At 45.4% G+C, this 71,481-nt stretch overlaps 1 protein-coding gene and 1 long non-coding RNA gene across 10 annotated transcripts in view; one reads left to right on the top strand and one right to left on the bottom strand.

Moving 5' to 3' along the window:
* Positions 1-2,633: 2,633 nt before the first annotated feature.
* SLC41A3 (solute carrier family 41 member 3) lies at positions 2,634-42,798 on the bottom strand. Of its 8 annotated transcripts, none has more exons than XM_083490979.1 (11): positions 42,287-42,798; positions 36,388-36,702; positions 25,474-25,581; positions 22,964-23,035; positions 20,708-20,852; positions 16,483-16,629; positions 12,074-12,218; positions 10,203-10,282; positions 6,529-6,663; positions 6,122-6,270; positions 2,634-4,383 (listed from the first exon to the last, which is right to left on the bottom strand). In XM_083490979.1, the coding sequence occupies exons 2-11, from the start codon at positions 36,676-36,678 to the stop codon at positions 4,198-4,200; spliced, it is 1,458 nt and encodes a 485-aa protein (XP_083347105.1). In that variant the 5' UTR covers positions 36,679-36,702; positions 42,287-42,798; the 3' UTR covers positions 2,634-4,197. The 8 variants fall into 8 exon arrangements, with proteins under 8 accessions (XP_083347105.1, XP_083347106.1, XP_083347110.1 ...); XM_083490980.1 differs by lacking the exon at positions 42,287-42,798 and adding an exon at positions 38,695-38,922; XM_083490984.1 differs by lacking the exons at positions 36,388-36,702; positions 42,287-42,798 and adding exons at positions 29,749-31,391; positions 32,433-32,671.
* A 25,047-nt stretch (positions 42,799-67,845) lies between these two features.
* The window catches only part of LOC310701022, an 8,635-nt gene continuing 4,999 nt past the window's right edge, over positions 67,846-71,481 (top strand). Inside the window, exons 1-3 of one of the 2 annotated variants that reach the window (XR_014522892.1) lie at positions 67,846-67,969; positions 68,162-68,288; positions 68,566-68,648. This is a non-coding gene — a long non-coding RNA (uncharacterized lncRNA). The remainder of the gene's footprint in view (positions 67,970-68,161; positions 68,289-68,565; positions 68,649-71,481) is intronic. The other variant, XR_014522893.1, reaches the window with a different exon arrangement.

Raw genomic sequence — 71,481 nt, forward strand, 5'->3', positions numbered from 1 at the left:
GCATGCTTGGCTTACCGGCATGAGGCACTATTTTTTAATTTTTAAAATTTGCCTACTTTTCAGAAGAAATTCAAGGCAGCTAATGCTACAGTGTTGGGGGAGACACTGATCTGCATTTCTCCTGAGTTGCACCCTAGGTGGCTAGCTATCATGTGCTCTGCAGTGTTTCTGTTCCTCTAGGATGCCATAAAGTACTCAAGAAAAGGAAGGAAAAAATAGCTACTATGACAGAGTATAGTGAGTGCTTTAAAATATGAAAGGGTAGATACTTTTTCCAGATCTCTTTGTTTCATCTTGTAGCAATAAGCACCCAATCACGCTCTATTCATCATCAGAAATGCAGAATAAACAAACTCTTACTTCTTGCAGCAGGCAGAGAAACGGGCTTCTTTATGGCTAGTTAGGTAGAAAACACAACTGAAACTGAAAAGCAGGGCAAAGGAAAGTCCAAGGAGTGAAGTTTAACTCCAGCCCATAATGCAAAGTTCTAATATTGAACACTTCAAGGATCGTGCTACTATACAGCCTGGTCCCCCCCCCCCCCCCGCACCCGGATCATTTAAGTAATTATAGGGTGACTCTGATAATGAAAAATCCACCCACAGCCAGGGAAAGTCCTGGATAAGCAGTCCAGGGATGTGGAGCATGGACAGATGAGGCTCTTGTTGTGCATTCGCCCTGCTTTATTCACTGAATTTTTCAGAGGGCCCTATTCTTTAAAAAGCTGTCATTTATTTTAATGGAGACTGTTATCGTCTACCATATCAGAAATCACAAACCATTCCCTGCCCAAAAAATATCTGGGTGGAGGAAGCATGATAATAGCAGTTGGTGGGTTATAGCATCAGGTGCAATGCCAAACAGTATTGGAGAAAAGGGGTTTAAGGTCAGTAGGAAATAGGATCCACCACTTAAAAGCCTATGCTCTAGATCAGGCATAGGCAAACGTGGCCCTCCAGATGTTTTGGGACTACAACTCCCATCATCCCTAGCTAACAGGACTAGTGGTCAGGGATGATGGGAATTGTAGTCTCAAAACATCTGGAGGGCCAAGTTTGCCTATGCCTGCTCTAGATGGGCCTACATTAGGGATGGAAAACCTGTGACCCTCCAGTTGTGCGACCACAACTCACACCATTCCTTGTGGTTACTGGGCTGATGGGATTTGGAGTCTAACAGCATCTGGAGGGCCACAGATTACCCATCCTTGGCCTAGATCATCCACTGGGTTGTTCTCTATGTCACATGAGTTGCGTCTTTTTATTTGTTTTTCACCTCTCCTGTCCAAGAGCCCCACTCAAGTGAATTTGAATTGTACGAGAGCCCAGCTGAGCTGACACTTGGATGGATATTCTCCCTGAGCCAGGTCCAAGGCGGAAACAAGCCCTGCAGTAGGTCTGGATGAGAAAACTCTCTTTTTCCCCCTCCACTAAAAAGGGGACAATTTCTTGTTACGACTCCAGGGGAATGAACAGTTCGAGCCCTAGTTTGAGTGACGAAGTGGGATCAGTGAAATTAAAAGCAGATCCTGTAGTAGGAGCAGCAGCAGCAGCAGCAGCAGCGATACACAGCACTGTCAAAAACACAGAAGTCCTAAAGTAGCGAAACTGTTGGGTCACACTGGCTAACCAAGCAGGCAGAGGGTTTGAACTGCCACCACACACACCCTACTGGGGGGAGGGGTCTTTCCCCTCCAGGCCTGCTTTAGGAATGCCTTTTTTTCTTCGCACCATGCCGCAATTCTTTCCAAAAGGAATAAGACAGTTTTAAGATTATATAAAGCATTGTGCAACTTATTATGCCTTCTCACCACCTTCTTTCAATTACTGGGAGCTTTACTCCAGCTTTAGAGCAAGGAACCATTCTTCCTTGGCGGACCACAAGAGTTGCAACCCATCTGGGTTTGTGGCTGAATACAGCTGGAACCAAGTAACTCTGCCTTCGTGCACAAGGGGATGCAGATGTTTTGTTCACATGCTGAAAGAGCTCATTCATTATATTTTGTTATGAAGATGACTTGCAGGAGGGGAGATCCAAGTAGTTTGGGGTCAGGATACCTGAAGGATATCCCATATATACTTTCCCCGTCCTGCCAAGTCAGGTGAGGCATGTGAATACTAGGGAGAGGGCCTTTTTTTGCTGGTGGCACCTGTTGTGGAATGCTTTCCCATAGACTCTTGTCATAAAGATTTTTTTGGTGCCAGGATATTTTTTTCTTAACCTCTTCCAGGCTAATAATTGAAATTTACTGTTTCCTTTGAACACTTTGGCCCCCACCCCACCCCCTCCACTGAGTTTTAGCTTTTCATTATTGTTTTCACTGATTTTATGTTTTGTGCTACCATTATTATTGAAATGTTAGCTTTTTCTGTTTATTGCTTTTGTTTGCTTGTTTTATTTTCATTTTCAATTTGTGAACTGACCAGAGGACACAATGGATTGGACGTCTTGGTCTTCAAACATATACTTCGAGGTTTTACTTGCATAATTTTCCATGGCTAAAATGTGGAAACCAAACTTATATCCTTCATTTGGAAGGGAAGACTTCCTCATCTATACCTGAAGCAGGTATTTCCCATATATACTGTTCCAGTCCTGGACCAGGACCCACAATGAAACTCTCAAAACATGAACCATTTTTACACTTTTATTTTACATGTGGGTGGGTGTTTCTACAAACCATAAAAACTCATGAGATTTGAAACTGCAAAACAAAAAACGAGGGAGAGAGAATGACAATTCTATCACGCTTGGCACTGATGCTGATGACATGGTGAAAAGATGACATGGTGAAAATCCACCCTTGGGTCTTCCCGACAGGCGTGGGCAACCTGTGGTCCTCCAGATGCTTCTGGGCTACAAAGACAATCATCCCTGACATGCTGGCTGGGGCTGATGGGAGTTGGGAGACCAACAACACCTGGAAGGCCAGAAATGCTCCGCCTCTGCTGCAAGCCATAAGCAATAACTCACTGGGTTTTTAAGAGCACTGTGCCAGGGATAAACACGGCTGATTGTCCTGCCTTGGGAAGGACAAGTGATTTGACGAAATCCATGGGTACAGAACTCTTAAAAGGTGCTGAGTACTATCAGCTCATTGTTCCTCAGGACCGTGACTTCCATACAGAATACAGAAAGCTCACCCCTACCCCCAGATGAGCCTTCAGAACACACTGTAGGGAACTACCTCAGTTATCGAAGAAGTATTGACGAAGTCCATCAGCAAAGCTGGCCATTTAATCTATGAGTATTCTTGCACAAACCCTGAAAGCAGTTTTGGACAGGACAACTGGCGTGGAGTGGGATGAGAAGCTGCTCAGCCTCTCAGGATTTTATGGGTGGGTAGAGTTGTTTGAAACCATTCAAACAGCCAATACGAAGCTTTAGCATTCAGTTTTGGCTATTTTACGCCTTCCAGCTACATTTCCCCCATCCTCGGCCACCTTCTCCTGCTTCTTAACTTATACTGCACTCCTGCTACTGCAGTGTCAACACTCTGAAACTTCTGCAAAACACTCAAATTAAGCATCAGCATGCAAACTGAGAAATGTAAAGTACCTAAATTGCTATATACAATGCTGCAATGAGGTATTGTGAGGCAGAATCTGAGCTATTGCGGTGCAAAGTATTTTTGGTTTCCTTGTGTAGGATATACAGTATTTTTTTTATTTTTGGTGCAGAGTGTGACTAGCCCTGGACATAATTCTCTCTCCCCCACCCCGCTCTGTGTGGGAACATATAGAAGAAATACAAACGTGAAAATGTCATCTTTGATGGCCAGCTGATGCCTGGCAAAGACAGTGAAACATCCTCATCTAGGACATAATCTAAACCCCACTGAGATCAGTGGATAGCCTCCCATTAGCGTGAATGGGCTTTTCGGACTCAATCATTTCAATAACACTTCTTAACCAAGAGGAAGGTAGGCAGGAGCAACGTTTCACAACCCATTCATTACTGACACTTCGGAAGCTGTGTCCACGTTGATGCCGTTTCATTGGTAGGTATCTTTCTCACTTCACATCTACGTGGTATTGAGATGGAAGGGGTGGGATACCCAAGCCATTCCTGTTTAAGGAGCTGGACATCCTCTTCTTCATACCCTGTTTGGACCGTGTCAAGAGCACCATAGCGATATATATACTTTTTTTACTTGCTGAGACAGTAGGCAGGTCAGTGCTGCAGCAGAAGTCCTCTTTAGTGCTTTGGTATGGGCTTCAACCCATTGCAGATCCAAACCAAGTGAAAGCAAAGGGCTAGGAAGCCAGTGCCCAAGAGGTCTCCCAGAGCGGTGAGGTAGGGGATGGAATAGTTGTCAGGATCCATGCCCTTTCTCCAGAACAGCCGCACAAGAATGTCAGCCAGGTACAGCAGGATTGCCACCTGTAAGCAGAGGGGGTGGGAAACCACATGGCCATCAGCATGCAGATCAGCCACAGTTCCATTCTGCTGGGAAGGGCTTCTGTTACTCAGGCACCGGACTTGGCAACAACAATGGGGCACAGAGGAACTTTGATTCCATGGACCACGGGAGCCCAGAGGGCAGGAATATTTAGGGCTGGGTCAAATTCTCCCCTCCACCCAGTTTTGCCACCACATTCACACGTGCTAGTTTTGGAAGTGACACCACGGATGGTACAAGCACTTCTGGAGTATGCTACATGTACAACCACTGCCTGTTTGACTGGTTGTGCAAAAAGCAGACAACAGTGAGCCTAAGTTCCTGTGAAGCAGAACTCAATGCTCTGTCATTTTCACTCATGGATTGTGAATGGTTGATGCAACTGTTTAAGGACATCGGGGTTTCTGTGAAATGTCCTATACAAGTGTATCAAGACAATAGATCTTGTTTGGCTTTGCTGAACTCGGAGAGTTGCAAGCAGAGAACCAAGTACTTGCAGATTAAACTACATCGTGCAAGAGAGTGTATTCAGAAAGGACTGATTCGGGTGTCCTACATGGCAGGAAATGAAATTCCTGCTGATCTGTTGTCTAAGGTTGTTAACAGAGAACAACTTAAGGTTTATGTACAAAGGTTGCAATTGGGTTGAACCACAGGTACTACAGGTTACACGGAAAGGGGGAGGATGTTAGGATATTTCCGTTCCACCTTAAAAGGGAGCAGGCTTTGTGAGTTACAGAGTCTGCGCATGTCCTGTTCACAGGATGTTTATGCTTGCTGTTTCCTTTCGTTTTCGTCAGTCGGTCAGAGACGCTGACTCAGAATGGTCATGTTTTTCTTTGTTCTGTTCAACGCTAAATAAAGTCTGTAAATTATGCTCTTCTGCGGTGCAAGCTTTCTGGCTGTGTTTTCTGCTGATAAACAGTGTGCACAAGCCCCGGAATGCAGCCAATCTATTTCTGAGGCTTCGTGTCGCTAACTGCTGGATCTGCCTGTCTACGGGAGATCGATGGACGTCCGGCAGCCGGCTTGGGGCCATGATGGACAATATCTCCCTGGCAGTATTCCCAACAGTAGGAAACTGTTGCCGGGTTGCGGATGGGGCTAAAATCACAGCACTGCTCTTCAGTCAGTGCATAAATGCTCTAAATGCAAGTACTGCCGGATGAAGCCTATGGCAGCCCCTGGGTATGAAACCAGCACCTTCCTAAAGCTAACTAGGCAGCTGTCAGTCTGAGCGGTGGCTGGACAGGTGAGAAACATATCTATGCCACCTTGATCAGTTCCAGGATGGAAGAAAGGCAGGGCATAAATGCCCAAACTCCTCTTCAAGCTATTATAGAGATTTTGACTCAACAATTCAAATATCATGGGAAAAGGAAGGTGCATGACTGATAATTTTTCTTAGCGACATGGTGAAGATGTGAAAAGAGGGTAATGTGTTCTAGCTGGAAATGGGGGGATTTAATCTGCCACCCTGCAGCATTTTACATTGATCTCTCAATCAGTTTCCCCTAGAAATCTCTACTAAAAAGATACTGCGGCTTCCAAGTGGGTGCTGTAAATTTAGAAATCTAAAAGGGACTGGGATGAGGATGGTGGCCTGCGGTTTGTAGAAATCAGGGTGCATTCATATAGCTACAGTGGCTAATTGACTCTGGAACACATGGCAGAACCCAAACTTATACTAAAAACAGAGGAAGTCAAGTTTCTGGTTACCTGTAGAACAGCAGCCATCAGGTAGAAGGAGACAAAAGTGAAGGTGGGAGCCGTATGGCCTGCCTGCAAGAAATGAATGGTGTAGATGAACAGCAGGTGCCCTGGGATCACTAGCAGGATCAAGACACGAGCAGACTTTGAATTTATTCCTGCAGGGGAGAAAAGGCAAATGACATCATAACTCTGGTTACACTGAGCGAATACGAAATGATCTGCTAGTAAGGAGCTGGTCCCAAATGGGAGATCCCCTATATATGCGGTTTGCATTGGGACTTCTTTTATAGTAAGCAACAAATAAATACAACTAATATTATTATTAACAACAATAATTTGGGCTAGTGTAGAGTTCTCCCTGGGGGGTATAGATGCGAGAGTAGCTAGGCACCAGTACCTAGAAAGCAGATTACCTGAACTGAAGAAGGTGGTACATGGATTTGGCCAGTGCTGCCTCATCTTGTGTGGCAGGACTCCAGGCATGCTCCAGAAGTGCAGAAATGTGGAGATGCGGCTGGCCTGGATAGCTACCAGATTGCCGCCGACGCCTGCAAAGCAAAAAAAAAAAGCAGAACACACCCTTTAAGCCTCAATAGCTGGGAGACACTGGGAGGATGGCAGTCAGTCAATACCCACTCATGCCCTCCCACAGGTCTGAAAGCTAAGCAGACGTCTGTCCTATAAGCTACCAAACCGCCTTACTGCCACTGGCTTGCATTGCCTTCTCTAGCTCAGTATCCTTTAGAGCATTGCTCACGAGCGGATGGCGAGGCAGGAAACACGGCTGTCGCCTGATCAGCGGCGAAGTACCAGAATACCAACAGAACAACAAACGGATCGCTGCTATGGATGTTTCGTACAAGAACTGTTTCTGTTGCTACTGGCGTTGCTCCAGAGTTCTACCACCTGCCTGGCAGCTGCACAAGCACACCTGTACAGATCACAATGCCCTGAGTGAGCTTTAAACACGGCCAGCAATGCCAATGCTCAGCTGCTAGAGGTGGGGAAGTGAGAGAGGAGCCAGGGTGGGAAAATCATAGTTCCCAAGATCTTGTATCTCTGTCAGTTTGCATTTCTTAATATAGAAAGTATTGATCTGGTGTAGCGATCTTTCCTATTCTACTTAATTCAAGAGGGTTCTGGGAACTTCTCTTTGTGAAAGAAGCAAGCAGAAGGTTACTGAAGTTTGGGTTATTCCTTCTGAGAAGCTGAGTACAGCTGGTTTAAACTGGTTCTGTTATCTCTTTCTGTCAAGGTCATGCTGACTATAATAGTGAGGCTAGAAGGAGCCTAGGTCTCACTCTCTCTTTTTCTTTCTGGTGTGGTGTACAGTATATAGTGTTAAGGTTATAGTCTTACTATAAGTTTGTAAGTTTAGGTTACGTCTGCTGCAACTGGATTTCTTATGGACAGTGCCAATCCTGAATGTATTGGATTTGTGACCATTACGCTCCTTTGCCTTCAGTAGCAGTAAAGCTCTGCTGGATGAAATAGGATTGCCTCTGGTCTATTTTTTGGAAATCCTGTGACATGTTTAAGTTTTTACTCTGCTAATTATGCATTGGAATCTACTCTGGATTGATACTGAGTAGCCTTCCAATGACAATCTCTACTGTGGTTTTACACAGAAATGGAAAGAAGCTACAGGGGCTGCAGCAACTGCTCTTACTGCATTGAGGCCTTGGCAGGCACTGCAAATCTTTCAGGGGACAGAGGCCTCCTCAAATTTCTAACTACCAGAAAAGGAATTGCAAAACTGCTGCAAGGTTACACTGCACGAACTGCAACAGGGCTTCTCCTTTGGTTTCTCTTGCTCCAGATACATAACCAAATACTTCCAGTTCTGAGAGAGAAAGATTTCCCTCCTTCCTTATCACATACTGGATATTCGTGAGTTAAGATACCCAACACAGGTGCTCTGTAATACAACTTGTTTGACTCTTGTGCACAGACAGGTTCTTTGATAACAAACAGCTAACAGGTGCTGCAGTGCCTGGCTGTGAAACCACCTGCAGTATATCTGCAACTGTGGTAATTACGGTACCAGCAATTTCTATTCTGACGAAAGGAACCATGGAATGAGAGGACAAATTAAAAGTTCAGCACCATCAATCTAATTAGTCTCCTCTGGATATGGGCCACCTTGCATTCTGACAGGCTCTCGGCACGCTTGCTTATTTATTACTTGTGACAAAATTTCTATCCTGCAACACCTGGAAGAGGTGTTCAAAGCATAAAACAAAAACAGAATGAAAAACATAACTTCCTGCAACACCTGGGAGAGGTGTTCAAAGCAGAAAACAAAAACAGAATGAAAAACATACTACAATCAATTAAAATGCGATAGGACGGTAAGCAACGCAGAGTGTTTGAACAGCATAACAAAGCTAAAACTGAGAGAGGCTGAATTAACAACAGCTTCTAGGGGGAAAGACGGTGAAGCTGGAAGCTGTCAATTGTAGTTGGACTAAGACTTCCCCCAGGCCCATTGCCGGGGACTCGAGTCGTAGCTCAATAACATCTTGAGGGACGCAGATTCCTGCTCTAGGGCCTGACTCCATTTCCTTCTCTACTGCGCCAGCTCTTGGGGCACACTGTATAATACTACTAATTTCTGGTTGTCACTCAGGTGGAATCTACACACATGTGAAAAACCGTTCTGACAATTCTTTTTTAAAAAAGCGTTTATAGAAATACATTGAATTTTCCATGAGGCTCACCATCACCATCTAGTGTCACATTGTATATTGCGCTTAAAACACACTTAAAATGTTCTATTTGCACTTGTATAGCTGAGTCCATAAGCTTATGAGAAAGGACCCATAAAGTAATTGAAAGGAGAAAGCCCCCAGTGAATGTCTCCCTTTGGAGGGCTATTTTACAGCAACATGTCTTCAACCACCTCAGATATGAAGCAATTGTCCTATAAACCTTTGGCAATAATGAGTCTCAAGGACGTATCTGGCAGAGCAACTGCAGCACTGGAAATCCAACAGCTGCTTTCAATCCCTTTTCTCAGAAACAAACAGAACCAGAAGACTCTTAAGTTTTAAAAGCAAAGCATGGCAGAGCATTGTCACAATGTTCTTCTGGAGGCACTGGATTCAGCTGTGAGTGAATCAGCTGTATGTAAGGCCTGGTAAAATTGCAAGACAAATGTTAACTTTCTGAAGTGGAAGGAGAAGTCACCTTTCGTGTTCAGCAGATAGAGGTTAGTTCTGTGGAAACCTGACAATGCCTTCTATGTCTGGGATCTTCCACTCCTTGGAATGCTCCCTGATGCTGCCCATTTTGGCGCATTGATGGAGACAACAGTTCTTGGTAAAATCCTGTTCACATGAATGCTGTTCCTGAGTTCAGAGTGGAGCAATCCTCTACTTCATTCTTGTGTTTTATTTCTTTAAAACCTTTTTATATTTGCCTTATTTATATCCATATTTAAAGAAAGCTCAAAACCACATTTGTTCCAAACCAATTTCCGTATCTCATGATGCAGTGCAGCACAGTTAGTGCTATGCGGAAAGGGAAATTCCAGGACTATTCAATTCATTTCAATGGGTCTACCCTGAGTATGACTGACACTGGATCTCACCCTAGAAATCCAATACTCCAGTCACTTGTGCCTATTTCCAGGGCCAGCACAAAAGTGTTAAGTACTATACACAGCTTTTGAAGCATTTAATCTTCTACTGGAAATTTAACATTTAAGTACACAGGAAGATGCTTTACTGAGTCAAACCAATGGATTGTTTATCTCAGTGTTGTCTTCACTAAATGGCATTGTCATGGGTGTCTTTTCCAGCCCTATCTGGAAATACCAGGTCCTGAATCAGGCCCTTTTGCACAGCCAATACATGTGCTCCACAACTGATCTTACGTTTCTGGTCTATCCGACCCAGACTTAAAGCTAATAAATTAAATGCTGCAGGTAGACAATGCCTTTCTGCGGCAAGCAGGATTTGTCTCGCTTACGGATCTGAAAACGAGGATTCTCTAAGTCCTACAACGATGAGCTGAAAACAGGGATGTATATTTCACTTGCAGCCTGACATGCTTAAAAAGAAAAAGAAGAAAAGAATCAACCTACCATTGATCACAGGAGTGAAAATAGCTATGCCTTCAAAGTTTGGATTGGTTATGGTTTTGTCCAAGATAAGTCCCCCGATGCTGTTTTTAAAAAATGAGAGAACATGAGTATATCCTTCATCTGTTAGTATCCCACTACTCAGTGACTGTATGAATAATCAGTATCTTCTTTGTTTACATTTGCTTCTAATCCTGAACTTTTTCAGCAATATTCTGTGGAAATCCTTACTTTTGCTGCTGCCATTCAGGCGGACAGCTTTACTAAGATAACAAAGATTTCACCCCAGTTCCCAGACTAGGAAGACTTGAAGGGAAATAGTACGTATTTGAAATCCCACAACAGGAAAGATTTTTGGATGAAGGGAGGTATACAAATTTTAATAATAATAATAATAATAATAATAATAATAATAATAATAATAATAATAAAAATAAAACATTCTATCCCCCCCTGTACACTCAGGAAATGTCTTCAACACCAAAGCAATAAGGAATGACAGGACCTAAGAAAAAAGGTTGCAGTCTGTTAAAGTCAGCAAGCTGGAAAGAGGGTCAGAGCATGATGGTTGATTTCTGCGTTTGAATCGAAAGCTGCAGCTATGGGAGACCCTCGTGGGGGGGGGGTCAGTGTTGTGAACCTCTCCCTTGCATGCTCAGGTTGTATATATGTGTAAATAAACCATATATCGTAAAGACACCATAGTCTCCACTGTGCCTCATTTCTTAAAGGAAACACGGACCTCGGGTCAGTGCCTGGAACCCCTGGAGTCTTGCACTGCTTGGATATTGGAGTGACACACAACAATATGCATCTCAAGCCAGGGTGAAGAGGTACATCTTCAGCACTGGAAGGGAGCTGTATAGTGAAGGTGCCATACGCACCTCTGTAGGAAGGGAATTCCACAACTTAGGGACTGCCCTCTCTTGGACCACCACCACCCTGAGGGCAGAGGAACTACCAAGAGGGCACCCTGCCAAGGTCAATACTCAAAGTATGTTCCTCCTGTGCATCATCTGATGCTGGGTCCTGCGTTTTTGTTTAACATGGCTGCATTTCCACATGCCCTGACCTCCCAAGATAATCATAAATATGTGTGTGTCCAGCCTGAGTCTTATTAGATAGCAGTTGTTTGGTCAATGAATTCTGAAATAAGTAGAGATATGCTGTTTACAGTTCAAATCAGCTCATTATGCAGTTATCCAAGCTGATTCCTTTTAAGAGGTGGGGGCCAGTGGAAGCAGAGTTATATTGCAAAAGGGCATGGCTGGAAGCCTGCACACTGCAACATTTTGTTTCAGGCCTCATTTGCCTCTTTTAACACATACACATAAGCAGTTCTGGGGCTGGTTCATGCTTATACCAAGAGTCCATCAGCATCTTGTGGTTACTGAATATTGTCCTCATTGCACGCTGTTGGGACTCCCACCCGCCCTGTGGAACGCCCTCCCACCAGATGTCAAAGAGAAGAACAACTACCAGACTTTTAGAAGACATCTGAAGGCAGCCCTGTTTAGGGAAGCTTTTAATGTTTAACAGACTACTGTATTTTAATATTTTGTTGGAAGCCGCCCAGAGTGGCTGAGGAAACCCAGCCAGATGGGCAAGGTATGTATGAATAAATAAATAAATAAATAAATAAGTTTTCTTCCTTATTGTACCTCTATAAACACTGTACATTCCCCCAGCTTGCTGACACGTCCTGTGCATGTATGGCACTGTTTGGGCTACCTAAGGCTCCACACTCCAAGAACATGTTAGCTACAAACCAAATACACAGAAAGAAATTGTCCCTGGAAGCGTCGTATTTGCACAGTTAGCATCAGGGACAAGACCTCTCAAATTTCAGTCCATCTCTAGCCCATGATGCTTACCTGCTGATGGCCATGGCAACAATGACTGGCTGCCACCCAGTCTTGAGGACTTCAGCAACGGGAGGACTCTGCCTGGCAATGGCAATCCAAAGAGGAATCATAACAATGAAGATGGCACAGATCAGGGGCGACAAGTATCTCACCTCTGTCAAAGAAAAGGAAAGGTTTATTATTATTTTATTTTTATTTATTAAATTTGTATACTGCCCTAGGCATAGATCTTGGGGTGGTTCACAACATAAAATCGTAATATAAGAAACAAACAAAAAATACATAATAAAAACAATGACAATGACAACTCAATAATCCCCCTTTCCACAACACATCTTAAAAGATATATGTCTGAATCTCCAAATCTGAAAGGATACAACTTTGTGGGGAAGACCATTCCGCTTTCTCAAGCGAAAGAACAGATGCAGTGATGAGTGTCCAAGCCTGTTTGCTCTAGGATTTTTATGCAGCAATCCTCCATCACTGCCTGCTTCCATCGCCATCTATAAGCAGCCAGCAGAATAGGATGGGGGGGGGGATGCATTGGTTGCCGCAATAGAAAACCTAAAGCAAAACTAGTAAGCATGCTCTAGCAGGCAGGAGAGCAGGGTGTATTCCAGAGAACGTTAGAGGTGCAAAGTCTCAAAACCAACGGACTAAGTTACACTTATTTTTAAATGTAATTGATTTATATGGTTGGAATTCAACGTCAGGGCTGTCTTTAGCAGATGCGGCACTGGGGTGCAAATATCTTCCCAGCACTCCCAAATTACCACGGATAGTTGGGGGGGGGGCCTGAAGCTGCGCACTGCCAGCCATGGGGGCGGCGCAACTCTCCCCCATGCTGCTGTGGGAGAGCAATCCCCGCAGAGGCTTGGGAGGGAAGCTGCGCACCGGCCAGCCATATTGTTGATGGGGCATAGCTGACGGGCGTGCAGGGAAAGGGGAGGCCACTGGCAAAGCCACGCAGCTCCCACACTCGCTGGGTGCCCTGAGAGGCCGGCGCTCTGGCACAATGAACCACTAAGCCCTATGGGAAAGACGGCTCTGTTCAATGTAGTGCCAGGTGGGGTACATGCAGTGAAGGGGGCCTGCTTGTGAAATTGGGCTTTTCTCCCCTCTTTGCCCTGTGCACCTCCTTAATCTGTTCTGGGTCTCCCTCCAACCCTCTGGAATAGATTTAGGGAGCATGCGAGGAGGAAGGTGCACGCTTTGTTGCATGAGCAGACCTTCTTTGTAATTAATCTATTATCTCAACTTTCCATCCAAAAGGATGTGCCAAGTGGGTTTTATATCAATATAAAACCAAAGCATATATAGAAGCCTAAATGAAGTAACACAATTACAGGACCAGCAGCAACAAAGCAACAGAGCTGGATAAGGACATAAGGAGCCACCATTAGTTATCTTCTCTTCCAAGTGCCCAGGTTCACATGGGAGAAGGTGATCCTTAGGATCTGATGCTTTAAGTGGAATTTAATTCAGCACGACTAACTTCAGGGTCAGTGTGTTTTCCATGTAAGCATCACACCAGAGTATACAAACTGGATTTGCTACTAATCTTCAGACAGAAGCCCCTTCATCACGTTGGCAAGATGGAGTTGGAGGAAGCAGAATTACCCAAAGGTAGAAAATTAAGAAACCCTAACTGACTGCTCTTGTGGGGTAATAGAACAAGCTCATTACCACATCTCCAAGATGTGATTTTGTCATACTGCAGGACTCGGCATTTAAAAGAAGCTGGTTAATCCGTACAGAGGAAACAGGATACCTCCTAAAAGAAGCCAAGGAGCTTTCATAAAAGGAAAAAGCACACAGCTGATTTTTTTTTTAAAGGGCTTTTAAGCAAGGTGCAGGAGAGCAGTAAACTAAGCAATAAGTGAAGAAAGGTAAAGGTAAAAGAAAAGGTAAAGGTAAAAATAAATGAAGAACACTATGTGTGTTAACAGTAAACAGGCTGACCAGAACGGAACTAGAGCCCCTTTTCCATTGCATAACAGTCACTGCTCACTGCTCACTAAGCAACACTATTGAAAAAAAGAAAACAGACCCCAGAGCTTCTAACTGAACCAGTGAAAAAACCTGAGCATTTCTGAGTTCAGTCAAGGGAAGGATGCAGCTCAGACTTAATCAAGGGAGAATACCTGACAACCAAGCATTTCTGACACTTATAAGGACAGTTCGACACAAGTCAACTTTTGTTACCAAATTTTGATCAGCTGCGATTTGAGAAAAAGAGCTCCGGAATAGGAATTTCAGTTCAAGTGCTGAATGAAGTAATGAAAACTGGCTTCCACCCCTTTGACAATTACCGAGACCTCGCAATAGGTTTAGACGAGGCTTCAAAGAGTTAGACCATGTGTAAAAAGTTCCAGACCTGGCCTGAAGAACTCTAGAATTTATAGCCAACACAGACCTAATACCGTATGCTGCTATCGTTCATGTTGTTTCAAAAGGAGCAGCTGTCTTGGTCTGTTGACTCGCAGAATTGTAGCGTTGGAAAGGGACCACGAGGCTCATCGTGAGCAAAGGCAACAAAAAACCCCATGGAACCTTGAAGTCTAACAAATGCACGGCACAGAGCTGCTGAATTATTTTGATGGTTATCCTCTTTATGTGGGTTTTTCCTTTTACCTAAAATACTGATTGTGGTATAATCCAGCTGTGCATCTCTAGCTGTGAGGTGGGTTTCTTTTGTGCCAGGCAGGCTGGATCTAGCTTTTATATACTTCTCTATGAAGCACCCAGGACTGTTTGTGAAGCTACCAGACTGTCTTGTCAAAAAAGGGGATAATGGACTAGAATGCCAGCTACTCGGAACTAGAGCAGTTACTGCCCTGTTCATCCCCACCCACCCCTGTCCCTTTAGCTCAGGGGTCAGCAAACTTTTTCAGCAGGGGGCTGGTCCACTGCCCCTCAGACCTTGTGGGGGGGGGGCAGACACACTCTCTCTCTCTCTCTCTATATATATATATTTGGGGGGGGGGGGAATGAACGAATTCCTATGCCCCACAAATAACCCAGAGATGCATTTTAAATACAGTGGTACCTCGGGTTACATATGCTTTAGGTTACAGACGGTTCAGGTTACAGACTCTGCTAACCCAGAAATAGTACCTCGGGTTAAGAACTTTGCTTCAGGATGAGAACAGAAATCGTGCTCTGGTGGCGCGGCGGCAGCGGGAGGCCCCATTAGCTAAAGTGGTGCTTCAGGTTAAGAACAGTTTCATTTTAAGAACGGGCCTCCAGAACGAATTAAGTACTTAACCCGAGGTACCACTGTAAAAAGACACATTCTACTCATGTAAAAACACGCTGATTCCCGGACCCTCCGCAGGCCGGATTTAGAAAGAGATTGGGCCAGATCCGGCCCCCGGGCCTTAGTTTGCCTACCCATGCTTTAGCTTATATCAGCTCCTGTTGTTTTATTTCTGTCTGTCTTCTGAATAAGTCAACCTTGGGGTGACCTTTAGAAGTGCAGCAAACGTCAGGAAAGAGGGAGAGAGAATGCTGCTTCTCTGACAAAACAAGAATGACTCAGAAGCAGAAGGAAGGAAGCTTCAGAAACACCTTCAAGCAATGGGGATTGTGCCAGGCCTTTTGATATGCTAATGATCGTTCTTAGAGGGCTCTCTCCATCTGCTCTTCATAACTGGTGCAAAGCTGGGCCAGTCGCAACACATTTTGCAGGTAATGGAGCAGTTGAAGCATTCTGGAAATGTGCTTTATATTTTTTCTCCCTCTCTCAAAACAAGATTCTGTTAAAGCCTGAGGCTACAAGCAGTTATCAAAGCCTTTAATCACAAAAGTTGTCTTAAATCACAAAGGATGTCACCCAAAAAGGGAACACACCTTTCTCTGGGGGGTGGAGCATGGGATTTTCACAGCCCTTAGCATCATCCCAGGTGATACAGGGCAGGAAGCGTGTGCAGCAGCAGCAGCAGCAGCAGCAGCAGCAACAGCAGCAAAGGGGTGGGGGCTTCTCTGATTGATTTTATAACTGGAGGTAGGGAGTGTCTGAGCCTAAGCAACTCTGCTTTCAGAGACAATTATAAATTTCATTTTTCACACCACTAATAAGGCACAGGATCTTCTATTTCTATCTGGTCAGCTTACTAAGAGCAAGCGAATGCACTGGGTAATTTACAGGGTGCTTCAAGTGCAGGAGTTTTGATGGGTCTGTTACACAAATTCCGATTTTCCCTTGTTGGTTACCAAAATGGATCCCACTGTGCCACTTTAAATGAACTAGGAGATTCAGAGAGTCTGAAGGTTCTCTCTCAACAGGAAGAACAAAGCTGTCCAGCCCTGCAGACCCTAGTCAGCCTGGGAATCTGCTTTCCTTCCAACGTGGGCAGCTGTCTAGGGAGAGGCCATTCTGCGGTTTCAGAGCTCCCAGGCTTCTTTTGCTAACGTACCTATGTATTTGTAGAGGGTGCTGCTGATGGCAGCTAGCAGGGAAAGCGTTATCAGGTCTCCGAGGCTTGCTGCCAAGGGCGTAGCAATGTTGTCTGGGTTTATCCCCATCTTTCTTGCACCAAGGATCACGCCAATCATCACCAGACCTGAAAAAGAAGAAAAAAAACAAGTGGTTTGGAGAAAGTTCAGTTCAAGGTGAGGGAGACTCCCTGTCTGCCAAGGTCTCCTAAAGCCAATAGAGAGAGCAGTAGCCCTGAAATTCGCCCAGGGCTTGTGCCCAGGATGGCATGGAAAGGCCTGGATCTGAAAGAGAAGCAAGAGCTGCTGAAGGGAGAAGATGAAAAGAGAGTAGCAAAGGAGGCTATTTTGGCAACTGATAAAGAAGCCAGCAGGGCCTGTGTCTCTCTTTTTTGGGGAGGGTGGGGAGTTAGTCCCTCCCAACCTCTACAGTGGTACCTCAGGTTAAGTACAGTGGTGCCCCGCAGGACGAATGCCTCGCAAGACGGAAAACTCACTAGACGAAAGAGTTTTCCGTTTTGGAGGTGCTTCGCAAAACGAATCTCCTATGGGCTTGCTTCGCAAGACGAAAATGTCTTGCGAGTTCCTGCGGGCCCCCCCCCTTTTCTAAGCTGCTAAGCCGCTTATCAGCTGATCTGATAAGCCGATAAGCCGCTAAAAGCCGCTAATAGCGCTAATCCGCTAATCCGTCAATGGGCTTGCTTCGCAAGACGAAAAAACCGCTAGACGAAGAGAATCACAGAATGGATTCTTTTCGTCTTGCGAGGCACCACTGTACTTAATTCGTTCCAGAGGTCCGTTCTTAACCTGAAACTGTTCTTAACCTGAAGCACCACTTTAGCTAATGAGGCCTCCTGTTGCTGCCACACTGCTGGAGCACGATTTCTGTTCTCATCCTGAAGCAAAGTTCTTAACCCGGGGTACTATTTCTGGGTTAGCGGAGTCTGTAACCTGAAGCGCCTGTAACCTGAAGCGTATGTAACCTGAGGTACCACTGTATTAATGTACATTTTCCAAACCATAATCAACAAGCCAAAGGAGTTACATTAACTACAGGAGTAAGTTGGGGTGAGGAGATAAGCTAGGGAGAAAAGGGCTTCTGTACAAGGTGGGGGGGGGAATACATCAGCTGAGGCCAGGTATAACATAGATATCCATTCCATATGCAGTCCAAATGGACTCCCTTTCACTGTGCCTGAAAGCTTTCCAAACAAGAGCGTCCTAACGTTAAGATCACTGAGAACTGCAAGAATGATTGGACCTTCGTAAAGGCTTGAAAGCCCTGGCAAGCCACAATGGACTGGGCATTTCCTATTGGCAATGCTTTCAGACCTAACGAAGGCAGGGAAGGGCAATGGCTCAGTAGCAGAGAGTCTGCTTTGCCGGCAGAAGGTCCAAAGTCCAAATCTCCAGGTACAGATGGAGAAACGTCCTGCTTGAAACCGTGGAGAGCTGCAGCCATTCAATGTAGACAATACTGAGTTAAGATGGACCAATGATATCACTCGATACAAGGCAGCTTCCTGAGTTCCTAAGGCAGGGGGCCATCCACTGTTCCTTATCCCTAGTGAGTGATGTTCAGAGGAATAAGGCGCCTGAATGCATGGCAGATACACTTAGCTATCAGAGCCAAAATAAATTCCTCCATGGAATGTGTCAATAGTATCATATTTCTCTTTCATACCCACTCAGATCACTGAGGAAAACAACGGAGTAGCAATCTGGCATCCTAAACCAGTGTTTCCCAACCACTGTTCCGCGGCACACTAGTGTGCCGCGAGATGTTGCCTGGTGTGCCGTGGGAAAAATTAAAAAATTCGAAAGATTTTTTTTTTTAAAGTCAAATTTTCGATTGCGGCGCCGTCACTAGATGACCCCTGGGGTTCCCTCCCTCCCTCCCGCTCTGCGCCTCCCTCCTCCTCCTCCTCCGGGGAGGCCCTTCCTGGCTCTCGGCCAAGGCTTGGCGGCTGCCACTCACTCACTCGCTCGCCCACCCGTCCCTCCATCCCTGCACCCGGCCTCTCCCCCTCTGTCCCCGGTGCGGGGGCTGCCGGGATCCGTAGTCCCCTCGCCCTTGGGCTCCGCGCCCGCGCGGGGTGCGCGAACTACGTTTCCCAGCGTGGCCTGGCGGGCCGGGCGTTTTGTTTGAAGCGCTCTTCTCCCGGCCATGGAGGGCAGGGGCTCTTCCGCGCAGACCCCGCGCAGCCTGCCTGCGCCCCCGCGGAGATCGGGCGGCAGGATGGAGCCCGGGGATCCCCGCGGAGGCGGAGCGGCGGAGGCGGAGGCTGCCCCCCAGGTAGGGCTGCGTCGGGGGTGTGTGTTATTTTTGCAATGCTGCATCCGCACCGGAGGGAACGCATCGGACCGTGGGGAGACCCCTTGGCGGGCGTGCAAGGCAATGCATGCGTGCAGGCGTTGCATGGAGTGCAGTGCAATGCAATGGCAACGCGGCGCCCTGCATGCATGCATGCAACTTCCACCGGCGCTCCGGACTTGGCAGGTGAGGGGGGTCCGCAGTGGGCGGCAGAGAGAGCCGGGAGGGCGAAGGGGAGCCGGGGGGGGAGCAGCGCTGCTCCCCGAGCCGAGCCCGGGGGGAAACTTCGGCGTCGTTGCGCCGGGTGTTGGAAGCGGAGGCTGGCGGGGGCCCCTCACCTGCAAAACCTGGTCGCCTCTCATATATTTCTCATATATTTCGTGCATTGCATTCATCGCCCGCTTTCTCCTCCAAGGAGCTCCCGGGGGCGCGCGTGGTTCTCCCCGTGTTATCCTCGCAACAACAGCCCTGCGAGGTGGGTCAGGCGAGTGGCCCAAGGGAGCACCCAGGGATTGTCCTGGCCAGGTGGGGTGATTTGAACCCTGCTCTCTGCCCAGTCTTCGTCCTCATTTAGCCCCCACATGTGCATGACTGTGCATGACTGAGGTTTTCCCCCCTCGTCTTGGCTATGGTGTGAGTCTGTGCTGTTAATTAATGGGGTTCTGCCTTCGGAGAAGATGAGCCAGCCCTCAAGGAGGTGATTATGTAATTTGCTAGCAATTCATGTCCCTCCCATCGTGATGCTGCGCGCTGACGTCACGGGGCTGTAATGGTGGTGTGCCTCAATATTTTTTTCATGAAACAAGTGTGCCTTTGCCCAAAAAAGGTTGGGAAACACTGTCCTAAACCATCTTGCCTTGTTCAAACAGGAAGGAGCAGTCCATCATCCTAAGATGTTGCCCTCATTTCTTTGTGTTTTAGGGTGCCAACATTTCTGATGCCGCCATCTACTCCCTTCTTTTTTAAAGGTCTTGTGCTGCTCTCTTATGGAAAACTTGCAAGCTTCTCCTCTTAGCAGCAGCAATGCTCCATTTGGCAAAAAGCACCATGAAACAGTCTTTCTGGAGTGACATAAAATCCCCACAGCACAGAGAATGCCATCATATTACGACGGCTGAAGTTAGGAGATCAGAAATGAGAGAGGAATGCACTTAGTACCTAAGACTGCTCATCTAGATTTCAAGAGTTTAAGTCAAGGGTCCCCAACCTGCGGCCCACGGAGGCCATTTAACCAGCCCGTGAGCCGCCCCCGAACCGAACCACCCACTCAGTGAGTCCCCGAGCGCTGCGCTAAACCGGTGCAGCACAGCACAGGGACTCTCTTTTGTGGCTCCAGAAATTGATTCTGCGCATGTGCAGATGCCGGAAATCGCGCCTGCACATGTCCACGGCATCAGAAATCACTTATGTTGCATGCCCAGATGCCAAAATTTGCTTCTGCACAGGCGCAATTTTTGGCATCTGGGCATGCGCAGAAGCGATTTCCAGCACCACAAACATGCGCAGACGTGATTTCTGGCGTTGTGCTGTGCTGGTCCGACCCATGGAGGAGCTCCGCAGGAGTGATCCGGCCCACGCCCGGTAAGCCTTGTTGACCCCTGCTCTAAGCGGACAACTGGATCCCATGAAAGGCAGAAGGTGGGATATTAGGTTTGGGTGAAGGGCCAGAAAGCTGAGGGTGCTTGGGTTCCTAAAAGCAGCAATCAATTTTCTAACAGCTCTGGCTCAAGGCGAATAAGCAGTCATGACAAAACTACTGGGAAGCATACCTAAGCACTGGAGTCATCCTAAGAGAGAAAGTGGACCTGAGACTGTTTATGGCAAGGTACAGAGAGAGGCTTCCAGAGACAACTGGATCCTACTCTAAAGTTGAGCAGTTTACAGAGACTCACCAAGTGAGAGGGCGGCTATGAACGCTGTCGTCAAACTGCTGGCACACAGGATGGCTGCTTGGTTCAGCTCCAAGTAGCCTTTGCCCAAGGCACCAAGAAGGACTGCTGCCACTGCAGCCAGGAGCCCCACCACCGTGGCCTGCAACTGTGGAGCAACAAGAATGGAGGACAGAGAGTCTCAGGAATTATTCGTCTGGTATCAACGTGCAAGCATTCCCGCAGACGTCTGGTTTAAGGTAGCACAGGAACAAATGGCATGTCACACACAAAAGCACCAGAAAGACTCAAAATTTCCTTTTTTTCAAAAAGGAGAAGCCGTTTCGAGGTAGCGAGGCATTGAGCAATGAAGCGGCAGTGTGTGTGTGCACGTGCTCACAAAACCTTTTCCCTGCCAGCTATCTTTCCGTTTGCATGTGCTCACAAATGTTTTCCCTTTTGCAGGGTTTCGGACACACTTGTGAGGGAAGATGCAGGTCTGAAATCTCCAAGACAGGAATGTGTAATGTGGCGCTCAGAGTGTCATACTGTACTGTATTAAAATTCAGGCATCTTTAGGTTGTTCACAAAAGCTTACTGCTGCCCCCTCGTGGATGAAAACAAACATTCTACCCAATATTTCTACATGCACTCAACAGACAGGGCATCTCTGCACTACAAACATATCAATTTCATATCATATTAACTGCCATGGGTCCCACTCCCAAAGAATTCTGGGAATTGTTGTTTTGTGAGGTGCTGAGAATTCCCTGTTAGATATTCCTATTCTTACTTCACAGTACTACAACCTGAGAAGAGAGTTTAAATATGTAATGAGGATATGGCCAATTCATTAGGACCATTAGCAGATGTTTCTGTTGATAAAGAAGTATGAAAACATGTGAGTTACACAGTTACATTTCAACCCTGGTAAGCAGCATTGTGTAACTTAATATTTTATAACTCCTTTACCAACAGACATTGGCCCAATAAAATGTACAGTGGTACTTCGGGTTACATACGCTTCAGGTTACAGACTCTGCTAACCCAGAAATAGTACCTTGGGTTAAGAACTTTGCTTCAGGATGAGAACAGAAATCTCGCTGCTGTGGCAGCAGGAGGCCCCATTAGCTAAAGTGGTACTTCAGGTTAAGAACAGTTTCAGGTTAAGAATGGACCTCCGGAATGAATTAAGTACTTAACCCGAGATACCACTGTAATCCATTATCTTGTATCTTTAAAAGGCAGTAGAGAAAATTAACTTCTTTAAGCTGACCAATGTAGTGACCAAATAATAGCTCAGTTCAATTGCTATTATTAGGGTATCTAAATGAAGATGTACTGAACAAGGTATCCTTAAACCAGCCTTAATCAACCTGGCACAGCTGATGGGACACCAGGCTGAAAAAACGAATTTAAACAATCACCTTCAGGGCATTTCCTTAAGCAATGAAAATAGTAGGAATTTAAGTCAAAGCATGTTGTGTAAAGTAAGCTTCCAGAATTCAATAGGACATTATTTTCATATATTATGTTCAGGACTGGAATCTTAATATGGGTTTATAACCAGGCCCAGGAAGATATGAAGAGATAATGTGATACAATTAATAATCTAATCAATATTTAGAAAACTATTAATATCTCTAGTCTGAATAGCTGGCTTTCATACTTTTCATATATTTCAGAACATATATTCAACTGAACAGGCATTTACTTTTGAAAAAAAGAAAATCTGAGGTTCTACCTCAACTCGCAGATAAACGTTGAGTGATCACAGCATACGGCATAGGAATGCCAATTAATTCCTTAAGGGGCACAGGTATGCAGGATCACATTCCTGTAAAGATGGTGACATTGGGAAAAATCCCAGACTATATGTAGACATCCATGTAGACAAGTTCCAAGGTATGCACATGTACACAAAAAGATTCCACATGAGCTATTCAGTACACTAAACCTGGAAGTTTATAAACCTGACCTTTATGAAACATAGGACACACTGCGAGCTCATAAATGAAGAAAAGCTGCTGTGGATGTGAGGCTCAAGCCTTAGGTAGTCTCTGATTGCAATTGCTAGGCTTTAAAAGCGTGCAGCCAACAAGACTTTGTACAGAAAAACGAGGCCTCCTCCACCGATTGTAAAGCACAGTTTTGAAAGCAGATACCCTAAGCCTTGCCTTGCTGCTCACACCACTCCACGCACCCGTGAGAATGTCCGCAGGGTGTGTAGTTTGACTAATACTATAAAGAGGTCTCAAGCAAAAGTTTAGATCTACCTACCTGAATCAGAGCCAAATTGCAAGTAGCCATTTTCCACTGTGCCTGAGTATCATCCATTCTTCCAGTATTAGCCTGGAAGGCAGAAGAGGGAAAACTTAAATGTTACTTGCTGGCTGACAAGGTGGGAGAGAATACCAGCCTGGGTTCACACAAAGTCTGGGTGTAGGAGGCTACACCCAGACTTTGGGAGCACTGTGGTTGCAGTCATTTCTGTTTCCGCCCTTTCCATATGTATCAGGGCATTCCACATCGGCCCCTGCAGGGCATGGGTTTTCTTTTCTTCCCGTTAGCCGTGCAAACATGATCTGAGCATACAATGTGGCACCAGATTGTCAAGGACGGTGGCTCAGACTGGGTTCACCCAGTGTGTAGGTACAGCTGCAGGTTGTGCAGATTCCACACTGGTGACCAAGGCATGAAAGAAGGAAAAAGCTTTTTTTTAAAATCTGTTCTGTCCAGGGATTAAAAACTTTAAAAACCATGTGTGTTTTGAATGAGAGAAAGAGAAAAAAGAGAGGCAGAGAGAAAGAATTTACAAAAGTTGGAAAGTTGGGAAAGAACTCTCCTAGGCAAGACCGAAGACTTATGTAGTCCATATCCTCCGATGAATTTATCTTTACAGGCAACCTATGTAACTCCATCTCGCAGCAACAGAAACTCCCACAATAATAAAATCCTGTCAAAATGTAAGTATGTGTATGCCAGTCATGACTAAATAAGTAAATAAAACTTAACACGTAACTAAGTGCTTGTTCATGTACTGGCAAATGTATATATACATTATATTTTTCATTCAATCAATAATAAAAAATATGCCTAGGATCAGGAATGACCAGGTCTACAATGATATCAAACCTGGCTTCCTATGGTACCTAATATTTTAATGTGGGCATTTTTCTATTCCAGCCTGGGCTCTCACACAAACAATGATCGCTGGTTCCTAGGAGTTAATTCCTCAGCCCACTCTGCAAACCAAAACCCTGGGTGTGAAATACAGCTGCAACAATATGCTTAGTTAAAACTGAAACTATCTAGAAGGCAGATTGGAATGTATTACAGTGGAACCTTGGTATTCAAATGTCTTGGCTGCTGAACGTTTCAGAAGCCGAACGCCGAAAACCCGGAAGTGAATGTTTCCGTTTTTGAATGCGCCTCAGAAGTCGAATGGCTTCTGTGGCCCTTTTTTCCATTTTCACCATTCACTTTGCCGACAACCCTTTGGTTTTTGGTTTTTGAATTTTTCGGAAGTCGAACAGACTTCCAGAACGGATTACGTTCAAAAACCGAGGTTCCACTGTATTAGATTGTGGGATGGTTTGCCATTAGCACCTAGTGGTTTGTTCCTCAGCAAAAGGAGACTCTTGAGAGTCCCATGAAGATCAAACCTATCCATTCTGAAGGAAATCAGCCCTGAGTGCTCACTGGAAGGACAGATCCTGAAGCTGAGGCTCCAATACTTTGGCCGCCTCATGAGAAGAGAAGACTTCCTGGAAAAGACCCTGATGTTGGGAAAGATTGAGGGCACAAGGAGAAGGGGACGACAGAGGATGAGATGGTTGGACAGTGTTCTCGAAGCTACAAACATGAGTCTGACCAAACTGCGAGAGGCAGTGGAAGACAGGAGTGCCTGGCGTGCTCTGGTCCATGGGGTCACGAAGAGTCGGACACGACTAAACGACTAAATGACTAAACAACAACAACAATATTTAATAGTTGGTTTGTGTGTGCGTGGAACAACAGGTTGCCACTGACTATGGGCTGCTGCCTCAACACTGCTGAAGTACCTCAAAGCAGCACTTTCTCTTCACTATGGGCTGCTGCCTCAACACTGCTGAAGTACCTCAAAGCAGCACTTTCTCAAAGGTGCAGCCCACGCTTTGCCACTGCTGAGCAAGGAGGTGGGGCAGGGAGACTACAGCATCTTTTTCTCCTGACAATATCCATGCCCCTGCTTTGTTCTGTGGTGATATGTGTGTCTATGTGCATGTGCGGGGGTGGGGAGGCCAATTTTCTGTTAGCCATATCCACCGTTGACCATCTGCCTCCAAAAGACTGGCCACAAAAATGTGGACCTCAGGCTGAAAAAAAGGTTCCCTACCCCTCGTGTAGACAATGCTGAGCTAAATGGACGAATGCAATGAATAAGTATAAGGTGGCTTCTTTTAATTGTTTCTGGTATAAGAGCCACACAGCATGTTGGTGTTAGCTGCAGCAAATCCATCCTTCCTTTTAATCAGATTTAATCAGCCAGTTAGAAGTACCCTGTAAGCAAAGTTTAAAAAATTAAAAAGGAGAGTAACAGGCAGGGGGATCCAAAGATCTGGAGCGTTAAAGCTGTGGAGCTCAGGTCCCTGGGATACCCTGTAGCAACACCATGGGCAATTGATTTTCATGGATGGGCAGCTAAGGAGACTTCTTTGATTACACCTCCAAACTGTCCTTGTGAAATAAAAGTCATGAAGACATCTCTGCATATTAAAAAGTAAAACAACACCAAAGTTGACACTTACAGCAGTAGAAAGTCTAGATGCCAAGGTCATTTCAAGGTTGCCCTTCAATCCGACAAGGGCTGGAATCAGGATAAATATTTCTGTGATAGTCTTGAACACAGGCCAGTGCTGAGAGAAAGGGAGAGGAGAGGACGTTAATCCACCACTATACCAACCACAGTCTTCTTGAGTCACAAACACGGATGCACAATTTCCACACATTGTACTTGGCAGCATGGTGATGCAACACTAGCTAAGAGAGATCTCCAGGCAATGAAATCTTTGAAATTGCTTGCCAAAGGACTAAATGATTCTGTTCTCCCCGCCCAAAAAAGTAGTGACCACTTGCTTGTTGGCATAGGTATATGCAAGATTAGTAGTCGTTTAGAGCTCTTCATCATGGAATAATGTTATGTTTCTGTCATGGGAACTTATTGGATAATGCCAATGAATCACTTACTCCTCCTTCCCAGAACATTTTGTGACGAGATCGTTTAGACAAAGTCATTAAGGGTGGCAGGTTCCTTCACTTGCTCTAAGGAGCAACCATTACCTCAACTTTTTGTTCCTGGATCTTTTGCCGGTCAGTCAGAGCAGAAAGCCCTGGGTTCAATGAACCAAAGGTCTGATTGTATATATTACTCTCCCTGACTATCCCTGACTGTTGTAGTCCAACTTCTAAAGGGGCAGAGGTTCTCCATTAATGACATGTGTGTCCATATGCCTTCATTCCAGGGTGTGGGAACAGGAGAGACAACATGGTGGGCCATGGCAGGAGACAGTTCAAGTGAGAATAGAGCCACACATTGGTATTTAATACCAGCTGATAAACCTAATGACAAAGACCAGTGAAGGTCTGCAAAATCAGCTGGAAATTACCACAGAGGCTCAGTGGGCCTTGGAAAAGGAATGAGGTGAAGAAGAAGAAGAAGAAAAAGAAGCAGTTCATTGCTAACAGCAGTTGTATATAAGGAGCTAGAAAATGGCCCTTGGAGGAATGTGACCCAAAGAAGGTGCTGTTAGATGAAAAGATAAGTTTGAACAAAGGAGAGCTTGAATTATAGATTAACAAGTAAGAACCTGCCTGCAAGGAATTGCAGGAGGCTGGAGCAGCAGCAAAGGAAGAAGGGTATTTTCTACCCTTCCAGTCTTTTGCTTATCTCTTGCTCTTTGCAGCTACTCCATTCCTTCCTTTCCTCAGCAGCTACCTTCTCCATGCAAATTTATCTATCTCCTCCCAAATTGCCTACATTCCTCCCCTCAATCTACCACCTACCTACTTACCTCCCCACCAAATTTCCCTTCCTGTAACCCACCCTTCTCCCTCGATTCTCCCCAGCCCCTGATCATAGATCTTCCTCCTCTTTCACTCCTCTCCAATGGAACAAACCCTCACTCTTCTCCTCAGCCTATTAAAGGATGCTCGCCAAGAGTGCAGCAAAAGCCTCCCTGAGTCATCTAGGCCAGTAGCTTCTGAAGAGTTCCATATCAGGAAAAAAAAAATGTGATGTATGATGTTCTGCTGCTGAAGATACTTCCCTGAACTAGTAATAAACAACCCTAATCTTCAGGACTTTGAGAGAGCAGATGGTGCAATGACTCTACCTACCATTCTTCTGCAAGGACAGGCAATCCAAAACTTGCCAAGCATCATTAGATATGGATTGATTACTATGGGTTCCAACTACTAAGCTATGCATTTACATGAGTACTGTGGTACCTCGGGTTACAGACACTTCAGGTTACAGAAGCTTCAGAAATAGTACCTCAGTTTAAGAACTTTGTTTCAGGATGAGAACAGAAATTGTGCGGTGGCAGCGGGAGGCCCCATTAGCTAAAGTGGTACCTCAGGTTAAGAACAGTTTCAGGTTAAGAACAGACTTCCAGAACTAACTAAGTTCTTAACCTGAGGTACCACTGTACCAGAAATGCTGAAAGGAACAGAATGGGGGGGGGGGGGAGAGAGAGAGACTGAGGAACAAAGTGTTGTTACAAAGCTGTGCAATATGAAAGAAAGATGCATAGGAGGAAAAGATACAGTGTAAGTTGCATTAGTAGTGATTAGTAGCTTTAACATCTTGGACCATGGCATATGGGATCAAAAAAAATTGATTAGATGAGAAAAGTAACTCTGGAAATTAGCCTGCTAATCTTCCAGACTTGATTGGAAAGGGGTGTGTAGACCCAACAGCAAACACTTTGGTGACAACAAAAGCAGCCTAAACATGGAGGCATGTGCACGTTAAAAAGACAACACCTGTAGTTCAATTACAGGCAGTAATAGAGAAATCAAATAACCCTCAATTTCTAATTCCTTCCCCTTCCCCTTTAGAATACGGTTATTCTTCCGTGAATCATTATGTGTGACTCACAGCCTTAAGGGTTTTTTGTTTTTGTTTTTATTACATCAAATCCAACCTTCAGAGCAAATTTTTAAAACCCTCAAAAATGAATGTAAGTATTCTGAAATTACAATAGCACCATCAAGGATATAGGCTGGCTTGGTGACCTCTGCATTCATCTCAAACTGGAGCCAAGAGTTACTCATTCCTCCCTTGTCTGCACCTCTTAATTTTGCTTTCCTCATGACACTGCTGAGCTCATAAAGTGGTGGTGCACAGAGGCTGCTCTTTTACAAAGTAGACAGTGTACACAGAGTGAGTAGTGTCGGTTAATGATTTTATTACTTTCTGCTCAGTTATGACGAGGTTGGGCTCTGTCCTTATCGTCTGTATCCAGTACAGTCAGCTGAGCTCTTACATTATGTGGTCCACATGGCTGAAAATCCTACATGACACGGCTATCAATTAACATGGAGCTCAACAGTGCAATATTGTCTTTGTGGCATCTAATTCTAAGTGTTCAAAATGACACCTAATGTGTAGCATACAGCTATATCCCGGAGTTTCGTTAATTAAATTATCGGCATGATGACTCTCTCCCCAATCACAATCAGAACAATAACTGCAGGGATGGGGGGGGGGTCAAATGGCACTGGTGGGAATGCCCTTCCTCCCAGGCTTCTGGCCAAATGGGGAGGGCAGAACATCTGTACCACTTGTGGCTGGAGAATAAAGAAATAAGTCTCTCCATACCATAAACTGCATTTATGGTAGGAATTTCCCTCACTCCACCTGTAATCAATCATGCTACTCATTAAGCATCGTGTGCAATTTGTCCCTGAGGGTGACAAAGAAAAACATGGCAGGAAAAGTGGCAAGGTCAGTGCTGCCAGAGATCTAATGGTGCATGTTTGATTTCCATTCCTTATATGTCGTGCATGAACTGGCCGTCTCTCCCCCCCCCCCCCGGTATATCAGCTGATGCTCAGGGGAGACAGGGAGAGGAAAGGAGGGGAGAGAGAGAGGATGAATGAATGAATTTGGGCTAATATAATATAATAGTGACACATGTTACAAAGATCAACAGCATTGATTCTATCAACAGCATGTGGGGCTTATCCCCAAAGACTTGTGCACAGGTTTAAGCTGCAAATGACTCTCTCCTGGTGTAAGCAAAGTCACACGCATGAGGGACGGCCATGGGACTCAATGGAACAGTGAAATGAACCACCCACAGACAAGGCAAGAGTTGTTGCATACTCAGCCGACTTCCCAGATATTGAAGAAAAACATTAATTTGGGAATTACAAACAGAAAAAAGGTCACCACGTCCTCCCACAAAAACAGACCAAGGAGGACAGGTATCATGGAATGTTGAGTTCAAACGAGTGTCAGTTGAAAGAGAGAGGAAAAGGGAGGGGAAGAGAGATGGAATTGGCCTGTCTGAGCCACTCACAGTAGGAATGAAATAAGGATCAAGGGTTGCACCCCCAGTCAAATTCCACTATGTGGAAAGGAGAAGTGAAAATGATCCCCTCCCCTATGCTGTACCACTCAGGTTCAGAGCAAAATGAGCAGCATCCTGTTCACCTAGCTCTGAACTTCAGAGCTCAGTAGTCTGAAGCTTGCCTAGAGAGGGATTTCCCAAACATTTATATGCTCCCCAGGATTCCCTGTTGGCCCCTCTCTCGTTAGTATTATACAACTCATCCTAGTAGCTGTGCTCCCGGACAGTTAGATACAGTCATGTGCCTTGAAAATGAACAAGAGCTTTCCTCTGAAATACCTCTTTGTGACCCTAGCATGCCCATGGAAGGCGCTTTCCCCACAGACAAGGAAGCACACAACACTGCTCATAGCTCCTAGGTACCCACAATTTAAAAAGTGATGCTCAAAGTCACCCAGGCAACATTTACCAATGGTGTTACTAACGTACTTGAAAGCCCATACATACTTGAATAGTATCGATCAACAATCCAGCAAATAACAGGCCGAAACCTGAAAGGATGAATGGCACAAAAATCTGTGATGCTATGGTGAACGATGTTTCTGGAAGGAATCCACTGACTGATCTGATGTACCTGCAGGTGAAACCTCTGAGTTTTTTCCCATGGAAGCACAGCTCCAATTTCAGCTGCGTGACCACCATGACTGAGCGCCATTAACACATACTCAAGAAGCAGGTGGGCTGGAGGAAATCCAGGCTATGGAGGTGGTCCTCACTTTCAGTTGCACATTCCAGAGCCTAAGGCACTTTTTAAGTCAGGGTTCTGCCACCACGTGTCTTCTGTTTGGAGTCTTCTCTCTTCCACCAAAGAACCACAAGGCTACTTTCTAAATTCCATTTGTCTTAGATAAATGCAGCTTACATTAATGCTTCAAGGCAGCTCCTTCTTTACATTATACTCCAGAAAGGAAACAGAATCCAGAGGAAGGAATTTGATTGTTAAGATGTTTACGGATAAATACATACAAAACCACTTCTTCGGTGACTTCAGCAACCTGGATGGAAACCAGAAAGACCGGCTTAAGCTATGGCACCGAGTTCCACCAGCATGAAGCGTAACAGACTGTGCACAGATCCCTCTTGAATATTTCAGTCACTGGTGTCCTTTCTCCTCAAGTTACAAATACGATGGTTGAAAATGTAATCCTGTGCTGTTGAAACGGTCACAACTGCTTCCAGCTCATCATGTGTTGACACTGAACTATACTTGCTTGCTGTCCCGAGTCAAGGAGGCGGAGGGTAATGAACTCTTCAGTTTTCTCTTGTTTTCCCTCTTGTTTCCTCAAGGTGAAGAAAGGTCATCAGGGATAGGAGGCTGGTCCCACTGAAGAGGTCAAGAGGAATAGCTTAGGAGATGTACTGAGTGGAAAGGCACTCTTGTCCCTCTGCTCCCTTTTCTTCTCTGTTTCCCCAAGCTTTGCTAAGGGTGTAAAAGTTCAGGAAATATGTGGTTGCTTGTCTCTAAAAGACTGGCTTTCAGAAGAAGAAAAAAAATTCCACAGCAAAAACCAATGAGCTTCAAAGGCTAACACCCTTATCTGCTGTCATCACTTCAGCCTTCAGCTACTATGCAAAGGCCTGTGATAAGAGTCTGTGCACAAGTTTTATTTAAGGTAGTTCTTTAGTCTTGTTAGTCAGTGGAAAAGTTTCCAGGGGGGTTGATTCTATGTGGTTTGTTTGTTTTTACTTCCTGTCCTAAAAGTCTGCAAGGCACTGTTATGCATAGCTTAAAAAAGAAAAGAAGACGAAAGAAGAAAAAGTGATACAGTCCGTGGTGGCTTGAGAGAAAGGGTATATGGCACACACTAGTGTAAAAATGATCAGTGGGGCTCTATCAGTCCAACCCCTTCATGGAATCCGGGTGGGAGAGTTCTGGCCCAGGTGGTTCAAATTTTGTCAACTGTGTGGGAATTTAGATGTGGGAAGTTTCTGTCTGAGATATGTTGTCACCCCCTTTGATCAATTCTTTAAGAAGAAAATCTCAGTACACATTCTTGATTACAAGTGAGACCGGGGGGGGGGGGGCTGTCATTAATTGGATGGCAAATAGTTTGTGGTGTAGTTTTTGTCCATTCAGCGCCACCTTGAGTCTAGTTTTGGATCAAAAGGGATATAATAAAAAATGGATAGAAATCTGAATGTTTAAATAATTTTCTAAAAAGTGATAGCACCCCCAAATTAAAGATGTGGAGGGTCATGTTTTCTTTTAATGGAAGTTTCGCAGGCATTTGGAGGACTAGACGTTTCAGGTAACAAACTTACCTGATTTTTGTTCTGTTCTGTTATTTATTTTTTGTTCTGTTCTGTGCCACTTTTCGGTACCACAGATCCTCGCAAAGCAGCCTTTCCTTCAAATGGTGCTACACAACGCTAACACCCACTTTATCTCTGCAAGCATCCCCGCAGATTTCACTCTGATTACTAAAAGTGGGTTGATCATGAGGACCGAATAAGGAAGCCTTTCTGACACAAGCTGGATGGTTTTTTGTTTTTTTTAAGGTTTTGGTGATAATATCTGCCTTGACGCTAATCTTTTTACATGCTTTCCTCGCCACGGGGAATAGGCATCTACTCAGTTAGACACGTGCCTGGCTTAAACCTAGCGCATCTGCATCTAGTATCAGCTGAATGGTCCTTAGACATTACCTTGCTGCACAGGAAGATTAAATAAAACCTCCTTCAGAAAAACAATATTCACGTCCCTTGTTCCCTTCCAGAAATGGCAGCATGGAGGGGTACTGCAGATTCCCCTTCACACCTGCTACCCACACCCAGATCCCCTTAATCACGGTGTTTCCCTTCAGAGTCTGAAAACAACTGGCAGTTTGAGCCGAGTATTCTCTCTGGAAGGGAGGGGGTGGAAAGCAAGCTCCCCAGAGCTGCTTCTCCTCCAGCTGACTGCTGGGGGGGGGGAGAGGTTCACGCTGGTCTCCCCCTTGACATAATGTTTTCTTTCTGGGAGGCAGGGGGTGCACACTGTCCTTAGGTCTCTCTGGCCAACGGACAGGGTCAGAACGAGATTCCCTGATTAAATATGGCTGCCCACCAGCAAACACTCTTGACACAGTTTGGATGCCCAAAAGTCAAAACAAATTAAAGTATTAACAATACAATACGCAATACAGGCATACCTTGGTTTACAAACAGCTTAGTTCTCGAAGGTTTTGGCTCCCGAACGCCGCAAACTCAGAAGTGACTATCTTTTGTTTGCGAACTATTTTTGGAAGTTGAACATCTGACGGGGCTTCTGCGGCTTCCGACTGGAAGCCACGCTTTGGTTTCCAAATGTTTTGGAAGTCAAACGGACTTCCAGAATGGATTCCGTTCCACTTCTGAGGTATGACTGTACTTAGAAAACAATGAAAAAAAATCTTTCTAGTGGAAACAGAATAAAACAATTAGATTAAAACACACACACACACACACACACAAAGAGAGAGAGAGAGAGAGAGAGAGAGAGAGAGAGAGAGAGAGAGAGAGATTCTTTCTCTCAACCCCCAACTCTACAATTCTATGAAACAACTTTTTAAAAAAGGTGGGGGGAAATAGCTTTTAGGCACCATAAAATGGACACCAGGCAAGCCTTTTGTGAGGGGAAGGGGCAATTCTAAAGCCAGGGTGCCACCAAAGCCAGCCCTTCTCCTTGCCTTGCTGTATGTACAAAATACACATACATGAAAACATATTAAAGGCAGGCCATGTTATAGAAACATCTCCAAAATGGCAGGGTGGTGACTCCAGCTCCCAAACCTCACTGCCACTCATTTACTTTATCAACCCATTTCCCCTATCCTTCATGCTAAATCTTACAACCCTGAGAGTTAAAAGAGCAGGGACTTCTTGTAGCCCATTTCCCACAGAGGTGATGGGGCTCCAAAATGGCGTTCAGTTCGAACTCTGCCATTTCCCACCACCTGCTCTCTCTGCTGCTTTCCCTCTCACACACACCGATTCCATGGCACAGGGAGCAGTTCCAGTTCCTACTGGGATGCAGTAGCAAGTATGGCCTTCAGTAAGGTTCAACAGTCTTGGGTGAATGAGTTTATTGCTCTCCATCTCCGTCCATTATTAAGCAAGCACCATAAAAAAGCCTACAGTCAACAAATCAATATTCAGAAAGCGCCAGTTAACTCAGGAGACCTGAGAGTGTACAATTTCTTTCTTCCTTTATTACACAGTTAAGGTGTCTCCAGCCAAGAGGAATGCATCTGCCAGCACAGAAATAAATAAGCTTACGTATCTGTGCACACTTGGGAACAGGAGTTTTCTTTTCATTATAAGACTCCCGTATGGTGCCTAGCACCTTGAAGCACTCAAGAGATAAACAAGACACCTACACACAACCCAAATAAATAAGAAATGCCATCAAAACCAAAATAACAATCTAAGTCAGCCAGTCAAGGATTAAGTGTTTTCAAACAAAGATAGCTAGTTAACTAGACAAACAGATCTAGTTCTTGGTCTCCGATACTCATTTTTTATATTAATAATTATCTGTTGACCTCGTTAGTTACCGTATTTTTCGCCCTATAGGACGCACTTCTTCCCCTCCAAAAATGAAGGGGAAATGTGTGTGCGTCCTATGGGGCGAATGCAGGCTTTCACTGAAGCCTGGAGAGCGAGAGGGGTCGGTGTGCACCGACCCCTCTCGCTCTCCAGGCTTCAGGAGAGCCCCAGCGCCAGCCCCACAAGGTCGGGGGACAGCTGGGGGACGCAGCGCGTCTCCCCGCTGTCCCCGGACCTGATCTGAAGGTGGGCGGCAGGGAGAAGAGCGCTTCTCCCCGCTGCCTGCCCCACAAGCTCCAGGGACAGATGGGAGACGCAGCGCGTCTTCCCACTGTCCCCGGACCTGATCTCAAGGCGGGCGACGGGGAGAAGAGCGCTTTTCCCCGCTGCCTGCCCCACAAGCGCCGGGGGGGGGGAAAATATTTTTCCCCCCTTTATTTCCCCCCCAAAAAACTTGATGCGTCCTATGGGCCGGTGCGTCCTATGGGGCGAAAAATACGGTATGCAGAAAGGCACCCAAGTGACTTCAACAACATATTTAAGAGCATAAACGTCGGTAAAAATCCAACGTGGCATTTCTACTGCACTTCTGCTGCACATTGTGGAACAGTCTCCCTTGGGAGGTGGTGGTCTCTCCTTCCTTGAAGGTTTTTAAGCAGAGGTTGGATGGCCATCAGTCATGGATGCTTCAGTTGAGATTCCTGCCTTGCAGGGGGCTGGACTAGATGATCCAACTCTACGATTGGATCTATGATTTTAGACTTCCCAAGCGCAGCTAAATCAAGAGGACCTTGATAGACGCAATGGCAGAACAGATGTAGAGAACCTTTTTCAGGCATTACCTCAGCGGAAAGCTGTGTGTCCTGGGTTTAGAGCCATGCCACAATGGGGATGAAAACTAGACCCTTTCTTCTCTTCAGGGACATGGCCTGGGGGCCAGATTGTGAGGCCTGGTGAGCTGGATTAGGGCCAGAGGATCCCCATTCCCAGTGTCACGATTCTCTTTATTGGATGAGGATAACATGTCCTTCCTTTGAACAGTGAATCTAGATTTTTTATTTGTTTGCACTGTTGCTATTAAAATCCAATAAAAATCAATAAAAATAATTAATACAGTCAAACCTCGGCTACCGAACGCCTCCATTTTGGAACGTTTTGGCTCCTGGACACTGAAAACCTGGAAGTAAATGCTCAGGTTTCTCAACGTTTTTCAAAAGCTGAACAGTGCTGGAAGCTCCTGCAACCAATCAGAATCTGTGCCACGGTTGTCAAACATTTCGGAAGCCAAAAGGGCTTCCGGAACGGATTACGTTCGACAGCCGAGGTTTGACTGTAGTGATTTAACCGTCTTAAAAGGGTACATATTAAAAACAATAATATGGTGTCTGTTTATACAGGGATTCTTAATAGCGTGTGCAGTATGTCCTTTATTACCTAGTACAATAAAATGAGTTCTGGAACACAGTGTCAATTTGAAATAGGTGGGACCTCTAACCTTATGGGACCTAAGTGATTTGCTAAATATCCAGGAGAAATATTAACTTCAGCTCTGTTAAAGTGGTCAGGACATGCAGGAAAGGTTCTTCCCCCCCCCCCTTGTCTCAGTGTAATCCTCCTATCTGATAGATAAGGGTCAGCATGACCTGCTGCCTTGCTAGTTAAATAAATCAGGCAGTGAGAGAAAAGGATTGCAGTCCTTAAAAAAGCACCCATTAGGAAGTACTTATTCAAATTCTAGTTTTAACTTATGGAAAATACAGAAAATGTTAATATAAAAATAAAGCAGAGGGTTGAGTCACCTGTCTATAGTAATAAAAAAAAATCAACACTTGATTTCGTACTTTTAAACCCTTGTTTGTTTAAGACTGCAATCCAGTGTAGACACACCTAATTGATAGCAGTAGGACAAACCTCTAAGTTTAGGACTGTAATTTTTTTCTTGATTTTATTGTTTCATCCTTTTGCAAAACGCTTTGTTGTTGTTTACAATCAAGCAGTGTATAAATTTTTTAATTAATGAAATAAATAAATAAGAGTTTGTGTTTAAGACTATTTATTTCAGACATTATCTACAGCTATTGCACTTAAGACAGTACACAAAGCAAAATTAAAGCAATAAATACATAACATTAGCAGCTAGCAGAGATAGGAATAGAGAACAGCAGAATCTGTAGATGTTATATACAGAAGCCATCTCTAAACAGCCCTAGGCCAGGAAGGGACACAGTGACACAGTGTTCTAATTCTTGAATCAACTAAGGAACTTAGGCACTCAAGAAAAATACCAGTACACCCCTACTCCATGCATATTTACTAAGTTCAACAGACTTGCAGGACTTACATAACCTCCCATATAAAGTGTTTGCAGAAATTCAGCCTTAGTCTTGAAGGAAATACAGGCAAAGGGATTCTGCAATTATGGACAACAAGGTGGGTGTGAATTAGCTACCCAAAACAATATGAGATCTTGGGTTTTAACTGCCCTGGGCTGTTGACAGCTAGCAGAGAAACATCACAGATCCTGTCCTCTAGTCACAGAACACAAAGAAGCAAATGCACAGAACTTTCTGTTCTTCCTACCTGAACGTAATCCAAGACCATCCCCGCAAGGACCATGCCCATGCCCGCCATCATGTAGGGCAGAAGCACCTGCAGGCCAATCACGATGGCAGACTCCTCCTGAAGCTTTGCCATTGCCACTTTTGCTTCAGCAGGCTGCTTCTGAGGCAGCAGCAAAGAGCCATCCTCTGTCCCCTGGCTGCCAAGTTTGCTCTCTTTGTGTTTACCCTTGCCCTTTGCTTTGTGCCTGGACCGCTCTCCATTGCGAGTTCTGCCTTCCTTTCTCCGCTGCCGAGTTTCTTCACCTTTCATGTTGGCTCTTCCAGTTCAGGAGTCCTTTCAGGCAAGGGTGAGATGAAGACCAGACCAGAGAGAAAAAGGAACGAGAGAGAAAGAGACAAAGGCAATAAGAGGGAGCCATTCCACGATGCCTTTGAGAAGAAGAGTCAGTTGGCACTCTTTCATTTCTCCGTGTATCCAAAGGAAGGCAACACATTTCACCAAATTCACCCAACTTTGTGCACAGGTGGCCTTTAGAGAATGGACTCAGGGTACATAATGTAGCTCTCTCAGTCTGCTCATTGGCTGGATGGGACACTGCCTGAATGGGAGACCTGGAAGCTGCACAGAACTCCCCCCCCCCCAAGGAAGCATATAAGTGTACTAATTAAATAAAATGCATAGCCTGCAGATATCCAGGAACCCTGGTTTGTAAGCTGATCTCTAAACCAGTTCCATAACTGGCTAACACCAGAGAAACGAGCACGTCTGTGAGAATCAATCCACGTGTTGCCCCTTGGGTGCGAAACACCTACTTATCAACCAGATGCAATTCACTTACAGAACTAACCTAATCCGCAATCCATGGTGCTAGTGTGGGTTAGGATTTGGCAGAGATGTCCCTCCAATGGGCTCTGCTGCTGTGGAGGCACCTGCTGAAAGCACAGCGCCTGCTACTAGCAGTAGTGGTCTCACCAGCGGCAGCTAGTGTAAGGCCCCCAAATGATGCATTTCAGGAGTGGAGGGCAGGGATGGGCCCACTGGATCCAAAGCTGGTCCAGTTCCTAAAAAAGAGCCAATCCATGGAGCTGGCACAGCAAAGTATATGCAAAAACATGTTGCTCCATGTGCTTTCTCTCCATTAGGATAGCTCCTCTATTTATCTAAGGGCATTCGTTTATGGTTTAAGGAGACAGCTTTGATAACATTTTTCCCAGTACAGTAGTTGGCTACTCTGGTCCAGTCACAGTTCCTGCTGTTTTTCCTCTCTTCCATATAGCCACCTTATCTTCACTTCCTCCTGCCCAGAGCATTAGAGAAAACCCAGTTGTTGGCTATGGCAGCTCCTGGTCTCCACACTCTCCTGGTATTAATGCCAGAAGTGAGAAATCAAAGGAGGGGCATCACAGGAGGGGTGCAACCCTTACCTAGTGGCATGTCATACTCAGTCCAATTAAAGGGCCACCGACAGTTTTGCAATATTATTTCTACACTTAGGTTCTCAGTGGGACTCTTGAGAACTGGGGGGATCCATTAAGCACAATTGTTTGAAAAGGCTGATGGTTTCTCCTTCAGATGGTTTATACCCAATGTTTTAATTTTGCTGGGCTGATTTGGAATCTGTATTATTGTTTAAGTTTCTGGTGTTAACATTTTGATCTTAACGGGAACTGCTGCTGTGACCCGTTAGCCAAATTGAGTTTCTTTTTGAAAGCTAGGTGTGGAATAAATTTTCAAAGCAAACAAATTCCTGTGGAATGTAAGCGTTCTGAAGTACAGGATGTACCTTACCTTACAGAATCTCTGACAACCCTAATAAATAAAGCGCTCTGGTGTTATTTCTGCTGCTGGACACACCAACGGGGGTGCTTTTGTGACCAAAACCAAGTAACATTAATGCCATTCCTGCACCTTCAACTGACAGTGGTGGACCCCAGGTGAGCCAGAGGCCAATGCTGAACTCTGCCCTGGGCGCAAGACCGTCACAGATCCACATCTATCATGTTAATACAGCAGGACTTTCCTCTTCTGGAGCAAGTCGCTAGCGACCAGCCTCAGTTTCCCCAGAGACAAAAACCTTGGATCACAGAAAACACTAGATTATAATGCCTTGGGGGCGAGGGAACACCACTCCAAATCCTACGATTTGGTAAACATTTGTTTCCCCGAGACAAACGGATGCCAACTCACTCACTACCATTTTATTTTTTATTTAAGGGTGTGTGTGTGTTGAAAAGATGCGAGAATGCAAAGGTCTATAACGCAACGCTCCCTCCGCCGCCCCTCCATATAAGGCGCGGAGAGTCACGCCCCTCGCCAGTAACTTACCGGCGGCCGCCTTTGTCCTTCCCCGCCGGAGTCTATCGCCCCCTGGGACCCGACAGGGGCATCGCGCGCATCGGGAGCGCATGCGAAGCAGGGCGCGCCGCTCCACCCTCACCTGGAGTGGGCCCAGGGCTTCCTAGCGCGCGGCCCCGGGCATCGCTCGCTCCGCTGGGAGGCAGCAGTTGGCAGCGGAGCTTTGGCCAGGCGGCTCCGCGGCGGAAAAGGAAGCGTCCCGCGGAAGGGGGAAGCGGAAAGCCCGCGCAGCGAAGGCGAGGGGCGGGCCTGCTCGGAGGGGCGCGCGGCCACGGGCGGAGAGTGCCGCCCCTTCAGCACATACCGCCTCTGGACTCTCGCCCTGGGCTGAAGCCGCCAGCCGTGGTTGCCAACGCACCTCTGCTTGCAACGCAGCGGGTTTTATATGCTGGTGTGTTTTACAAGAGAGAGGGGGTGTCGGTTTCCAGGGTTGTCTGGGGAGGCTTATTTCGGGGGAGGGGGGTCGGGTTAAGTGCTTGGAGCACTCTGCACATGCTCAAGGGGACGTTACTGCAGGGCAGAGAGGCTCTGAGAACGCCAGCGTCCAGCTGGGGAACGACAAGTAGAAATGGTGGGCGCTGCCAGTCAATGGACATGTAAAAAAAGGTAAAGGACCCCTGGATGGTTAAGTCCAATCAAAGGCGACTATGGGGTGCGGTGCTCATCTCTACTTTGCCAGCATTTGTCCACAGACAGCTTTCTGGGGTCATGTGGCCAGCATGACTAAACTGCTTCTGGCGCAACAGAACACCGTGACGGAAGCCAGAGCGCAGGCAAATGCCGTTTACCTTCCCGCCGCAGCAGTACCTATCTATCTACTTGCACAGGTGTGCTTTTGAACTGCTAGGTTGGCAGGAGCTAAGACAGAGCAACGGGAGCTCGCCCTGTCATGGGGATTCGAACCGCTGACCTGATCGGCAAGCCCAAGAGGTTCAGTGGTTTAGACCACAGCACCACCTGTTCTGACTTGTAGTAGGGGGATTACGTGTTTCAGCATGTGTTTCAGCGTTGATGCTGAGAAAATAGGTTATTTGTGCCCTGCAACGGCCTTCTTAATATGAGCTTGCACCCACCTCAGAGCTATTGAAAGGAGTGTCTTTTACCAGTTTCATCTGGTGCCACTGCTACAGCTGTATCTGGACAGCCTGACCACTCTAGTCCATGCATTGCTAGCCTTAAGACTGGATCACTGGAATGCGTTCTGTGCAGGGCTGTCCTTGGGCCCTGTCTATTTGCACTAGCTAGTGCAGAATGCAGCCACTAAACTGCCAATAGGGGCAGATTAGCAACAGCGAGTGACATCTTTGCTATCCTACCAGACCATGCTGTGGAATGCTTGTCCAGCAGAGATTCAGGCATCCTCGCTGCTATCTTCCAGGTCTCTCTTGGATATATTTTAATGCCAACAGGCCTTTTCAAGAAGAGATAGTCATTTTTAATAATTATTTTGCATTGTTTTATGGTTTATTGTGCTTATTGCGCCTGCTTTCCCCCTGTACACCATCATTTATCTGAGGTGGTGTTCTACAAATGCATCTTTATAAAGAAAAATAAATTAGATTTGCGTAGAAATTTCCCCAAATGATTTGCCTTTGTTCACAGAACACCACCTCAGATGTTTACAGGTACTTCTGGGCAAATCCATGGTATTTGTGTGTTTCAGCTAAATTGAATAGCACACAGTTGGGAGCTACATTTACAATACATTGAGATTTTGAAATACTGGTTGGTAGCCCACACAGAACGATCTGCCAGATACAAGATTTATTGCTCACATAGCAAATGTATGTTCTGCAAAGGAAAATTAAATAAATATTATTTTTTTAAATCCTGACAGCAGCATTGGCTTGTGGTTTGTCTTTGCTGAAATGATATACAGATTTTTGAAACAATAACCTTTCCTGTTTTTCTTTTCTTTTCTTTTGTCCATTTATTTCCTAATGCCTTTGGCTTAAAAGTTGTAGGGGGTGGGATTTGCAAATAAATTCTGTACTGTGAACCTCATGGGCTTAATAAACAGGAGAGTAATGGATGTAAAAGTCTGAAACAGTGAAAAATGGTCTCTTCTGCATCATTAACATTGTGTTCCATATGTGCTAGCACAAGGTTTAAACTCAAGGCTTCTTTATTAAAAAGAAAGAAAAGAAAGGAAATGTACCAAGAGGAAAGTCTGAAAGGATAGGTGGATTTATTTATTTTTTAAAAAAGTATTTGACCACACACTTGATTCCCACTTCATTAATAACGTGTGCTGTCCTGTAACTTTTGTTTTTAATGAGCCATTATAAATACTAGGTATTGCCTGGTGGCCCATTTATTTTCTACAGCAGTTTGTGTGTGTCCTGCTTTCTCTGTTGCTCTTTTAATTAATTGTAGTTCTTCCCTTCCAAGGCAGAGAGTCAGCAAACATTGTCACCCCAGCATCATAGAATCAACTTTTTTGCTGCTGTTTTATTTCATAGAATTTAAAACACACAAACGCTTATTAAAGATGACACAGCAAAAAAGCAGGCCAATTCCTAAGTTCAAAGGGGCATTTGGGAAATAGCCCTAAGTGCCCCACTCTGCATTGGAGCCCAGCAGTCATGAGTGGCTACAAGCCACCATTTTTATTTCCCACGGTGCCCTGGGAAATTTAAAATGGCAGCTCATAGCCTAGCTGTCTGCCACCCGGCATAAAATGCTCAAGAGCAGCATCAATGTTGTGCAGCCCTTGTGGGATTCTGAGGCTTTGGCAGCTGCCCAAGGATACTGAATGCTATGAGCCTGTGACCCATCTGACTAAATGCAGTCCACCAGTCATGTATAGCAGATTATAAAAGGAACTTTAACAAACTTTTGCTGCCTGCCCGGGATAGCAAGAATCATAGGAAGAGATTGCTGTAGGTGGCCAAGGAACTGACAGGAAAATATAACTCTATGCTGTATTGGAAGGAGATGCAATTCTGTGTCTAACTCCTCAGTAAGGCAGACCAACTGCACGAGGAATTACTATAATTGTACTTTATCAGCTTTGTGCATTTTCCCCTTCCGGTGAGAGTATTGTATTTAATAGTAATGTTGGTTGTTACTGTAATCCTAGTATGGCATGTATTGGAAGCATGTTAAAAAGATGAGACAATATTTCATAAATTACAATTGTGCTACCTAGAAAGTATTCTCAACAACATTTTGATCTATTTGGCCCTAGAATATGGTCTAAATAGGATCTATGTAATAGCTATTTCAAAACCCCGAATTCTGAACCCTGTTGCATTTGTACACAAGGAAAACCTTTTGCAGTAGTCTGAGTGAATGGGAAGTTGTATTTAGAACCAGTAAACGCATGCATCGTTTGCACAAGAAAGGGAAATGATTGATCTATCCGACACTAACTCATTTGTATCTCCTTTGATTAAAAGGAAGTGCATATACTTATCCCCTTTTATTATTGCCTGTTTGGCATTAAAATTAGTAATCACAACAGCTAAGAAAGGAACATTCTGTCAGCCATTCTCATGTTAAATTGATTGGAACCATGCTCTTTATGTTCTTTAAAGTTTTCAGGATTTAGAACCCTTACCTCCAGGTCACAGCTGGAACAACTGCCTGTTCCACAGAAGCTCAGTTCAGGAAATAAGGTGGTTAGACAAGAAGCTTCTTAATTCCAGAAACGGTGCTTCACATGGTCCTGTAAGGCTAAGGCTTCAACTCCACAGCTACAAAAGAGTTGCAAGATTTTGCAAGTGGCAGTAACTGAACCCTGCAGCTGCTGTGTCCCAGAGCTGTGCATCGTTTCAGGGTGTCGTTTTGAAACCAGCCAGGCTTAAATTTCAGCTCGCTTTGCAAAATTGTGTGTCTTCGCATCTCCACAAGTGGTGCTCCCTGCTGCGTGATCTGCGGCAAAGAAAGCTTTAGTTTTCCATCAGAGGAATCGCTGGACCACAGTGGTGGTGTGTTGCTCCACCTTGCTTACATGAGTTATTATGAGAGCAAGCTTAGATGGAAGAGAGGAACGTGTTGGCTTTGTTAAAAATAGTGGCCTCGCCAAGATGCTTTTAGACTTGTTATGACTTACGCTATCAGTTTTCAACTGAGCTTCAAAAAGCAAATGAGAAGTGCCTTGAGAAATGTGGGGGTGGGGGGTGGGGCAAACTTGAAACCCATAGCTGACTGAGCAAGTACATCACTAACTTGATGCCTCCTCAGTTTAACAATGATGCGTTATTAGTCATAAAATCATAAGGGTTGGAGATGGCCTTGCAGGTGAGTAGCAGTGGTGGCTATTCTTTTAGGACTCTGGCCTGCTCTTATCCAGTCCCCACATTGCTGCCTTCTGATCCATGCAGGGGGTGGCACTGCTTGTCAACCTCCTCCTTGGCCTCAGTTTTACCCCTGTAGAATTTGGCAGGGAGGCGGATGGGAACAAAACTAGAATTTGTTGGCTCTGTCCGGCTCTGGCTCCACCTACTGTTGGCCTCCCAGCCTTCTGCCCAATAGGGACCAGCCACTCCTGTCATCCAGTTCAACCTGCTGTGGCAGAGGAACTCCAGAGCTAGAACATTCCCAAAAGATGGCTGCCCAGCCTCTGCTTGAAGACCTCCATTGAGGGAGAGTCTCTCTTTACAACTCTCAGCACCTGTAACAAACTACACATCCAATAATTCTTTGGTGGAAGCCATGGGTGTTTAAAGTGGTATGATGCTGCTTTAAATGTATGGAGCAGATAAGGCCTAGCTCAGGCTCAGCGATGTATTCAAGGTCAAACTTTGGGGCAGAAGTCCAGGGCCCCATATGATCATTTAAAGAGTGGGTCCCTCCACGATACCATTTAAAGTAAGACAAATTAACACCCAGCGTCTAAAATTATTTAACAGTTCCATCCCAGTCTCATACAAAATATTTACTTCATTTCCAAGGCGCCAACAACAGTTTTCATAAACATGCTACCACAGATGAATAAGGTTGCTCTTTCACAATCTGGTTTCATAGAAACAATTTGTGTACTGTTTTGATATTTATGTTACTGTCACAATGACAAATTAGCTGGTGTGTACATTGCGCCAAATGTGCAGTGCATATGCATGCAGGCACAGGAATGAAGCGACAAAATTGAACATAAGAACAAAATAGCAGGCTGCTGGATCAGAACAGTGACTCATCTGGTCAAGCATCCTGTTCTCACATTGGCCGGCCGGATGCTTTTGGTTGTTTATAATACTTTGGTCTGAAATACTTTGGCCTCAGATTGGATTAATCAGAGGTCTCAGCTCTGATTAAATTAAGGCTGTGGGTGATCTCAGCTAATCAAGGAACATGTAGTCAACAGAATAACATTGCAACATTACATAACCAGTCAAGGTTAGGAAGGTGAGACGACAATTGAGAGCGACAAGAGAGACCAAGGCAAATGAACAGGTTAAAAAACAGTGTGGGCATCCTGAAAAATCACAAAAAAGAGGGATGCTTTTCAATGTTGACAAGTGTTGGAAAAATATTCGGCTCACGCCAAATAGGTGGATGGTTTGGAGGAGGTGTGTTTTGATGCTTTAGTGCAGATGTGGTTTTTATGCCAGTGATGGTTAGACCACATCTGGAGTAATGTGCCCAGCTCTTGGCACCACATATAAAGAAGAGTGTGGACAATCAAATGTGTCCAGAGGAGGGTGGCCAGGTTGGTGAGAGGCTTTGGAAATCAAGTTCTAAGAGGAACGGTTGAAAGAACTACGAATGTTTACCCTGGAAATGAGGTCAAGCTGCCTTCACATATCTGATGGGCTGTCACCTAGCAGATGGAGCAGACTTGCTCTCTGTTGCTCCAGCAGGCAGGATTAGAACCGTAGCGTGAAAATTGCAAAAAATAATAATTTTGACTTAACCTTAGGAGAAACTTCCTAATAGTCAGAGCTGTTTCGACAGTGGAACATCACAAGAAGTGATGAGCTCTCATTCTTTGAATATATTTAAGCAAGCAGGGGCTGAACAGCCAGTTGTCTATGATACCATGCATACTTTTCTTGAAACAAAATAAAAAAATTCCTTCCAGTAGCACCTTAGAGACCAACTAAGTTTGTTATTGGTATGAGCTTTCATGTGTATGCGCACGAAATCTCATACCAATAACAAACTTATTTGGTCTCTTAAGGTGCTACTGGAAGGATTTTTTTTATTTTGTTTTGACCACGGCAGACCAACACGGCTACCCACCTGTAACTATACTTTTCCTGAGCAGGGGTTGAACTAGGTGGCTTCCAAATTCACCTTTCACAGTAAAATCTGATGATTCTGTGGCTATCTGGTGGTGTATGGACTACATCCAACTTCCATATTAAGGCCAAAGATGTTGGCCATCATGAATCTAGACCCTTGTGTTCTTTCTCCGAGTGACGCTTTTGCTTGCATATGCTCCTCTGCAGCCCTCCCACAGAGCTATCTCCCATGCTAGAGATACATTTACTCCCTTGCAGTTTCCCCTCGGTCACATCACTGCCACAATGAGGGGCACATGTTTCTTTGGACTCTCAGCTGTCAAGGATCTGCCTACCAAGAGCAAGCACAGCTGCTCATAAATAGGATGGGTGCTGTGTCTGCGAATATGTGTGTGCTGTGGCTCATTGTAAGCACTGTGAAACAACTGTAGAGGTGCCCCATTAGTGCACAGAGACTTCAGTCCCATAGACCTGCCAGCCAATACGGACACTCTAAAGACCAGTGGGGAGGGACAGATTTGATTCGGTTCGCATTTAAAAGTGACCTTACCTAATTTTGCAGCTCCCCAAACTACATAAAGTAAAGCACTGCCATTCTTTGAAATTTGTACTTCTCTGAATTTTGCAATGCGGTTCTCCAGTCCACTGATGCGCACACGAATGCACATAACACTGTATAGTGTGGATATAAATCTGTGTCTTAGGGAAACAGGTATACAAAAACACATTAAATTAGGGAACATTGTTTTGCAAGGATGTATATGTTAGGCAGAATGGCAAACAAATATGTACATATTTAGGAGAAATTTGCACAACAATGCTGATTAATTTTCACGAGGACTTAAAAAAAATCACAATCTGATGTTGAAATGTGGAGAACTGGATTTAAGTTTAGAAAGATGAGAAACCTAGAGAAACCAAAACAGACACATTCCTTCAGCTCTAGGGCACACTATTTTTTATTTTATTTTTTAAAGGCCTGCAAAAAAAAAAACCAAGCAAGAGCTGGGACAGAGCAGGTTCACATTAATCAGAACTACGTGCTACTTCATGCTGTTTGTTTGTTTGTTTGTTTACAGGTATCAGGAGCTGATCCAGTGTGCCGTAATTGTGCTCTTCTCTAATATGCTATTACTTGGAGATTGGGTGCTTTTGCTTGGCCAACCTTTTCCATGGTGATGAAGAGCACACTGGACCCATCAGTCTCACTTTATCCTGTTTTCCTCTCCCCACGTAATGCAGTGTAAGGGATCCCCCTTCATGAACAGGAAAGAATCCAAGAGGCAGCAGATTCCATTTTGTGCGGACAGGGCTTAACGTGCAATCGGGTATCTTACTGTACTGAAGAAAACATATCTCTTTCAGAGGCATTTTCCCATCAGCTTTTTTTGAGACCAGGGAGGCCTTGCCCTGATTGAGCTAACTGTCATATGCCTTCTTGCATGAGTAGAAAATTTGTAAAACTGTGAATCGCTGAGGAGTCAGGAGGCCTATAGAAGGAACCCGTGAGTGTCCTGAGAGGAGGGTTATACTTTTTAACTGCACCAAGCAAGTTGGACTCCATTTGGTTTGGGGTTTTCTTAGCAACAACAATAACATGTAGACATTATAATACATGAAAGCTCCCACACATGGGATCAGTTTGTGATCCTGGGAACTTGATTCTGGAAACAAGTAATGGATAAGATATTTTCCACATGATAGGTAACACAAAACATTTTGGGGAGTGTGCACCTCCTGTTGTCACTTCTTTCCCCCCCAATTTTTAAAATTAATTTTCACAAAATTATAAGCAAACAAGACAAACAAACAAACAAACAAACAAACACAAATCATAATCTTGTTAAAAATTATACTTATTAACATTGTTAAGTGACTTCCTCGCTTCCCCTTGGTTGAATTTCCATGCAAATCCATTTAACGGTTTTCCAAATCACAGTTCTTATAAAATTTACCTTTAGCTTTAACATCTTTCAGTCTTTTCATTTTGAAATTATACAGATTGATTCATCACTTAACTTACATAAAATCCTAAGCTAATTAGTTATCTGCAAGTTATTTCCAACTAATTTAACTTAACATATTTAATTAAATAATCATTAAATTTTTTCCATTCTGCCTGGTACTCCTCCTCTGTCTGGTTGCGGACTCTTCCAGTTAGGTCAGCTCGCTCTGAAAAATCCATCATCTTCATCTGCCATTCTTCTATCATTGGTAATTCTTGGGTTTTCCACTTTTTAGCTAATAAAATACGAGCAGCTCCTGTTGTCACTTCTTAATGGTGACTGGATGAACTCCCCAGAACTGGGATACTCCACTGTGGGACACAAAGATGAGTTTGGCCACTTGCAGGCACCATCCAGCCTATAGAATGAACTTGTCCATCCTCCAAGAGGTCCTTGAACAGGGATGGGGAACCTTTTCAGACACAAGGACTGTATTCCCTCGTGGAGAACTGTCCAGATGCCACATGTCAGTGGTGGGCAGGGCCATAGGAGAAGTGGGCGGGGCCAGAGGCAAAAGTGGGCAGAACAATGGGTGTGACTCATTGTCTGCAGAAGCCAGAGGTTCACCCCCCCCCCACAAACATCCTCCATTGTCTGTCCAGGCAAGGAGAAAGCAAAATCACAGTTTGAGGACACATTCTAGGCAGGCAAAACAGCTGAGGAGGGTATGGAGCAGGGCTGGAGAGAGCCACAGCCTGGGAGGAGCCAGATAGAGAGGCCTGGAAGGCTGCGCCTGTCCCTACTGAGGGGGTACCTAAGGTTCCCTCCTTGTCATGCCCCCCCCTTCAGGGTACAAGCTGGGAAGGGGTGGGAATGGCAAGACATGTCAGAGGAAGAGGACCCTGAAGTCTGGGTTCGGGAAATTCAGGTGGTAATGGGTTGCTGGGTGCCTTTCTCAAGGACAGGGAGTTACGTGGGCCAGCCGCATATTGTTATTTTTTGGAAGGAGGGGTGCTGGAATTTTCTCCTGGCTCCATGGGGACAGACAGTGGAGAGGGCTCTAGCAGAAGCTCCCAACTCCCTAGAGAGAAGCTGGTAACTCCTCTCACACCTCGATTTGGACATTTCTCTGTGACACCAGCTTCTCCAGAAACTCTTTTTAAATCCCTAAAGGGCAGCACCTGGTGTTTTGAGAAACAGTGACATCAATGAGCAATTTATTTTAATGAGCAGCACGAATTTCATCCAATGCCACAATGCGTACCAAATGTATCCCCAAAGCACCAGTTTTTCTCCACATGTTCTTGCTTTAGAATGCCATTATTTTATTCACTGATCTTCAACCAGCGGTAGCGGTTTCAAGAGATGTAGAGAGCCCCATTCTAGCTCTAGGTGGCAGCAGAAGCTCATGAAAGCCGGTCGCAAAAGGAAGGGAAGCCCAGCAAACTGCCTGCAATGCCTGGACTTAGAAGGGATGGGGAAGCTGTGGGCCTTCACATATTGTTGGACTCCAACTCCCATCAGCCCCAGCCAGCATAGTCCATGGCCAGGGATGATGAGAAATGTAATCCAGCAACACCTGGAGGGCCACAGGCTCCCCATCTCTGCCTTATAAATGTAGGCTGCTTGCTCCATGGAACTTCCCCTCTCTCCTCCCCTCTGGACACCCCAAACCTCTTCTGGGGTTTCCCCCAACCCTTCAGAGCAGATTTAGGGGTTGCAATGGAAGGTGAGGGAAGAGAGAGAAGGTCTGTTGCACCAGCAGCCCGCATTCTGCACATGCAACAATGTAGTTGAGTCCCACATAAGAAGTTAAAAACCCACCAGGAAGTATTTCCTGTGCAGTTCCCTTTCAATTTAATGGGGTATGCTGGGTGAATTGCTTACCTAAGCATCTGCCACATTCTTGGTGTGTATTGACTTCATTCCTTCACATATCTGAGTTCAATACTTTACCCCTGCTGGGTTGGGATGACCAAGGACACAAGAAGAGCCCGTTGGATCAGGCCAATGGCTCATCTGGTTCAGAATCCTGTTCTTACGGTGGACAACCGAATGCCTGTGGGAAGCCTTGAATTTGTCTAATCCTCAAAACGATGCAAATTTCAGGCCATCACTGCCTGCTGTGTTTAGCTATGTGCCTGAATCCCCTGACAGCCAGCTTTGTTGGATAACCACACATTCTAGTGTTATGAGGGAGGGGGTGAACCTTTTCTCTATTCACTTCCTCTATGCCTGGGGTGCCCAAACTTTTTTCAAAGAGGGCCAGATTTGATGAAGTGAACATGCATTTCCCCAGGAAATAAACTTCCATGGGGGCCAGATTAAATCGACCAGATTAGGCCCCCCCGAAACAGACTTTGGACATGCCTGCTCTGTGCCATGCATACATTTATACATGTCAATCATGCCTTGTTCTCTTCTTCTCTAAACTAAAAAGCCCCAAATGCGGCAAGCTTTCCTCATAGGGGAGTTGCACTCAGCCATGGTTCAGCTGTATCACTTACTTACAGATGGGCTTGCATGATCCCACCCACTCACACCCCCCAACCTGCATCTATTATTTTTCAGTTCTTTCCCCATGGGCTCCAGCTCCCATGCATCCTAGTCTGCATGGCCAATAGTTGGAGGTTATGAGAATCGAAGTGCACCTTACTGGATAAGGCTAAAGTTGTTGAAGCCAAGGAGACTTGCACCCGCTGCCTTCAAGGGAGCAGGAATGGTGGAAGTGGCCTACCTGCTTCAGCAGGTGCATGTCATATCCCTGTGTCCATGCCTCTTCCCTCATCCCCCCTTTCTCTACCTTTTCCCCTCTCAGCAGCAGCTTCTACCCCTTACCCATTGTGCCCTGGAATGATAAAACAACCAGGACAGTTGACATTGTGTATGTGTGCGTTAGCGAGAGAGAGAGAGAGAGTGATGGTGGCTTCTAAGAAAGTCTGCAGAAGTCTTTTCTGCTGCTGCTGCTGCTGCTGCTTTCACAGGTCAACTCTCCCCACCAAACAGGACAAAGGAAGAAAAACAAATGAACAAAACAACAATGATGAAGGTGAACAATGTAATCTTGATCAGTAAAGCGTGAAGGCGGTCAATGTGATTTGTATGAACTGAACACAACCTTATATAATGCTTATAAATTATATAAGTGTGTTGTTGTTTTTCACTCACAAGCAGGGATGGGGAACCTGCAGTCCTCCAGATATGGCCGGACCACAGCTCCCCATCATCCTTGAGCCCTGGTTATGCTGGCTGGGGCTGATAGAAGTTGAATTCCAAGAGCATCTGAAAGCACCTCAGGTTCTCCACCTCTGCTTTACAGTATGTGCACAAGAGGGCCTCAAATGTATTGTTCTAGGCATTGACCAGAAGGACAGAACTGAGCAGCCACTTCCTCCAGCTGCTCCAGCTGCAGATTGCCCACTCAGTAGGGAAGACAGAGAGCTCATGGGAAAGAACAGTCCTCACCAGGGGTGGCCCACCCAATTTCACTGACTGAGGCAAAATGGCAAAATGAGAAGCGGCGGCGGCGGCAAGATCTTGGGCAGAGCCCCTCAAGAGCTCGCAAGAGTTCTGGGAGATTTTGCAGAGTTCTTGCAAAAGCTTGCTGGAACCCACTGCCATTTCGCCTCACTTCTCCAGTGGTGGGGGAGGGCAGATGGGTCATCTATGGGGGCACCGCCCCATTGGAATTCCACCACCTGAGGCAGCTGCATCAGTCTGCCTCATGAATGGGCCAGCCCTTCTCACCCACTGGTTGTCTTCCTCCAGCAGCAGTGGAACTGCTTTCAGAGCTCTGCCACCCATAATCCTCCCCTCTTTGCAGGTGTCTCTCCATCTCATTCATGGGGGGGGGGGCTCCAGCCCAAAGATGTGCCTGGCGGTTCTAGAACAAGCCCCTGGTGCTAATTCTTGATGCTCACAGAGTTTTCAGAGAGGCAAAACAGGAAAACCCCAAACTCTCTGATCTCATGGGAAGTCCTGCAAATAGACGGTGCTGCATGAAAATAAGAAAACAAAGTGAAAATTGCATCGGGATTGTGTGGTATGTGTCTGGGTCTATTTTCTCCCCCCTGTGTTTTTTGTTTAACTGTTCTGAGAACTTCTTCTGTTTTTTAAAGGGCTCTTGCTAATGAGGTGATTTACATTCCCAGTTTATTGTTACTACGAAGGCCATAAGAAATGCAGATGTCTCGCGGAACACCAAAGGCGGCCTGCCAATAATAACAACAGTAATACAAATAAACAGAAAGGGGAAGGGAAGGGGGAAAGAAGAAAAAAAGAAGCCCAGCGAACCCATGAGATAAGCAATGTGCCCAGAAAGCATATGACTCTGGTACAGTTCAAGATTGTGTTTGTCACACAGCTCCCTCTGTTCAAAGAAGTGAAAAGCATGCAGCTCAACGAGCTACGCAAATCCCTCCAGGCGCTTGGGCAGCCCTCCAGCCCATTGGTTTGCCTTGCTGCTAATGAATCAGCCTCTTTTGCAAAGTTACCTCCCCAGCTTGTTTACTTGGAAACCAAGTGCTTAAGGAACAGGGTGCTCTCCGCACATAACAATGACCCCTGTTTGAGATGCTCTGCCTTTGCCCGCTCGTATTTGCCGAGGGAGGGGCACAGGCGCAAGGGTGCCTGCATCTTGACAGGAACTTCCAGGAAACTGTCCCAAAGAACATGAGAACATTTTCATTTCGAGAGCTGACATTTTATGGTGCCAGCATTTTCACACACACACACCACTGTATCAGCCAGGCCTAGATTTTTTTCTCTATGTATATAAAAAATGAAGACCACAAGAAGAGCCTTGCCTGAGCAGACCAGTTCCAGCATTCTCCATCTAAACAATGGCCTGCTACGTATTTCAGGCAAGCTTGCAAAACAAGCTTGGAAAGTGACATGATTCTCCTACTTCTAAACGGGGATACACAGTTTTACTAAGTGCAGGTAATAGACCTATTTTCCACAAACAAACTCTGCTTATATTCAGAAACCTGGACGTTCTCTTTCTTGCAGTCTGTCTGAATTAACTGTCCAGAGCTTGTAGTTAGCTCTGTTCACTTAGAGAAACTCAAGTTCATTTGATGACGATGATCAAATAATTTATTGTATTAACCAAAGACCATGACATTGATGTTGATGGATGTTGTACATATATGGGTGTTTGCTTGCTAATAAAGTATTTCTTGTAAATTACTATGTTGAATTTGGAACTTCACGTTGAAGATGGCCCACGGTACCAGGAGTGAAATAAGCTGAGTGAAGTTACTGTGGAATGTTTGAGGGCTCCATCTCTTTCACACGAGGCAGCTGAGGAATGGAATAAGTTGAGGAATGGAATAAGTTTGAGTAGAGTGAGAAAGCGTGTTCTCCCTAACAGAGAGCACGTGTTGCGGTTGGGGAGCAGGCCGCCCAGCCATGACTAGGCAAATTAATCTGCAACCCTGGCCTTTAGGGTTAATTGGGTTGCTGGGAAAAATTGACTGTTACCAATTGGGAGGAGGAGTCAGAAGTTATAAATAGAAGGGCCAGACTTAGGGACGTCCTCTTGGCCATTTTGGATCGGATCACATGGAGCACTTGGACAATCTTCTCATTGTCTGGTTACATTTCTTTATTTTTTATTTCCCCTTTCTTTTTAATCCTCTCTAGTCCCTTAAATAATTTAATTCCCCCCTTTATTTCCCCTTTCTTTTTAATCCTCTCTAGTCCCTTAAATAATTTAATTCCCCCCCTTTCCTGTTCGATTTCCCACCCCACCCCTTACCCTGCCCTGTGGGAAGATTCTCCCTGTATCTGTGGCTTGCCTTTCCCAATAGTGAGAGAGCCCCCCGTTAGGGGCTTTCTTTCGCAAAAAGGTTTCCCCCATTTCTCTTGTTGAAATTGTGGGGCTAGTCAACTAGGACCTGGGAGACAGGGTTCATATACCCCTCTTAGCCATTGTTATAACAAAACAAAACAAACTGTTCCTTTTGGGCTATTCTGTTGCTGGGTAGTTCGGCCCATTTGTGATAAAAGAACTTTGGGTTTCTTGAAAGGGTGCTTCCCTCTAAAAGGGCAAGCAGGGGTACCTGGACAAGCTGGGGGCTACCTCAACTCTGCTATTTCACTGGAAACATTTATGCCTGGCCTAGTAGGTGATCCTAGGGCTTTGCCCTAGAATTCGATGGCCTGGAAGTGTTTCCGGCCTGAATAGTGTCCCCATGTGGTCCATGAAGCATTGGTTTCACTGGGTCAGCGGATAGTGCCGGTAATGCCTAGGTTGCAGGATTGGTCCCTGTATGGGACAGCTGCATGCTCCCCCATTGCTCTACCTGGACACTTAGGTCCTTTGGGTGGTTACCTCACTGCGAGGGATGTAACGGGCACCACGTTTGCAATATGCAACTGGGAGAAAGCACCTTTGCGTGCCCGCATTGCAGTTTGCTCGGTGCGTTGCAGAGCACGGCGCTGCACGGGCTGCAATTGCATTGCATTGCTAGGAGATTTGCAGTTGCATTGCACGGAGCGTGTGTGCATTGCATGGAGGGTGTGTGTGCATTGCACGGAGTGTGTAGTTGCATTGCATGGAGTGTGTTGTTGCATTGCACAGAGTGTGTTTTTTGCATTGCACGGAGTGTGTGTGCATTGCACGGAGTATGTAGTTGCATTGAACGGAGGGTGTGTGCAGTGCACGGAGTGTGTAGTTGCATTGCATGGAGTGTAGTTGCATTGCATGAAGGGTGTGTGCATTGCAGGGAGTGTGTTTTGCATTGCACGGAGTGTGTAGTTGCATTGAACGGAGTGTGTAGTTGCATTGCACGGAGGGTTTGTGTGTGCATTGCACGGAGTGTGTAGTTGCACTGCACAGAGCGTGTTTTTTGCATTGCACGGAGTGTGTAGTTGCATTGCATGGAGAGTGTGTGCACTGCACGGAGTGTGTTTTTTGCATTGCACAGAGTGTGTGTCTGAAAAGGAAGCTGGCTCGGCGGCAGCTTGGTTGGGACTTCTTTAGGGGTTCTGGCCAGCGTCGGCCCTGTAAATTTACATATCATGATGGCAGCACAAGATGCCCCCTGCCCAAGCGGGGGCTGGAAGCTGGCAAGCAATAGCTCAATACCTTTTGCCCATATTCCCATTTTATTTAGGGATCCAGTTGGATATCGTTGCTAAAACATACCACTTGCCTATGGAGAAGCTGTCTGCCTTGAAGGAAGTTATTTTGTAATACTTCCTCTGTAGCAAGTGATGCTTCACCAGATCCGATCTTGCTGGGTCACTTAACTAATCTTCCCACTAGGCCAGGCTGCCTAGATTTCACCCCTCCCATATCCAAGAATCTCCTGAGGAGTCTGCTGATTCTCCAGAGAGGAGGAGGCGTGTTCTGGTCTCTACTTATTCTGCTCCAGCACCAAATCAGTCAGTCAGTGTCAGAGAGAGAGAGAGACTGAGTGTTAGAGATCATGTGTAGAGATAAGGTTGCTGCTAAGGGCAGCTGCAGACACTCAGTGCAGTGCAGCATTTATTTATGCTTAGACCTATTAAGCTCTGTATATAGTTTGTATAGTTGTAGATAGAATAAAGAAGATATTCTACAGAGCTGCTCTCCGAGTTGTTTATATGCTCTGCTGTACTCTGCTGTGCGACGACTGTCTTCTTGTTGGAGTGAATCCGGTGCTCACAACTCTAAGCTGTGAGTCCATAGCACTTTGACCTGTTCCTGTGCAGAAAGTGGTCTCTGGAAGTGCTACCCAGCTCGCCTAGCCCAGTTGGGGCTGAAGTGGATGAGTCCAGTTGGTGGCACTGGCTCAAGGGCGATGCTGACAGAGGTCCCCTTACCTTTGTGTATGACTACCAAGCATGGTGAAGGCAGATATCAGGCGATGGTAGCAATTCCTGAATGTATGCAATAGTAGTTCGCCATGGCAGGATACCTTGAACCCGCTCAGGGATTTTCAGTTTCATGCTGGTGCTGCTGGATCTTTGCCCTTTGGTTTTTATTTCAAGGGCTGCTGGTGTGCAAAGCTATGGCCTCAAGCCAGGTGTGGTGAGGCAATCATGTGACATAACTTTTCTTGAGTTTTCCCCATTGTAGTAGCAGTTCACATGTGGCCCGAGGAGTTCAGTGACCATCGGATCTGCTTTTGGTCTGATAACCAGGTAGTGGTGAGCGTCTTGGCAAAACAGTCCTCACACTCTAGCACAGTCTCCGCCCCTCCGCTCATGCTTTCAAGCTGCGCCACTTAAGGTTTAATATTGTGCTTTCTACTCTCCAAATTACACTGACACACTATCCGATTTTCAGATGAAGCGCTTCAGATCCTGGGCTCCAGACTCAGCTATTGCCAGACTTTTCCAGACCACCTGTGGCATTTTGACAACAATTAGTAATTACAGAGAGTGGCAGTTTCTATTTCCCCTTTTGCTTTTACCTCTTATGGGAAGGCCTGGATGGATTTCTTAGCCTTAAGCTGGCAGTTCTCGGCCATTCAGAAGAATTGGCCCCCATCCTCTGAGCAGATCCTGCAGTATTTGGTCCACCTGCTGCAGATTGGGCATGCGGTTATAATTATCCGAATTCAGTCCGCTGCAATGTCTGTTACATTGAAGCTTTATTTTTCAGAGACCCTTGTATAAAGTTTGCAGTGCGCAGGGCCTTGGAAGGTTGGAACCTCCAACCTCATAGGACAGTCGGTCAATTTTTACCTATGCAGTATCTGCAACAAGTTAAAACTTGTCTGCTGGTTAAAGATCAAGGTGAGACTCCTTTCAGCAGTCCATTGCATTTTCGCACTGAGGGTTGGGGAAATGGTTGTTGGAGCCAGCACGGGGCCGAGAGTCTGGAGGCTTATTGCTTCTGGACTTTTCCTTATCCTTTGGAGCTTGTCATTAGAGTTGGTAACTCTAAAACAGACTTAGTGGGCAGGAGTGCCACAATCAGGCTTCCCGCCACAGGTGAGGAGGGCCCTTGCCCGGATAACAGAATATTTGGCTTTTTATTCCCTGGGGGCTTGCCCGCTCCTAGTGCATGAAAATGGGTTCCCGTTAGCCAGGCATCAATGTGCTTACGTCGTGCACCAGTTATTACAGCCTGCGGCTTGCTTACCGCTGAACACTCCTCATTCCTTATGATTAGGTGCTGCTGCAAAGGCTGCACACTGGGGGCCTGTCAGTAGACAGGATTGTGAATACGGGTCATTGGAAGTCTGACGCTGACAAGGGTTATATCAGGAAGTGTCACAATGATGTCTGTGCTGATGCTTGTCTGTTATTTCCTTTTTTCATAGGAGCAGCTGTGCACATTTGGGCCACAGCATTGTACACTAGGCTGGCAAGCATGTTGACGAGTTTGGACTGGGGCGCCATCTCAGTCTTCCTGCCCATGTGAACATATACCGGATGTCTAGATGGGGAATGCTTTGGGAGGAGATCCTTCCTTTGGTGCGGTCGAGTGTGACCTGTGCAGGTCCTCCCGCAGGGCTGGTGGTACAGCTGGGCGAGAATGTTTGCTGTCTTCCTCCAGCATAAGTTTGCATTCCTGCATGCAAGAGGGCTTGGATTGAGTTGATGGCAGCTCTCCCTGGACTCAAAATAATTTAAGGCATTGGTTCAAGGTGGTCTGGAGGGGGGGTTGGAGCACCTGTCCCCTCCAATGCGCAAAGATGTTCCATTAAGGGAATCCAAGGATTTGCCATGCTTTTGTCGACCCCTTTTGAGGGGTAGGGCCATGCAAGAGTCCCTGGGAGCATTTGGGGTGAGCTTGAGTCTGATCCTGGTTCATTGCTCCCCCATGCTGTTTACTGGAACTGACGATATGGTGGGGCCCAGTCGTCAGTGCTGCCCTGCTGAGGTCAGGTGCAGCTAGTCGGGACCCAATGCCTAGACAAACTTATCACCGAGCAGGCCAGAAAGCATGTTAATAAGGCGGTGGATAATAGAATAAAATAAATAAAGTAAATAAAATAACAAATAAAATAAAATAGGTCCTTGCTTTAGGTGGTTCTGTAATATTGCACCCTCCTAATTTTCTTCAAGGCTGTTGCCCTCTTTAGGGCAGATGGGGTGCATCTTTCCCCTATGGGGAACGACACCTGGCGGGATGCGATTGCCTTGGGATTCATTGCTCCCCCACAATGTTTGCTGGTACTGACGATATGGTGGGGCCCAGTCGTCAGTGCTGCCCTGCTGAGGTCAGGTGCAGCTAGTCGGGAACCAATGCCTAGACAAACTACCACCAAGAAGGCCGGAAAGCATGTTAATAAGGCAGTGGAAATAAAATACAGGTCGTTGGAAATCGAATGCATTCAAAGGTTATGTTCGTTAACATTATTGGTGTCTTACAATTTTTGCTTGTTTTATCTTAGGTTTAGCAGCTGTCCGCATCTGGATGGTGGGGCACAGCATCATGCATTGGGCTGGCATCAGTGCACGGCAGTCCGGATTGGGACCGGGTCTCGGCCTTCCTCCATGTGCAGTTGCCTTGGCTGTCCAGACGGGGATTGCGCCGGCCAGAATTCCTGCCGCTGATTCGGAGGCAGGTGCTGCTGGAAGGGCCGCCCACTGCTGTTGGGGTGCAGCTGGGTGAGAATGACCTGTATGGCCATGGACTGTTTTTCGCTACGTGCTGCGATTTTGGGTGACCTGGAGACGCTGCGGGCAATGGTGCCAACAGCAAAAAAAAAAAAAAATAAATAAATAAAAAAATAAAAAAAATTCTGGTCAAAGCTTTTGCAATGACGCATTTGGAGGGGCAGTCGTTGCCCAGCTGCCACTGAAAGGGCCAGAAAACTCATCAATTCTGCTGTTTCAAAAAAGATTTTGAGCTGGGTGGAGATGTGATTTCCCACCCCGAGATTCTTTTTGAGAGGCCATCCTTTTTCCGAGCTGATGGCGTGCACCTTTCTGCTTCAGGGAATGAGGCTTGGATAGTTGCGGTGGTGGCCAAGCTGAGGTCTTGGTTTAATACAGCTGGGAGAGAACGACCTGGTGGCTATGGGCTGTTCTTCACTGCGTGCTGCAATTTGGACGGACTTGGGGACATTGCGGGCAATGGTGCCTACAGCAATGATATTTTGGTCTCAGCTTTTGCAACGATGCGTCTGGAGGGGCAGTCGTTGCCCAGTCGCCACAGAAAGGGCCAGAAAGCGCATCAATTCTGCTGTGACACACCGGATTGCTGAGCTGGGTGGAGATGTGATTTCTCACCCTGCGATTCTTTTTAAGATGCCATCCTTTTTCCGAGATGATGGCGTGCACCTTTCTGCTTCAGGGAATGAGGCTTGGTTAGGTGCGGTGGCTGCCAAGCTGAGGTCTTGGTTGGGGCTGTGAGTGGTTTGGCGGTGAGCTGGAGGCTCCATGGCGGTTAGGCATTGGTTAATTGGTGCTTGGAGGGGTAAGTGCCTACCCCTCCAAATGATGCGATAAGGGAATTCCGTTAAAGGAATCCAGGGGCTTGCCATTCTTTCGTCCTTGTCCGTGGAGCCGGACTTGGGCCGTGCAAGCCCCACCGGAACATGAGGGTGAGAAGCGAGGGCCTGTTTCCCGGCCTCACTCCTCATCCAATACTTGTTTCCCACGCTGGCTTCCGGTGGAGTCCGGAAGGGCCAGCACTGTCCTTGAGGGCTAGGACAGATAGTCAAACCAATGCCTAAGCAACCACTCACAATTTTTTGTATTTTAAATAAAGTTGTGGCCAAAATTATGCCAAAAACCTTAAACAAAAATTGACGTGTGAAGTGTGTAATTATTTGGGGGGTGGCACTGCGGAACTCAACACGCAAAGCGTGTTCTCCCTAACAGAGAGCACGTGTTGCGGTTGGGGAGCAGGCCGCCCAGCCATGACTAGGCAAATTAATCTGCAACCCTGGCCTTTAGGGTTAATTGGGTTGCTGGGAAAAATTGACTGTTACCAATTGGGAGGAGGAGTCAGAAGTTATAAATAGAAGGGCCAGACTTAGGGACGTCCTCTTGGCCATTTTGGATCGGATCACCCGCCCTCCCTCCCTTTAATAGGGGGGTTTTTTATTTAAGTTGATAGCTTGACCTTGCTATGCCTGTCATGGTGTCGTTCGCCTTGGTGCGGGGGCACGGTAGGAATTTTGCCATTTGGCTGATTGGCTGGTGCCATTTGGTTTTTGCCTACTGCGTAGCAAATCGTCACAACTTGTTAGGTTGGCGGTTAGGCATTGGTTAATTGGTGCTTGGAGGGGTAAGTGCCTACCCCTCCAAATGATGCGATAAGGGAATTCCGTTAAAGGAATCCAGGGGCTTGCCATTCTTTCGTCCTTGTCCGTGGAGCCGGACTTGGGCCGTGCAAGCCCCACCGGAACATGAGGGTGAGAAGCGAGGGCCTGTTTCCCGGCCTCACTCCTCATCCAATACTTGTTTCCCACGCTGGCTTCCGGTGGAGTCCGGAAGGGCCAGCACTGTCCTTGAGGGCTAGGACAGATAGTCAAACCAATGCCTAAGCAACCACTCACAATTTTTTGTATTTTAAATAAAGTTGTGGCCAAAATTATGCCAAAAACCTTAAACAAAAATTGACGTGTGAAGTGTGTAATTATTTGGGGGGTGGCACTGCGGAACTCAACACGCAAAGGAGTGATGCTGAAAGGGGGGGAAAGGAGTTGTTTTAAACAGCGGCAGAAATTTGAGCAAAGCAGGGGTGGAGGGGTTCATTTTTGTATATCATTTCCCCCAATAAATGGATTTTCATGCACGTTTCCCCTAATATAGACTTTTTCATACGCATTCTTTGCTTGAAAAAGTGCAAATTTCAAAGAATAGCTGTGTTTCCATTCCCCTATTGTTTCAGGAAGTGCAGATTAGGTAGGCTCACATCTCTCCACACTCCTAATGAAGAAAGCTGCACCCACCCTTTGGAAGTCTATGCCTATTGGCATCAGGCAAGCACCCACTTTAAAACAAATTTTGTTTAAGCAGGCCTACCCAAACATGTCAATTTGCAATGCTTATTTTAATTATATTTTGAATGTTTTAAATAATCGCTTTTAACTGATTTTCTTTTATTATTTTTGTAAACTGCTCTGATCAGTTACAAAGTATATAAACCTTATGAAATAAAAATAAAGAAATGAATTTGTGGAATGGGACCTCTCCCAGTAATTTGAGAGTTAAGAGGATAAGGAGAAGCAAACGTATCAAGTCCACATGGTGTGATATCAAGTGGGAGAGTAGGGAGAAGAGGGAGATGCCTATTTGACTGACCCACCATGAATGAACCAGGCAGTGGCTCAGCAACTTCCTATTGCAGGAAGCTCCTTTGCCACTATTTTTCAGATTCACTGGGGCCAAAGTGGACATGTGAACAGGATGACATGTGACCAGTCTCCTGATGGTTAGTTCTGATCTTTCCCCAAAAACAGCTTCAGAGGCTACGATCAGGAGCAGAAGACAGGAAGGGGCTGCTTCAGCCTTTCAGTTGATGCCTCTGTCTGCTGAAAATTAACCCCCTGTCCCAACTGTAAGAGAAAAGCAACTTGGGGAGGGTGAATTTATGTGGGAAAATTGGTGGGAAAGGAAGGGGTTAAACAGCCCCACCCTGCTTAAACTGGCAGGGTCCAATCCCCATTTTTTCCCCAGTTATAAAACAAGATTGGGAGACTGTTCATATGTTTCTAGTTTGGTCTTTAATAGTATATTTTACTTTGACATGTTGAGTACCTAAACACATTTAGGAATGCATCTGTTTCCTTCAAACGAGAGGAATAAAGTTGGCATCCAACATTTCCTGACACATTAAAAGGCTCCTACTTAAAAGGAATCAAATCTAGACCGTTTATTCCCTTGAGCGCAATAGTATTAAAGTGTTTTCATTAAATGACTCACAAAGTGAGAATTCCACAAGAATCTTCTTCCCCATCCCCCCAGGCAACTATTTTCTTCTCCATTTGGCTGGTATATATAATTGTGCGCCATTGCACTTATAATTCATTTGCAGTTATATTTGTTTGTTTGCTGCGAATGCTTGGTGGTTGCTTCCCTGCCCCCTCCAGCAAAAGGCACTTCATAACAAATGTGGGTTTGTCTCTCTCAGGCTTCATTGTGGTGGGTGAAAGAAGACTTACCGTACTACTATGTTTGTTTTAAACAGACCAGCTTGCCTATAGAGCTTGTTAATGAAAAAGTGATGGCGGGATGAGTCCAGTATAGAACAACTGGGTAATTTAGAATTTCAGAAATAAAGAAAATCTCTAATGTATTGTCTGAGGACAATATTTGTGTCAATTTTTAAAAGAGGTATGTTGTTTGGCCATAAAAGCCCATATCTGGGATTTAAAGGTTTTCTTAACTTGCCATTGAGGGCTAGAAACTTGAAACTCGTGGAGGATTTCTTGTTAGTTCTTAATGAGTTTTAAGGGAATCTGCTGACCGCGATAAATTCTACATTTATCACAGTTGTGCAGATTGCTATGCTCTCTTTCCTTGGGAACAGAAGCAGTCTGGAACACAGAAGTTCCATGACATTGTACGCGGCTACAATTTTGAATTTGTGGTCACCCATCTAGTCTATTCACTAGGCCTCTAGTTTAAACCTTACTTGGACCCAGTATATCTGTTAGAGGGGTGTCATGGGAGTATTACTGAACCTGATTTGGATATGAAACCCAAACCAGGACTCTCAGAAGTTCGCCTCAAAGGAGATGCAAGCACTCCCCCTCCACAAATCCTCTCTAGCTTAGGTCAGTATCAACACAAAAAAACAGATTTCACCAATCTCCCAAACACCCCGTTTTTCTTATGCTGATTGGGATATAAGAAGGCATCATTTTTCTATCCCACCCTGTATTTGTCACATATCACAAGCACCTCTGTTTCTGTTCCACTGCAGTTCATCTTCTGCCAAAATCTATGCTATTTGTCTCAAGCTGCCTGCTATGGTGAAATTACATATTCCGCCCCATTAATTTCAATGCAAAGAAAACACAATTCAAATCAATGATGAATAATCAGTTCCTGATTTTTTTTAAGACATCATAATTATGTGCCAGCATTTCAGTGCACATTTTTTCCTAATAGACACATTTTGCATTAAATTTCTTCCTAATCTGCATATTCTTCTTGCAAGCCACTTCCTCTAATGTAGTGCATTTTTGCGTTTTATTGTCACTAAAAAATAAAATATGCATCTATACATTTCTCCTAATTTTTGTACACATTTTGCTTCAGTTGGAGAGCTGCACTGTGCATTCCAGAGGTACAAATCGTAAAAGAAAACTGTGTTTTGGTTTTCTTATTGTTTCAGCAATAGCAAATTAGACAGGTTCACATTAAAATGCAGATTGAACCAAATGTCATCCTCAGCCAGCTACTACTCTTTTCAAATATGATTATGTTTTGTTATATCATAAGATATAGCAATCTTCTTCTCTGTCCCTCTTTTCTCTAACTCATCTTTGATACTTCTGACACAAACAGTGCACATTGTGACATCATCACATGGTTCGCCTTCCTGCCAATATGCTAGCCAATGAAAAGAAAGCTCTGTGACTCTAATTCAGCTCTAAGAGTGACTTTTGGGTCTTGCTCAATCGATTCCTTACCCCCACTATGCAATTGCAAACAGAGACCCAGTGGTTGTTTCCATTCTCATTTTTCGGTTTCCCTCTAAAAGGGAGCAAACATACAAACCAGGCAGCTTTCCTGAAGTAATTTCTATTAGAGATAAAGCACCTAGAATCCCTGACATGGGCAACATTTCAGGAATGTAGAAAAATAGCACTGATGTAATGTATCAGTTAGTATATATCACATTTACTTGTTTTGTAAATCATGTAACTTAAGAGCTCTCTAAGTGGCGTGCAAAATAAAATTGTAGGCAAAGCACAACTATTAGAAATCCAATATGCATAAAATAGTTACCAAGCGGGAAGAAATCAGCAAAAACTTTTACAATGAAATTATATGTCTGGGAAGGCTTGCTGAAATAAAACTTTTCAGTGGGTGTCTAAAACACCATTGCAGAAGTTGTGCGAATTTCTCCTTTGGTGTTAGCTTTCGGCTGGAAAAAATGTAATGGAAGATAGCTTTTGCAAATGAAAAATCTGTGCACGCATTCCTGCGCTGAGTCAAGATGACAGCAGAGTCGCACTTCCACATTTGGACATTGGATGGATGAGCCGAAGCAGGGAGAATAATGCAAGGCTCAAAGGGAACGCCACCACGCTCGACCCCAAATGAATGAAATGTCTGTGAATGGAAGCGACTTTTCCTGCTGGGAGCTGCCCTGGCATCCGGCATTCGGGAGTAACAAGAACCATAATAGGCATGCAGCTCTTCTGCTTCCCATATTTGTGGCATGTTGCTCACCCTGGCTGTTTGGAGCCTCAGGCATCTGGATTAGCAGTAGCATGTTACATCTTGTGATCAGCTCGCTAATAATACTCTCGCAGTGATAGCGACATGAAAAACACCCCGGATCCTTTCTTGGAGGCCGTCCTGCAGAAAGGGGAATCGTGGAGGAAATCCGTCAAGAGCCTTGTTCAGAAACGCTGGGTGTGACTCTCTGTTTACAGGACTTCGTGCCCATCTTTTATTTCTGAGAGGGAGTAAATATTTCTTCAGTTTAATCAGCGTGAGTTATTTAAAAGCTCCTATATATGGGCTTGAAGAAACCCCAGGCAACTGCAATTATTCTAACCCAGCACCAAACACCCTCCTACTCTGATAATGTTTATGTCGCCCTGTGTGGAACTCAGTGGCAGAAAGGATGAATGGACAACATTTTGTATTTTGGATGTTTGTTGTAAGCCACTTGGGGCACAGCCCACTCTGGAAAAAAGTGTGTGTGTCTCCTAAATTAAATCTATCTAGTACCCAGGTGCCTTCCAGATGTTTCGAACTGCCTCTCATCAGCCCCAGCTACCATGCTCCTTTACTAGGGATCAGTGCTATTTCTCTAGAAAAAGAGGTGCCAGAACTCTCTATGAACCTTGTTCTCTTACAATGGCAATGGTGCCTACCTGAGAGGTGCTGGAACTGAGTTCTGGTGAGATCCAGCTGAAAAAAAGCCCTGCGGCTTAAAATATTTGGGGGTTGCCAAGTTGCGGACGCGGGTGGCGCTGTGGTCTAAACCACAGAGCCTAGGGCTTGCCGATCAGAAGGTCGGCGGTTCGAATCCCCACAACGGGGTGAGCTCCTGTTGTTCGGTCCCTGCTCCTGCCAACCTAGCAGTTCAAAAGCAAGTAGATAAATAGGTACTGCTCTGGTGGGAAGGTAAACGGTGTTTCCGTGCGCTGCTCTGATTTGCCAGAAGTGGCTTAGTCATGCTGGCCACTGTTACGGAAGCTGTCCCTTTGCCCAGAATAGCAAGTTTACTCCCCATATACATACTAGAGATGTTCACACATTACATTCAACAAGTGTAAAGTATGTGTGCCTGTGCACAACCCAACAATCGAGCTGTTACAAAGCAACACGTGTGCACTCTTTCACACGAACACTTCTTCATGCATAGAGACAGCTTTTGCCTGTGCTCAGTGTAATGCGTGGACATGCCAATGTAAAAAAAAAAAAAAGATGGAATGATTCAGGGTGAAGAAGCTGGTGGGAGAAAGGCTGTTGACTTGTGCCAGTATAACTGGGGTGTATGTGTGTGTTCAGCAGCCGCTCAAGGGAGAAGTGCTAGAATTCAGAGTCCATAGCTGTGGTCGTCATAAACGTCACTGCGCAGCAACGGGATGTACAGCTCTGCAGCTGGAGTGTGAAAGTGCCTCTGGGCTGCTGCTGCAGCTGCTTTTCAGCCGATTCATAAAGCTCTCAGATCATTACGCTGATAACTGAACAGTTAACAGAGCTACTGTTTGGGTTTGCACTGTGATACTCAAAGGAACATGCTGTGCTTGGCAAAACCAGCAGGAATCGGAATGCGCATTAAGTTGGTGAATTCAGCATGGCAGGGGTGCTAGAATGTCATTTACGACTGAGATCATAAGCAAAGCCTTGGGGAGAGTAAAAAAGGATGATTAATCATTGTTACTTGGATAATTACAGACTATTTGCGGTGAAAACTGAAGTGCCAGGAGAGCTCAAGCTACAACACAGTGCAGTCTTTCTAGGATTGAAGAGTGGCGAAACAAAATATCCCAGGCTGTCTGAAAGAGAACTGGAAGGACAATCCACTGGCTTTATTCTTCTACCATGAAGTGTCTCGTGAGGGTGTGTGGAATCCACTGTATAAACAGCTTCACTAATGATAGTCCACTCTGTGTGATAGATAGAGCCATTTAAAACCACCTTCCCCAATGGGATGGCCCTGCATATGTTGTTGGACTCCAATTCCCATCAGCACAAGCCAGCATGGCAGGTGATCAGAGAAGATGGAACTTGTAGTCTGACAACATCTGGAAGGCACCAGATTGTGGATGGCTGATTTGCAAGAACAGGTTCTGTGAAGAGTTCTGCCAAAAGATGACTATAAGAAAGGAAGAACCTAAGAAATGTCCTTTCTAATCCAACATTCTGTTTCCCACAGTGGCCAACAAGATGTTTTTGGGAAGCTCACAAGCTGGACATGAAGGCAACAGTTCTCTCTTGTGGTTGATCCCTAGCAACTGGTATCTAAAGGCATGTGGCTGATAACCACTGACACCACAAAGCCAGAGTCCCAGATTCAAATCTCCACACAGCTAGGTGGCCTCTCAGCTTAATATACCTGAGAAGGTTGTTTTGAGGATGAAATGAGGAGGTGAGAGAACCACATGCATGGACCTAAGGCCTTTGAGTGGGGTTAACAAATGTGACAAAAAGCAAGCATGTAGCCTTTTGGCCACTGCAACATCTTGTGGTAGTGAATTCCCATGAATCGATTGTGTCTTGCATGAAGAAGTGTTTCCTTAAGTTTGTCCTGAAGAAACCCACGGTGAGACTGAATTATTGGCGGAATAAGCCAAGGTCATGTGGATCTACCCTTCAAGTGCTTGGCTCAGTGGTGGCCAAACTTGGCCCTCCAGCTGTTTTTTGGACTACAACTCCCACCAGCCCTAGCTAACAGGATCAGTGGTCAGGGATGATGGGAAGTGTAGTCCCAAAACAGCCCTTGGCTGATCATAAATAGGCTGTTTATTGTAGTCATGTGGAAATTGGTACTCAAACGTTATTCTGTATACCTGAGAACTTTCCATTTCTAGAAGTTGCAGCCTTGTAAGGAATAGCAAAATCTGCTTTCGTCTTGTGCTGCAAAAGGAATTCTGCTACCATCACCCCAGTAGCATCATAGGAGCTACCTTCTCATATTCAGGTACAGCCATAACCAAAGAACATGTAGAACAGAAACCTATTGATTTCAACTCTGATCAGCCCCTGCCAGAATGGCCAATGGATGATGGGAGTTTGATCCAGCAGGGCTCATCTTATGTCCCAATCCACTATGCTTTATGCATTTCCACTCACTTAGGCTCATATCATCCAGAAGGGGCAGATTCCTACATCTAATGGCTTATTGAGCATCTCAAAGTTATCTGATGTAATAATTCTCTACTTTCCTCCTCAGTCACTAGGGCTTCAGAACAAACTCGGTCCAGCCAAATCCTGAGATTCTTGAGTAGATAAAATCCCTTATTTTGGCATCTTGGAAAATCTCTAACAGGGTCATGGGAGCCCTGAATCTGAAAAGGGCCTTAGTGAAAAACAGAGACGTCACACTTTGCTGAAAAGCTTTCAGCTAATAATCACTAAATCTTGTGGATCCACGTGTGCTTTGACTTTCCATCAAGCTAAAAAATGTAAACTATGCCAGCCGGTACTTTCCTCCCAGGAACAATGTTTAGACTCAATCTGTGAAATGGTTTAATACTGCAAGTTACATAACACAGTTATTCCTTCTGCTAATGGAATCGGTGCTTGCCGTGCTGCATCCTCTGACAGAGGCCTTTGTAAAACCATGTGGCAAGGAAACAGTGCCACACTTCACCTGGGAATCAGGACAAGTGGTAAGGGGCAGCTAGTTCCAGATTTACATATAAGCTAAACAAGCTATAGTTTAGGGGGGTGGAATCTGGATGTACATTTCCAAAATACAGTGGTACCTCGGGTTAAGTACTTAATTCGTTCCGGAGGTCCGTACTTAACCTGAAACTATTCTTAACCTGAAGCACCACTTTAGCTAACGGGGCCTCCTGCTGCCGCTGCGCCGCTGGAGCACGATTTCTGTAATCATCCTGAAGTAAAGTTCTTAACCTGAAGCACTATTTCTGGGTTAGCGGAGTCTGTAACCTGAAGCGTATGTAACCTGAAGCGTATGTAACCCGAGGTACCACTGTATAAGATAAAAAAGAAATAAAATAAAACCTACATACAGCAACAGTGTTTTGTGTTGTGTAGGCTCCTATTAGGTCCATAAATTACCATATATGTTATGTACTGAAGTTCTCACCCTGGGCCAGCAGGGGGATACTGTAGATAGTTATGCAAATGAAGGATCGAAAGTGGCATTCAGTGATTGGATAGTTTGTATGCAAATGAAGGATTGAAAGTGATGTTCAGTGATTGGATAGTTTTAGAAAGTTGCTACAGTTACGTTGTTCTGGAGCTCTATATAAGCAGGCTGACTGAGCTCTTCAGTTCAGTTCAGGCCTCTGAATAAACAAGAGCTGTTTGAAGAATCGCTGTGTCGTCTGATTTGTTCACCCACAACTTAACAATATAGCATATATTCAACACAAAAAAGTGACAATTTGTTGTTGACAAAGAACAGCTGGGCATATAAAGGGCCCCATTACCTTCAGTAGCTTAGGGTCTCATCAAACCTAAATCCGGCCCTGGGGGCAGCTGATTATGGAGCATCTTCATTTTAGGTGGAAAGCGCTGTGACTCATCATTTCTCCAATACTCTGAGATGAATTCACTGAGACAAACAGTGGGGGGAATTATTAGCACTGTAGATAACAACCAGACTGCAAGTGCTAATCTGATCTCTGCTTTACATGCATAAATCTCAATATCAGCTGCTGGGAATCACAAGTGGGGGAAGTGATCTTGCAAAGTTGGCCACTTTGAGAACAGCATGATGGATCATTGACTTGGTCCTAAAGAGCTCTTCTTATGCCAGTTAACCACTGGAAATGACATTGAAACGCTGGAAAAAGGAAAACGTCTGTGGCATGCATGGCTCTTGTTGAAGTAAGATTTTGGCAAATGCAGTTACTCAAATTGCTGAATTCAAAGTTCTGATCTGACAGATCCTTTCAAGAGAGACAGAACTCAGGCTGCATTCTCCACTTCTGTCTCCTCTGTATGGGCTGCTCTTGCTGTGGGGGGATGGCTTTGCTAGCCTATGGGATGGATAATCCCAGGTTTCTTTCTCTGCACTAGGCTCCGGATGTGTTTTTGTACGCCCTCATCTGTAATTACAGTGGGAGAAATATCAAGAAGACGCCAGTTCGCTCCAAGCGAAGCATCACATGGAGATGCCTTGCCTGTTCTGCATAGTGACACAAAGGTAAGGAAACTCTATCTCCATGCTGTCACTAATGCAGCGATGTTTTCCTGGCTGGGAACCAAAATGTCATCTTGGTGTAAACAGCATCAGAGGATTTATTACAGCATTTGTACCACCGTGTGTGTGTGTGTGTGTGTGTGTGTGCCTTTTTGCATGTTATTTAGTTTTAGATTATCTGGAAAGATTCGGATTTAAAACCATATTCCCTGTTATTTTGCCATCTTAAAAATTCTGCGCTTGCTGTTTTCACATACATATACGACCGTTCTGTTTGCAGAACTGGACCAGAAAGCGTTTCATGAGGCCAGCGACATTTCCAAAGCTGGCAATGGAAATTCAGGAACAAGCTGCCCCAGGAAGGTGAGCCAATCTGTAAATAATCTGTCATGTGCCCTAGTCCCCAAAGTCCTGGAGATCTGTTCCTAAGCGTTTGACGCCAGAGGGGGGCTGCGATTACCACTCATCAGGAAAGCAAGGGAAGTGATTTACCTTACTGTTTTCTGCATCTTCTCAATCTATATTTGGTCTTGCTTGACATTACAGTAGCACTCCCTGTCACCTGAATTATCCTGTGCAGAACCCCCCCCCCCCAGTGATTTCTATAGAAGGAAATCAAAGGGCAAAGGAGTGAAATACTGATCCTTAAGGGCAAGGATTGTGCATTTTGACCCTAAATGTTTCGGAAGGAAGTGATTTGGCACCTACCTGCCGTTCCTTTCCCTGTGAAGTTCAGCACCTATTGTAAAGCTCTCTATGGAGCCTTGCAAGGGGAAAGCAACCAGGTGAGGTCCAGGGGGTGTTAAATTTAATTTTCAACAGAAAAGTAGCAAGCAGGGGAAGGGGTAAGTTAGTCTTTCCCAACATGGTTTTGCACTGCAGTTCCCATCTGGTGTAGCCAATGGTCAGGAATTATGGGAGTTGTAGTCCAAAACAGGTGGAAAGCACCAGGTTGGGAAGGCTGAGTTAAACACTCCCCTCACACCAGCTGCTACTGTGCTAAAAAAAAATACCCCCCCAGCTGCTTTTCCCTACAAGAAACAGCTGTCAAGGCCATTTGGAATTTGCTGCGTCTGATAAAAATGCAGCCTGGTAATCAATCCTGGGCAATAAATGTCATAAATTTGGTTCCACTTGAGGCAACATGTTGGGTTTCATCTGGAAAATGGAGTAGAACCGAGCAGTGCTTCGTGCAAATTTATTTATTTTATTTATTTGTATTTATTAAATTTGTATACCGCCCTTCACAACATAAAAACACAGTATGAAAAAGCACAACATACATATTAAAAATATGAAACAAACACAAACCAATAATCCCCAATCCCATCCTGTACTGGGTTACAAAATATTCAGCTAAAAGCCAAGTTGATGGAACAGGAAACAAGCACTAATCATCCCAGTTTTGTGCCTGACCAAGTACTCAGAAAACTTGCATTTTAGCAGAACTCTCATATGAGTGTGTCTTTGATAAGCTTCTGGTATTTTTGCAATCCTCACCCTGTTCAGGCATTTAAAGGCAAGTAAGAGATTTTGTGAGTGGAGGGAGCGGCGGATGAACCCATTAGTCCCAGCCTCTCTGCTGCATCTCCTTACACAGCTCTGAGGCCTTCCTGGCTTTGTGCAAAATGAACTTCTGCAGCAGAGAACCCGCCAAACTTGCGTAAGCTCATTGTGCAATTTAGAACCCTGATTAGGCAGGGTTCTAAGCTTTGCCAAGAGCTTCCGCTGAGGTGGCGAACAGGAGGTCTTCCCAATGTTGCCAAACCGTAACTTTATCAGGGGCGTAGCAAGGTGGGTATGGTGGGCGTGGACCGCCCCTGGTGTCATCTCCGGGGGGGGGGGGTGACATTTGGTGCCAACCCTCCCCTACAAAAAGCTCAACAACTCCTAGCAATGACAATGGGTAGTGTTATGTATTGAAGTTCTCACCCTGGCCACCAGGAGTATTGTGTATGTAGTTTTCACTCAGGTCCACATCAGTTATTTTAGGTGGGAAACCCTGGGTTGTTGTTGCTACAATGTTGACAGCCGGCTGCCTATAAAAGCAGGCCGGCTGAGCTGTTTGCTGTTCAGTTATGTGACAGCTTACAAATAAAGAGCTGCTTTGGAGAAATCGCTGTGTCGTCTGCTATGTCTACCCACTATTTAACTGGTAGATCACAGGCAGTCTTTTCATACTGGGAGTAGATCGCAGTCTCTTGGGAGTCCAACTAGATTTCAATGTGGTGTGTGTGTGTGTGAGAGAGAGAGAGAGAGAGAGAGAGAGAGAGAGAGAGAGAGAGAGAGACAAGAACTTTTCCATACTGGGTACCACCTGACCTTGCTACACCACTGACTCTCATAATCTGTGATCATTTGGCAGGGCTGGCTGGGGCTGCTGGGAGTTTTAGTTCAACAAAATCTGGAGAGCCATGCAGTTTGGCCACCCTGGCCTGCAGCACAGCTTCTACTGCGTTCTGTCTGCTGCAGATGCTTGCTCTGCAACAGCAGAAGGGCTGCAGAACTGGGTTAAGTGACACAGTGAAGGGGCAAAACCAATGGACTCAGCCTTGCTTCACCCCTTGTGCAATTTCCATCACAGTGTTGTGAGACATGCAACCCTGCAGATGTTCCTGGACTACAATTCCCATCAAAGCTGGCCATTTGCCATCCTGGCTATGGCTGATGGGAGTTGCAGTCCAGCAATATTTGGAGAGAAACAGGTTCTCCATTCTTGCTGCATCACATGTATGCCTGAGCAGGGCCAGGGTTGCGGATACAGCAGCTACTAATATAAGGGCCCAAGTAAATTGCAATTATGTACACAGCTCTCTTCCCTCATGTGATCTCTCCATCACATGTCTTTAAATGCCTGAACAGGACTCCTGTCTTCTCTCACAGGAATTCAAGGCCAACTTCTCAGGCTTATTTCTTATGTAACCAAATGTTTTTAATATTAATTACCTCCTCTCTTTTGCATATAGTACACTTTGTCTCTCACAATTTGCCACGAGATCAATCTTCATGTGGCAACCACCAGATCTCACTGCTGAAATGGGGTGGATCTGCACACGGGGGGGGGGGATGCTATAAATAAGTCAGAAATTAAATCGTTATAACGAAATAAAGAAAGAACCCTATGTAAAATCAACATAGAAAATTTATTTGCTCTCTGGCTCCATCTGGTGTTGCATGTTTATAACACATTCAAAGT

The sequence above is a fragment of the Podarcis liolepis genome (assembly GCF_965112155.1).
Source record: "Podarcis liolepis genome assembly, chromosome: 2".
Lineage (NCBI taxonomy): Eukaryota > Metazoa > Chordata > Lepidosauria > Squamata > Lacertidae > Podarcis > Podarcis liolepis.

Excerpts from the sequence above, each read along its gene's own strand:
- SLC41A3 (XM_083490979.1), bottom strand. The coding sequence starts at position 36,678 with ATGAAAGGTGAAGAAACTCGGCAGCGGAGAAAGGAAGGCAGAACTCGC. Across the intron at positions 20,853-22,963 it reads GCAATTTGGCTCTGATTCAG|TTGCAGGCCACGGTGGTGGG; the intron begins GTAGGTAGATCT and ends GTTGCTCCACAG. Across the intron at positions 6,664-10,202 it reads TTTCACTCCTGTGATCAATG|GCGTCGGCGGCAATCTGGTA; the intron begins GTAGGTTGATTC and ends TTTGCTTTGCAG.